Below are 60,948 nucleotides of genomic sequence, written 5' to 3'. Positions count from 1 at the left end.
TTGGCATGCGTCAACCTGAGAGCACGGAAAATTTATGAGCTGATCAAAAAGAAGATTTTCGGCTATCTATGATTGTATTAACATCTCTAAAAATTACAAAAGGTGGTAAATTACATGCATATACACCAAGGAAGTATCTCAAAGTATCGATCTCGAGAAATAGACAAAAACTGGTATTTCTTCATTTGTAAACACTGGTCAGCTGTGCTGACCATCCGCCATGTTTGATTATATATAGCAACATATAAACAACCTAGATAATGACCGGATTAAAAAGTCTGCACTTTTTATTGGTCTGCTATAAAATACTTACCATCATCTTCATCATAAATACATATAAAAGACAAAATGACCAATATAGCGATGAGGTCAAAAACATAGAGTCAACATTATTCCAGACAACGAATATTTGGCTAGATCAAGGTCCTATTTTAGAATGGAACATGTCGATTGGTCTTCATAAAAAAGACAACTTAAAATACTGCATCTCGAAAACATCAACACAGTCATTTGGACTCTTTTTATTGATTATTTTATCTGGGGACATCCAACAAAACCCGGGACCCATACGGCACCCATGCGCCATTTGTAGTAAACCTGTAGCAAAAAATCACCAAGGATTGCAGTGCGATGAATGCGATACGTGGGTACATGCAAAATGTGATGGTCTTACTAAAGACGACTACAAGAAATTCCAGAATATCCATAGCTTAGTATTTCAATGTCCACAATGCAGACTCCTGACATTCACAGGCTCTTTCTTCATGAATGAATCGAGCATAGTGAGTACTAGCAACTCGTTCGAAACACTATCAGACTCTGAGAATGAGAATGAAACTCCAACTGAAAACACCAACCACCAAAATATAAATAATTCTAATCACAACCAAATGAAAGTCATGGTTGTAAACTGCAGAAGTCTAATTAGCGACAAGAAAAAGGTAGAACTTCAAAACCTGATCGAAACACACAAACCAGACATTATACTAGGGACAGAATCTCACTTGGACAACACAATAGCCAGTAGTGAAGTATTTCCAGACCAATTCCAGAATCCATACAGAAAAGACAGAAAATTAGGAGAAGGTGGAGTATTTATAGCTGTTGATAACAACTACATCACAACAGAAATATTGACTGGAAGTGATTGTGAAACAGCATGGTGTAAGATCAACACACAGGGACGACAACCCCTATACATAGGTACCTTCTACAGACAGCCATGCAGTTACATAGACAAACTTGAAGAACTTGAAAAATCTATTAATTGCATAATGAACACAAGCCAAAACCTACCAAATGTCATACTAGGAGGAGATTTTAATCTGCCACATATCAACTGGCAAACAAACACTGTAAACACTAACCCACAGTACGGAAAAGCACTAAATGAAAAACTAATTGAAATCTCAAACAACAACGACATGAACCAAATGGTAAATGAGCCAACTAGAGGACAAAACATACTAGACTTACTCATGACAACCAACCCAGGACTTGTAACCAATATTGAAGTACATCCTGGAATGAGTGACCACCAAGTAGTCATAGCAAATATAGATATGAAGGCAAAGACATCAAAAAAGAAACCCAGACTGGTGCACCTATTTAAAAAGGGCGATATGAACGGACTCAAAGAAAACATTCAAGAAAACTTTACAACAAGAATGAACAACATGGAAGAAAACACCGTAGAAGAAAACTGGACATACTTTAAAAAGATCATACTACAATCAACCAAAGAATTCATCCCACAGAAGACTATAGGTAGTAAACAACATGTTCCATGGATCTCTACACATATTAAAAGACTGATACGACGCAGACAGCGAAGATACAATGCTGCTAAAAAACATAACACCAAGAAAAACTGGAATAAGTACAAACAGATGAGAGACCTTGTGAAGAAGACAATGAACGAGGCCCACGACAACTATGTTACACAAATCCTAAATCAAGAGGACGAAGAAAACCCTAAACCAAGCCTCGGCAAAAAGTTTTGGAAGTACATAAAATCAAGGAAAAAGGACACAATGGGAATATCCCCCCTCCAGAACAACCTAGGAGAACATATTATTGACAGCAAAGGCAAATCAGAAATATTGAACACTCAATATGATAGTGTCTTCACGACCGAGGATAGCGAAAACATGCCAAACATGGGAACCAGTACAACTCCAAACATCAGAAAGTTACATATCAGACCGGAAGGGGGTTGAGAAACAGCTTAAACTCCTAGACCCAACAAAAGCAAACGGTCCTGACAAAATACCAACTAGAGTTTTGAAAGAAGCACACTGTGAAATTGCACCATTCCTCACAAAAATCTTTGAACAGTCATATGAAAAAGGAGAAGTTCCTGAAGATTGGCGACAAGCAAACATCACAGCCATCTACAAAAAGGGGGACAGAAGTCAAGCAGTAAACTACCGCCCCGTATCGTTAACCACCATATGTTGTAAAGTCATGGAACACATTATCTACAAGCACATCATGGAACATCTTGAAGAACATCTCGTCCTATCCGACTTTCAACACGGATTTAGACGTAACCGATCATGCGAAACACAACTCATTAACACCATAGAAACAGTGGCAAGAGAACTGGACATTCGAGGACAAATAGACATGCTTATCCTTGATTTTTCGAAAGCGTTCGATACAGTTCCCCACCAAAGACTTCTGAAGAAAATGGCATACTATGGGATAACATACAACACTCTACTATGGATTTCTGCATGGCTCACTCACCGACACCAGAGAGTATGTCTAGATGGAGAAACCAGTGAGAACAAACCAGTACGATCAGGAGTTCCACAGGGTACAGTATTAGGACCACTTTGTTTCTTGATATACATCAACGATATGGGAGAAACAATATCATCAAAATCAACCCTACGTCTATTTGCTGACGACTCGCTACTATATCGATCCATCAAGGGTAGTGAGGACAGCTTACAACTACAAAAAGATCTAACAGAACTGACTAAATGGGCAGAGAAGTGGCAAATGACATTCCACCCAGCTAAATGCTACACACTGAGGGTAACAAGAAAGAAAAATCCAACAATAAGAGAGTATGAAATGATGGGACAACAACTAACCACAGTACACCAATATCCATACCTCGGAGTCGAGTTGTCAGAAGACCTCAGTTGGGATCCACACATCAAGGAAGTAATCACAAAATCAAATCGAGTACTAGGTTTCCTAAGACGTAATATCTCGAAGTGTCCACATGACATCAAAGCGCAGGCCTATACATCGCTAGTGCGCCCACATCTCGAGTACGCCTCTGCAGTATGGGATCCGTATCGAAAACATCACATAGACTCCCTAGAAATGGTCCAAAGAAGAGCTGCCAGATTTGCGACATCAACATACAGTCGAGAACCAGGGACAGTCACCAACATCATGAAAACCCTAGAATGGCAAACATTAGAAACTAGACGGAAATCCAGTAGACTATGCATGTTCTACAAAGCAACACACGGAAAGGCGGCAGTCAATATACCATCTTACGTGAGAAGACCATCTACCTCAACAAGACAATACCATCCAGAAAAATTCACTCAGATCAGTACTTCCACAGATGCCTACAAATACAGCTACATACCACGCACCATCACCGACTGGAACAGTCTGCCTCCTGAAGCCTTCCAAGCCACATCTCTGGAATGCTTCAAGGAGCAACTTCGGAGACTGCAGCTGTAAACTGAAACCACCTGTTTTTATCCAATTTTAATTGCACTTGTAAATACTGAGCACGCAGGTTGACGTTTGCACAGCAGTATCTGCGTTATGGATTTCCACTGCAGATCAATAGTATAGATGTAGATGTAGAGATCAGATACTAATAATTATAACCTGCGAAACTTTCTTTTCTTTCAAGTTACAATTGCAACAACTGTATTTTCATAATGTAAAACCTCCTATAGGTACTATTTTTATGGAGATAGACTGCTATCTGTATTACATGCAAGGCTACGTAACAAGTGCAGTGCACTTAGCGCAGATTTAAACAAGGCCAATTTAGTACATGATGCATATTATGCATGTGGGTACCCTAGTGCAAGTGTTGAACACTATTTATTATATTGTAATAACTTTGCATCGCAAAGAAATGTTATGCTTCCTGAACTAACCCACTTAGACATTCCTGTTACAATTGATTTGTTATTGTTTGGTAATGACAACTTAGACAATGGATTTCAATTATTGAAGTTAAAACAAAAACGATACTTACATTAAATGTATGTTCTTGTCATCCCTTTATCCGCACTTTTAACGTCAGAATTTAATGTCCGTATCACAATTATATATATTCACAATATTGCATGTTACTTTTTCAACTTATCCAGGTAAATATTATAGAAAGTCATTTAAAAACACACTAGTAACAGTAGGTGTTTTCCCTTTAGACGGATCGTTTGGGTGTGTTTGATTATTCAAAAGAAGAACGTTTGATATCCTTTGAGCCGTTTCTATTATTTTTTGTGTATAAATATAATAATAACAATAGTTGTGATTTATTCAATTATTTTTCATGCCTTCATGCTTATTAGAAAAATACAAATTTATGTAATGTGCTATATAAATATAATGTATATTCATGTATATTATGGAGAAGACGGTATTAAGTTGAAAAACTTGTGTCTAATCCATTTGTTTTTAACAATAAAATATGTTTAAACTAAACAAAATTCTCTATATAAACACCATGCATTTTCAGTCCTGTTATCTATGATGAGTTTATTTCACTAAAACAAATGACCTATCTAGAACGTACCGAAAATCATTAATTCCAACATATCTGGTGACGGTAATTCACGATATATAATGTAAGGGGAAATGTCGATATGTCAGATACTTTAACAAACAAAATTATTACCAATAAGAGTGCTAGATTTATAAGTAGAAATAATCCTTTTACTAAACAAATTGAAATAAAATACTATAAACGATAATTATATTACGTATTCAACATTTATAATTGATATGCGTGGTTGTTGCTTAAATAATTTCCTGGTCTGTCCAACGAACCGCACAATATCAAGAATGGCGGAAGGCTGTAATTCAAAGTGCGGAATATGTCAGTCTTGTTTTATAGAACCTAAACTTTTAGACTGTTATCATACTTTCTGCTCACCATGTCTTTAGAAACTACATGTGAGAGATAGTAAGATAGTTTGTCCGTTATGTAAAACAAATATATCTTTACCGGATAATGGAGTTAGTGGTATAAAACCTTATCCTCACAAATTAGATTATGCGACCGAAGTAAATGCACAAATGGATTCATGCGAGCTATGTGATGAACAAAATATATCAGTGTCGAAATGTTTAGAATGCAAAATCAATTTATGCAGTAACTGTCAAAATTACCATGGAAAATTGAAAGCATCGAAGAATCATACAATTGACCCTATGCAAAAAAATAAATCAGAGGAAGAAGATCAGTCGTGTGCGAATGATAAACAAAAATGCAAAGACCATTGCAAGGAATTTATCTTTTTCTGTAAACCATGTAACTGCTTTTTGTGCATCGAGTGTTCAAAAGGATACCATCGTCGCCATCAACTTGAAAACTTATCTTTGTTACTTCAAAGTAAAAAGGAAAAGTTATTAGTCAGAATCGCTAGCTTCAAAGCCAGAGTTTCTTTTCTACAAAATACTGCGGATATGGTACGATTAAAGGAAAGTAACTATGACAAGCACTGTCTCGTGCTGAAACGAGATGTAAAAGAACATGCCACAAGTTTAAAAGGTCGGTTTTGTAGTTCCGTCGATGAACTTACAAATAAAAACTAAGACACTATCGACGATATAAAGACGAAAGATATAAAAGAACTTGAAAAATACTTAGATGAAATCGAAACTGGAAAAATGTCGTTATCAGGTTTAACAATGGTTGCAGAGGATTTTATTAATAAATCGTCGGATACACACTTCATTGCAGACTTTTCCGACATCGGAAAACGTCTTGATAACGAGTTGTCTAAAGCTGTAAGTAACTTTCCATCTATCCACGATTTAAATTTTGAAACGAAAGATGTCGCTAAAGATATTATAGAAAACATATTTGGAAAGGTTACTGCTACAGTAAAGAAAATTGAAACAACGCCAACGTATCCAAATTTACCGTTACCTGAACTAGGTAAGATATCAGTACATAAAGCAGAGAAGTTATCCGAATTCGGCCTTGAGAATGCAATCCTAGACATTGTTCCAGCCGAAAATGACAATGCCTGGATATTAACCGATACCGGTATCAGTCTGTTTAGCTGCAAAGGTATATCAGAGACAAAAAGAGATATACCAAACACACTTCCTCACACAACACGTATTGTTAGGAAATATGAAAATGAGATATGGCTTTGGGATGGAGATTCCATTTTCAAAAAGGCACAAACAAGGTATCATGAGTATGAAAAATGCTTCAAAGTTCCATTTAAGAATGCTTTATTCTGTTGTGCAGTTCGCAATGGCAACGCATATGTGTATAACGAAACGGAAACACAATTTTATGAGTTATCAGGAAAATACTCCGTCCACAATAAAATTGAAATTGAGGATTTTTTGAAAATAATCAGAGGTAGAAAAGATACGAACTTCAGGCACATACCATACAACAGGAATTACAAAAACCATAAAGTCACACGTGTAGCTATGAAACAATCAAAACATTTAAATTTTGTTATTTCTTTCTGCGAGGATGTCGTTCTTTTTACAGATGAACACTTTAAATTTCTTAATACTTTTAAAAAATCAGGAGCGGAATTTAAAGCTATCGCTACGGACAATTATGGAAATGTTTTTCTGGCTGACAGCAAAAATGGTTTTGTCTATATGTTATCAGAAAATGGCGTTTTTCAGAAAAATTTGTTGAGTGAAAATGAAGGTATTTCTAATACCACTGACATGATAGTAGATGAATGTGGACATCTGTGGCTTGTTGGATCATCTAAATCCATAAAAGTATTTGCGTACCAGTGATAAATACGACTGAGCCTACGGTTTAAATAAAATCAGATAAAATTAAATGTCTATATTCCTAATTAAAGGGGCCATATATATAATAGTATAATCAATACAAATCACAAAGTTCAAACAATATTCACGCAAACAGCACATACAATCTAACATACATACTGATTGTTGATGGTTGAAAATGACTGAGACAAAATTAATATATAGACTTATACACGAGAGTAGGGAGCCAGTACAAAGAGGGATAACTCTATTTGTTTATCAACTTGTGTCCTTTTCTTCCTGTGTCAACGGGACATTTTTATTTAGATACAAACTAAAATATGTATTTAAATCGAAATCTTTATTTGTTATTATCCAGATAAACAAAACTTTCAAGATTGATGTTTCTGAAACTAAGAAACTTTTGAAATAAATTTTGTAAGATTTCCAATCGTGGTGAACTATAGAGTGCACTATAAAACAAAATGCAGTTCATTTTCTGTCAGTTATGCAAAGAGTGTTGACATAGCCTTTTACACCTGGTATGACAGATTCCAGATTCTTTATTTCTTATAAAACCAAATTAATAGTATAAAGAAAGATATTTCTACATATAATAACTTACAGATTCTGTGCATGACAAGTTTGTACAAACCGAGCAACAAGGATGAGAGATTGGTGATCAACCTGGAGAACATACTTCTTTATTGATAATTCTGATTAATTTACCCAAATTTTTCAATACCCAATTTTTGTTGTTGAAATAAATAAAGTGTCGAATTTCAAAACATTTACTCGGCTTACATAGAAAGGTTTAAGAAAAGCTCTTCTACTTTCTGTTAGAGCTGTACATTTTAGAATATAGTGGAATTCATTACCTACTAGTATCTCTTGTAAATTACAAAGTACACAGTACCTTCCCTGTCTAATAATTCCACGCCATCTAACGGTTTATTAGGTAACCGATGATTTCCAGTTCTATATCTACATAACGTTATTTAATCTTTATAAGTTAATAAGTCTAAATATTCTTCAAATTCAAAGATTTGTTAAACAGTTTATAACATGGTGCTTTTTGAGAATTTTCCATTTCTGATTTCCAATTTTGAAAATTCATATTTATTCAAGATATTTTTTATACAAATAAACCATTCAAAAGGGTATCCACTATCTTCGTTGAGTTTATAAATATAGAGTTTATAGAATATTTGTCAATTTTCTATCGGAACTTTCCGATAGAAAATTATATATATCCCGGCGAGGGAAGAACCAAAAATTTGCGAAAGCAAATTTACAGATCTAACATTGTTGGGTTGATGTTTAGACGAGTTGTATATATATATATGGAAAGCTCTGTTTTTGAGAGCCCAGGTGGTCGTGTGGTCTAGCGGGACGGCTGCAGTGCAGGCGATTTGGTGTCACGATATCACAGTAGCATGGGTTCGAATCCCGGCGAGGGAAGAACCAAAAATTTGCGAAAGCAAATTTACAGATCTAACATGGTTGGGTTGATGTTTAGACGAGTTGTATATATATATATACGAGTCTAAATTGAAAACTACGTTCAAACCTATGACTGCGTTGAATAAAAACCGCAATTTTTATACGTGTGCATGTCAAACAAATTTCGTTGTAGAAGGGTCTAAAAACAGCACAAACAACATTTTCCAAAAGAGTGAAAAAAGTATATTTAAACAAAACGCATTTGACTAACAGGTCGAACAACTGATGTTCTTTAACCCTGCTGACTGCCATTGGCGATTGCCAAATAAAATTGATCACAGGTTGTAACAAAATGGATCTTATTATAAATTTAATACGTCACAGAAAAAAAAATGTTAACTTGTGGACAGGATGTTGTGCCACAAACATTCGGTGTCAATATTTCTTTAGTACACCATATCCGGATTTCGACAATAAATGTCTCTTCAGTGATGTTAGGGATCGAAACGGTATTTGAAAGGCCATATAAAAAGCACCCTCATTTTTAGAGAAAGTACCCTCATTTTTAGATTAACTCTTGAATTTTAAGAGTCAATATATAGGATGAACGGATCATATAAACCGGAGGGAAAATATGATACATGCCCAAACAAAAAATATAAACGAGTCTAAATTGAAAACTACGTTCAAACCTATGACTGCGTTGGATAAAAACCGCAATTTTTATACGTGTGCATGTCAAACAAATTTCGTTGTAGAAGGGTCTAAAAACAGCACAAACAACATTTTCCAAAAGAGTGAAAAAGTATATTTAAACAAAACGCATTTGACTAACAGGTCGAACAACTGATGTTCTTTAACCCTGCTGACTGCCATTGGCGATTGCCAAATAAAATTGATCACAGGTTGTAACAAAATGGATCTTATTATAAATTTAATACGTCACAGAAAAAAAAATGTTAACTTGTGGACAGGATGTTGTGCCACAATATATATATACAATATTAGACCAAAGGTTACCATACGTGTGTTCCACATACACTGACATATAATTAGCGCCTAGCTCTCCATAGACCATAAAACTTGTGGTATATTTTTATCAAATTCATCAAAAGTTTACAAAACTTCAAATGCACACTTTCTATTGAATCAATATTACTAAATCCCCAAATTTCACAGCTGTATAGCAATATTCATCTTCGCTGGCCAAGGGTTACGATCCACTCCCGTTCTCTTGAGTGGACCATAACCCTTGGCTAGCGAAGATGAGCAATATTGGCCATACAATTTTACTAGTCAAAAAGATCGTAAGTCGGTTATGTAAACGGCCTTTTTATTTAGAATTTCATACATAGTTTTAGTGGCTTTACTAATAATTTGGTTTGAGCACTTGTAAAACTACCCGTATTTAGAAAGAAAAAAGAAAAACAATACCTAAATATGAAATTTGTTTGACAATCTACCATTACCAAATATGTCAATTTTTGTTTTGGTTGGATTAACTTTCAGTTTTCATATATCACAGTATACATGGAATGTATTTAGCTGCTGTTGAAGATCTAGTGCAGTTTCAAAAAATAAAACAGTATCATCTGCATAAATTAGTTTTTATTCTTATGCATACATGTAGCATTAGACTGACTTTATTCTTATGCATACATGTAGCATTAGACCGACTTTATTCTTATGCATACATGTAGCATTAGACCGATTTATTCTTATGCATACATGAAGCATTATATTTTCGAAATTAATTTCAACTACATAGATATAAGAAGACGTGGTATAACTGCCAATGACATAGCTCTCCATCCAAGTCACAATTTGTAAAAGTAAACCATTCTCGTGTAAAAAAAATGTTAAAAATTTTCAATAGTACACTTTGACTGATAAATTATTATTATGATGTTTTTAAACGATTACTGGTATATGTATCTCAAATATATTGTTAGATGTTTTCCTATGTTTAAACTACTGGTATATATACTTGATTAGTTATTTGATTTTTTTTATGTTGCCAGTGCACATTTTCATAATACATTTCAGAAGTAAATATATAATTTCACTCTTTACAAAGATGTGGAAAAAAACACAATATATTTCATAATATTGCTGGTGTCGGTCAAATAACATTTTCTATTGAAATATGCTAATTTGCAGGCTGGAATTGGTATGGATTTCAATTAGACAATAAAAAAGTTGACAAGTATTTTTTGGTAAGATTTTACTCTACACACTATAGATTTATCAATACAATGTATCATATTAATGTCTCTAAAGTTTATAGAATGTCTAGTGGCAATAACTAGTACCAAAACAATGTTCCGAATACACTATGAATCTTCCTACCATTTGAAGAAAAATCTAGATGTAGTGCGGAAATTTGGGTGTCGTGTGCAAATAACAGATAACATTTTGCCGGTGAGAAACAGTGTGCACACGTCAAAGTCAGACAATCAAATTGAAAAAGCATGTCTGAAACAGCAGGAAAGGTAAAAATGCAATCAACACATTATAAAATAAGATCTCTAAATAGTTGTCAATAGGTAATTGTTTCCAAAGAACCGTACGTGTCAGTGTCTGTCAGTATATAATCGACTAATCGACGAGTTCAAAATTTAGCACACGTTTGCCGACTCAAGTGGTATCATTTATCGTGACCTACTATTCATTTTAAGTGACTTGATTTCTATAAGTTTCACACCCACGTCAACTCCAAATTGATCCCTATATTATGTTGGGGAAACAAATCAATCAATGACAATGTGTGGTGTGGAAGTCCAAATAATAAATTAGAAAAGCTATAATTGATAAAACTATCTTCGAAAAAAACGGCTACATTTCAGTGTTAAACAAGTACAAGGGACAAAAAGAAGCTCAACAAAGGCTAGCTGTTAGAAATGATGTATATATTTTTATTTTTTTTGCTAGGATATCTTCCTTTAATACTTGAAATAGCCTTTTAGACCTCATAATTATTTGAACTAGTGTTGTGGATGATCTCAGTTCTTCATTACCATCTATTTACATAAATAAGGCTGTTATTTTTCTCGTTTGAATTGTTTTACATTGTCATTTCGGGGCCTTTTTATAGCTGACTATGCATTATGGGATTTGCTCATTTTTGAAGGCCGTATAGTGGTGACCTATAGTTGTTAGTTTCTGTGTCATTTTGGTCTCTTGTGGGCAGTTCTCTCATTGGCAATCATACCACATCTTCTTTTTTACATAACACAAAGCACAGAAAAACTTAGAATTTTGTTGGTGTCACTTTAACTGTTCTCAAGTTATGCTTCTTTACAAATGGAAAAAATGCTGAATGTCTGGTTTCTGTTCTTTAACATTAGTTTCCCTCAATCAGCTGGGGGGTGGGGGGGTCAGTGAAAAAACTATGTGAATTAAGTTTTTTATCCTACATTGAAATTTTGATGTCGTCCTTTATACACAATGCTATAGCTATTGACCACAAAATACAGATCAAGTAAATTTGTTGGTGTCACTTTTACTGTTCTAGTACTAGATTTGTGCCCAATTCATGCCATTACAAATTGAAAAATTGCTCAATCATTTGCCTCAACCAAATTTTATGAAACTTATGCACAATATTATACATATACAACAACACTCAGATCAAGTACAAATTTGGTACCATCACTTGGATCAACAGTTCACCAGTTATGTCTCTTTATAACTTTATATGACATGCAAGTGGGGACATCGTCTGTTTCCCCATGACACATTCACCATATTTACAAAACATTTCACGTTTAAATGTAATGTAAATATAACATTTCCTAAAATTTGTTTTTGTACCATTTCAAAAAGTTACAATTTCAATTAAAAATTCATTTAATGAATTAAAATAATAAATTATATAGATATGAATTATTATTTAATAATTTAATTTTGGATGTAACTTGTTACACGTCCTCTGATTGGCTGACGTCGTTTTGTTTATCATCCCATAGACATAATTTAGTCATCAATGTTTTTTCATGGTTTACTCCGGTTTTAAATAGAATATATAATTAAATTATGAAAACTGACTGTAATATTTTTTCTGTCTATTCAAAATAACATTAAAAATGTGGTGCACACTGTTAAATAACCGCTACGCATATTATTCAGTGTGCACCACATTTATTTTGTTATTTCTTCATAGACAGAAAAATATTACAGTCATTCCTTAAATATTTCATTTAAATATCAAGTGACTTTAAAAGTAGTAAAGTTTAAAGGTTACTAAAACTATAAAAATTATTATCTCAATCTAAAAATAACTTTCGTCTCATAAAAAAGTTAAGAATACTCTTGCTTAAAAATGCTTGAATTTTATTAGTATTCATCATTTAAACTCATTTCTGATCATGATCATCGTCTAAGATAGGAAAATTTGCAATATAATTTGAACATTTAGAAAATAAAAGCCATTTCAACATGCTCAAGTCATCATAAAGAGAACAATTTAAACGGAAGTGTTTTTAAGTTGCAAGACAATTGTTCGCACATGTATATGACACTTGATGCAGTGGTAGAATCTTTATAGCTTTAGATCATATGCATGCACATTTAGCAGAAGTTATTAATATACCCAGTAAGGCACTATATAATCTTTATTTGAGTTTTTGGCTTTGTTTACATTTTGATCTTGTGTAACGTGTTTGGCTTATAAATTATATGTTCGTATCCGTTTTCACAGAATCTGAGATACTCTAATATCAATATTTTAATTAACTCAAAACCTAACTACATCATGGAGGCCTTACTTATAACTACAAGACAAACCTTAAAAATTTGAAACTTAACCAAAAGTAGTCTAAAAACTATGACCTCTACTTATCCTTAATCCTCAGCCTTCCTTTCACTGATTCCGAGGTCCCACCTTATATGCTCAACAATTATAATTGCTCAAAAACTATCAAATAAGAAAAAGCTTCAAAACCATAAGCTTCTGAGACACCTACATGACCTAGTTCTGAGACACCTAGTCTCAAAGACACTTTGTTTCTGAGACACCTAGTTCTGAAACGACTAGTTTTGAAGCACCTAGTTCCTGTTACAACTAGTTTTGAAGCACCTAGTTCCTGTTACAACTAGTTTCTGAAGCACCTAGTTCCTGTTACAACTAGTTTCTGAAGCACCTAGTTCCTGTTACAACTAGTTTCTGAAGCACCTAGTTCCTGTTACAACTAGTTTTGAAGCACCTAGTTCCTGTTACCTAGTTTTGAAGCACCTAGTTCCTGTTACAACTAATTTCTGAAGCACCTAGTTCCTGTTACAACTTGTTTCTGAAGCACCTAGTTCCTGTTACAACTAGTTTTGAAGCACCTAGTTCTGAAACGACTAGTTTTGAAGCACCTAGTTCCTGTTACAACTAGTTTTGAAGCACCTAGTTCCTGTTACAACTAGTTTTGAAGCACCTAGTTCCTGTTACAACTAGTTTCTGAAGCACCTAGTTCCTGTTACAACTAGTCTCTGAAGCACCTAGTTCCTGTTACAGAAGCACCTAGTACCTGTAACAACTAGTTTTGAAGCACCTAGTTCCTGTTACAACTAGTTTTGAAGCACCTAGTTCCTGTTACAACTAGTTTTGAAGCACCTAGTTCCTGTTACAACTAGTTTCTGAAGCACCTAGTTCCTGTTACAACTAGTTTTGAAGCACCTAGTTCCTGTTACAACTAGTTTTGAAGCACCTAGTTCCGGTTACAACTAGTTTCTGAAGCACCTAGTTCCTGTTACAACTAGTTTTGAAGCACCTAGTCTCTGGAGCACCAAAGTCAATAGATTATTACAAACTACCTATTCCAGGGAAATTACAGTTTCAGAACAACCCGGTAGCTTCCAATTATCATAAAATACTTAGTCTCCGTAGCACCAAAGTCACCAGACTATCACAAGCCACCTATTCGAGGGACTGCAACCATTCCCAAGGGAAATTACAGTTTTTAACCCACTTGCTTCAAAATTTAACCACCAGCTTTCAACTCAAACTACAAAAACAAAATGAACTAGGTTTACAAACTTTTCAATTCTAACTTCTTTATTTGCTTGTATTCACTTTGTGATGCTTAAGGCCAAAATAAATAATAGATTTGTTTGCCCAAACGCTACCTACCCAGATAAAAGCTGCCTACTCAAATTCTTTTATTGTCCAGATTTGAAGAAGTTTTTTTTTAATCAAATAGGCATGAAGACTAATAAACATCTGATACTTCGATTTCTTTTTTTGAAAAAAAAAAAGAAAATGCCTACCTACCTACCCACTGTCTCACCCTTTGGGTAGGGTTAGGGCAAACCAAAATGTTTTTTTTAAGTGTGGCCTAACCATCAACCATTTTGTCAACAGCCAAGTAACAAATGAGCAAACTCACAAATGGATTGATGCTTTATATACCAAGAGGGCTGAACACGAAGAGAGCACACTAGCAACAATAAATGAACAATTAACATGTCTCAAACAACAAAGGATAAAAGAATGATTTTACATGTATTTTTGTTATCGCATTGTTGAAATGGGTAATTTATAGATAACAATTCAACATTGATTAACAAACTTTGTCCTATGCCTAAACTGCATTTTTGTCACACTTGTAAGAGGAAGACATTTTTGCTGAATTCAATTAATCTGGAAATTTTAGAAGCAGGATTACAAAACTGGTAAAAAATAATCATACATGTCATTTGCATGCATGTTTACACAGGAATTTGTATGGCATCTTTTTAAAAGAGTTCAAGTACTTTTTCCTGGTTTCTATCAAATTCTTATACATTTTTGTGTTGCTTTAAAAAAAAAATTAAATAAAACTATGTAGCCAGAGACTTAGTTCAAATAGAACTATAATTTTAATGCTTGCAAGATGCACTTTGAGCATGTTGAGTATTTTTTGTTGCGATAAAACTTTGCAGACTTCAAAATTAAATATTTAATTGATTTCCAATGATTTCAATATTTTGTTTACAAAAAGTGTAAATATTTGTATTTCAAAGGTCAATATTTCGTGTTTGCATGTACAAATAACATATGAATTATGTACACAGTCATGACAGTGGTTATAGTTGAAAGATGTTTGAAAATATTGTCAGAATCAAAATGACCGAGATGCATAAATTTAAGATCATCTGTTTACATAATTTAAAAGAGAATATTTTTCACATCAGATTTTATTGTGGTTATCATGGTTATTGTCTCATTTCTATAATTTACCTCAAACACTGTACTCACCTTTTCAAGGCCTTTGTATCTATAACATACAGAAAGGTTTTCAGATAACTTGAATAATTTAAGGCCAAATCAATTATCTTTATGCATGTTATAAAATTGAGAATGGAAATGGTGAATGTGTCACAGAGAACAACCCGTCCATAGAGCAGACAACAGCAGAAGTTCACCAACAGGTCTTCAATGCAGCTAGAATCATATCAGACTTATCAAAAATAATCTTCAATTTGTAAGAACCTTTTTAAAAAATTTAAACCTTGTTTGGCTCAAAAGTTAAATAAGAAGTCTGGAAAGTTTGGGACTCTCTTGTTAATATGATCTTTTGGTGCTCAAAGAATTGAATCAAAGAATTTTTTGGAATCATGATTTTTTTGAAAATTTCAATAACAGTGTATTCAGCATTTGTTTATTATCAAGATGATGCTCTACATCATAATATTGAAAATTTAATCAAAAGCTAAAACAGGGGATAACAAACCTTTAAATTTGTTGGGCCTTAAATCTTATTAATATGAAAGATAGTAAACTTATATTCCTGACCCTATTGATTTTTCAATGCACCTTTTGAAAAATATGTCTGAAAAAACAAATTGATTGACTACACATTTTTAAAATGTTCAACAGAAAGAATATCAAATTAAGGTACAATGTACATAAAGTTAGGCAAGGAAAAAAATATGTGTTTGTTTATCAGTTTCATTAATACATGTAGTTATTTAAGTTGTGCAAATAGGTTTTAGTTTGATTAATTAATCTACTTTTCCAAAGTCTTTAATACAGCCTTTTGTCTTTGAGGGAAAGAACTGAACAAAAATTCGAATAAGTGAATTAAAATACCCAATACATTGCAATAGGCCATTCTGTAACAACAAATTTTTTCTTTGCCCTATGTTCTACTTGTTGACTCGCGGATGGAGATTTGTAGGGCCCAGTAGCATGTGACCCCTAATATTAGACCCAGGCTACTACTTTTTCTACATTTTTGCTTGATTATTTAACACTGGGCAACAAGAAATATTTTATTGGCTACCACATGAAAATTAAATTTCCATTTCTATTGTTTGCATTTATAATGGCCATGTTTTCTTGTCATGAACACTTTAAAAAACTGTTTTGCTTACATCCACTCTGGTACAAAAATGTAGATACCGGCCTCATTAGCAATTATACCTCATCTCCTTATTTTACTTATTTATACTTTTAGCCCATTCAATGTCTAGCAGCAGTAGCATGGGAGGCAAAGAAGCCCCTGACTATGGAAACCATAGAAGTAATGCCACCTAGGGCTGGTGAAGTCAGAATTAAGGTACGTTTGTTTATTGCTATGAGTACCGGTACAAGTTTGAAATAAATGGCATGTAGAATATATCTAACCATTGTTTCTAAATCAAAAAAAAAATTCAGGGCTAAGAAACAGGTGAAAAATAGAAGGCATTGTTATAAAGCCCATAGATATGGATTGACAGATTCTACAATGTATACATATAAACAAGGTTTCGCTTAGCATTTCTATCTTGTTTTGAGCAAAAAATTATATCTCAAGACATTGAATGGTTGTTCTCTTAAAACTGCAACTGTTCCAAATAAATATTTTAGGTAAAAAACATCTGTATCTGGTTTGAATTTGATCGTTACATTTTCTACACTTACACTTATCAGGAATTGGAATTTTGGGGGGGACTAGGAATTTTGCACAACACTCCTTATATCAAGTATATTAAATGCTGTATGTTCTAATCAAGTGCACTTGAAAACAAATTTATAAATATATAAATATTTATATCCTAGGTTTTATACACTGGAGTATGTCATACAGATGCTTATACATTAGACGGCCATGACCCAGAGGGAAAGTTCCCATGTGTACTCGGACATGAAGGAGGTGGTGTGGTGGAAAGTGTAGGCGAAGGGGTAACATCTGTTCAGGCAGGTAAGAATGTTGTATGGTCATGGACAAAAATGTTATATTATTTGTGTGGCATGATTCAAAGACAAGTGAATTTTATTTTATAACCTTTTTTTTTATAGACTGGTTTTTGTGAAATTTTGCAAGCACATTTCATTAATCAAAATTAATAGTCTTCCTATAGAAAAAGGCAAATGGATAAACTTATGTATACAAATATCTATAAATGCGAAAAATATGATAAATGTAAAATTGACATGTTCTTGGCTCTTTTTGCCATTTGGACTGCTAATAAGTCAATAAAAACCTTTGCTGGTGAGAAAAATATAATATTATTACAATAAAAAGATAGGGTTAATATAATTATACCTGTGTTCCTGATTAAATGATTTAAACACCTCTAAAAAGTTATTGTTTGAAGATAGGTTAATAATTAAAAAAATTATTACATGTACATGTACTAGATGTTATTAGTCAATCAAACCATGTATATTCTACTAGACTAAGGGCAAATAACTCAAACTTTTGATTTATATTTTTTTCAGGTGACCATGTCATTCCTCTGTATACACCTCAGTGCTATGAATGTAAATTCTGTAAGAACCCAAAGACAAATCTATGTCAGAAAATCAGGTCAGTAAAAAGATAAACGTTTTTTCTGAAAGAAAATATCCAATTGTTCTGTACATATTTTATGTGTGAAGAAAAGCAGAAATTAGAATGATTTGTACAATCTTTTACATTCTGAGAGATGGGTTTATATTGTAATCACCTTACCTTGTCTGTCAGTATAACAAATATGTTTATCATGATTTTTCTCAAAAACTACACTACAAAATGACTACATATTTGGTCATCAGCTTGACAATGATGAGTTGTATCAATAGAGCACTGTAAATAATTCCTATACAAAATGTAAACAAACAATATTCTATTTAAAGTATCATCAGCTGTGTTGTATTCTGTGAATTCATTCTATTTGCAGATTTCTACACATTTGAAATACACTGAAGTAAATATTTGTGCTCCCACCCTTTTGGTTCTCTAAACTTAAGTTGCTTCAACCAAATGTTGTGAAACTTATACACAAATGCCTAATACCACAAAACACAGATCAAGTATTAATTTTGGTGCTGTCATTGGTACTGTTCTGGAGTTTTGCTCCTTACAAATGGAAAATCATTACTACTCAATACTAATTAATTCAGTTCAAATTCAAATTTTGGTATTGTCACTTTTACAGCTCTTGAGTTATGTCCCTTTATCATGTTATATGTTAGTGGGGACATTATCTATGTCCTTATGGACACATTCCCCAATTACTTGTATGCAGACTTTGTCAAAACAAAAAAGTCGAATATACATTATTTTGGGGCCCTTTATAGCTTGTTGTTGGGTATTACCGGTAACCAAGGCTCCGTGTTGAAGGCCGTACTTTAACCTATAATGGTTTACTTTTTAAATTGTATTTTGGATGGAGAGTTGTCTCATTGGCACTCACACCACATCTTCCTATATCTATTAAAATTTTTCATTATTTCACACAATTTGAAATCAACAAAAATAAATGAATCTGCAGTTAAAAACTGAACTAGATTAACCCCAGATTGTAATTAAAAATTCTTTATTTAAAGAGGGTAATAACAGTTAGTTACAATTACTTATCTTCCCTGAGGTCCTGATATACAATACAAATAAAAAATAATAATAGGAGAGAAAAAGAAAACATACAACATATTAACACAATCATAAAGTCATGATAGTTCAATGTACATGTACAATAATTAGAACATATCAAACAGTTACAGATTGCATGTAGTAAATGGATTTAATATACAAATCAAAATAATACATTACAACAAAAAAAAGGAAAAAGTAATAGTTGCTATCATTTCAAGACTGAATATTGGGACTGTTTCAAGTATTGTTTTATAATTTGTTTAAAAGAAAAAGTTGTTTGCAATTTACACATTTCTAATGGTAAATAAGATTGAGAATGGAAATAGGGAATGTGTCAAAGAGACAACAACCTGACCATAGTAAAAAACAACAGCAGAAGGTCACCAACAGGTCTTCAATGTAGCGAGAAATTCCCGCACCCGTAGTCCTTTCCATTAAACTGATCTGGAATAAGCAAAAGATTTTTTAAACAGTTCAGTTGTTGGCTTAGGAACTATCAAATTACCTTGAGTAACAACCCTCAAAGCATAAGGATTATAAACAGATATAAGTTGAAACTTTTGAAGTTGGTACTGTAGGGCTTCTTTCTGCATACATTTAAATAGCAGTAAATATTTGTAGTATTTATTCTGTTTTCTACTGTCATCCATAATGATGATAGTAGTTCCTACATTTAAATAGCAGTAAATATTTGTAGTATTTGATTCTGTTTTCTTCTGTCATCCATAATGATGATAGTAGTTCCTACATTTAAATAGCAGTAAATATTTGTAGTATTTGATTCTGTTTTCTACTGTCATCCATAATGATGATAGTATTCTTTCTATAAAATTACAGGTTAACCCAGGGACAAGGTGTAATGCCTGATGGTACAGCTCGGTTCACTTGTAAGGGTAAAGATTTGTTCCACTTTATGGGATGTAGTACATTTAGTCAGTACACTGTGGTAGCTGAAATATCTGTCAGCAAGGTAGGGATAACAGATGATTGTATTATATTTGAATACATGCCATCATCAGTCTATTATTTTACTGTTGCAAATTTGATTTCCAATGTACAAAATGTAGTATAAATAGATTTGAAAAGTTGAATATTTGAGTACTGTAAATTCAGGAATATATATATGCAAGGCTTTTATTATTGTTAAAATTGTGAAGGGTTATAATTTAAAAAAAATGAAAATCTCATTTTATTTGTGTACATATTTCTTGAAATCATAATAAATTGTGTTATTGAATTTTTGTCCAACTATATATGTAGAAAATATATTTTGCTGTGGAAAGTGATCTAGTTAATAATTTTTATTAGCTAGTTAGTAGCACATCAAAAATCAAATAAATCTTGTCACTCGAGTACCAACCTTCAAAAGCATGAAAATATTTAATTAAGAAATATCTATTTTATACCCAATTGATGGGCATTATGTTTTCTGGTCTGTGCCACTGTTCGTCCGTTTGTTCGTCAGTCCGTCTGTTAGTCCCTCTCCAGGTTAAAGATTTGGTTGTGGTTTGCTTGAACTTAGTACACATGTTCCCTATTTTATGATCTTTCTTATTTTAATGCCAAATAAGAGATTTTATTCCATTTTCAAGGTCCACTGAACATAGAAAGTGATAGTGCGGATTGGGCATCTGTGTACTATTTGACACATTCTTATTTGGTACAAAAATGTCTAAAAACATAATTAGGAATAAAATTATCTATATCCTCATGTGAAACTAAATGCAATGCATAATGATTTCTGCTATATTGTTTATAGGTCAACCCTAAAGCAGCCTTAGAGAAGGTGTGTTTACTTGGATGTGGTATATCTACTGGTTATGGTGCTGCATTAAATACAGCAGGAGTAGAACCTGGCTCAACATGTGCTGTGTGGGGATTGGGAGCTGTTGGATTAGCTGTCATTATGGGATGTAAAAAAGCTGGAGCCTCACGTATCATTGGCGTGGACATTAACCCAGATAAATTTCCTATAGGTATATCTATAATTTTTAAGTTATAATAAACTTTTCAGTTAATTGTCCTTATTAATAAACCAAAAAGAACCTTTAAGAATGAAACTAAAGGTCCATAAGTGAAAGGTTAGTTGTCTCCCATGTGTGTAAGAGTTGTTGTTCTTTGGGTAGTATCTACTGTATATTTAAATTCACAAATCCAAATGAAATATTTTCAAAGAAAAAATGAACAGTAGATTCTAAATAAAGAACAGAATATAAGTTGTTTCTATTAAACTGTTATACTGATCTCTAATTTATCAGTAATTGACAATTATCAGAGATTAACTGAAGACATTTAGCAAGAAAATTGGCTTATTAGTTAATATTGAAAGTGCTTCTTGCTTAGAATTTGAGTCTCTTTCATTTTGCAAGAAATATTATCAACACAACACAGCATTCACATGTTATATTTACAAATTTTCGATAATACAATATATTTATCGATTCTGAAAGTATCAAACTTTTGACTCTAGAAATTGTCATAAATTGTCTATTGAGATGAAAGCAGTATAAATCCAGTAGATCAGTTGTAACAAATCATATAGCTAATTATGTCAAAATATTTATAAAATTTTAGTCAACTTTGTACATGGGTATCAAAGATAATAAGTAATTGTTATATTTTCATATCAATTATTCATATTAACAAGATGCATTGGCATTATTTATTTTTCAAATTGATAAAGTTAGGGATTTTTTTTTTAATTTAAGTTGATGAATTCACTAATATGCCTAAAAGGAGTATTGATTAATTTGGTAGTTTTGACTGTATAATTCTATAACCCTGAGTGGCAAAGTTTATACACAGAAGGAAATAATTTGTCTTTCTCTTGTGGGATACCAGTTTTTTTTGTGATTTTGTAGGTGTACATGAAAAACAAAGTAAACATTTCATTTAGGCTTATATGTATATTTTGGCAAAAACATGAAATCTGATATCCACAAAAATACAATTTTCTCTCAATCCATGAAAATGCATTGGTAAACGAAAAAAATAAATAAATCCACAGTACTAAAATAAAATAGTTCAGATATAAAAATGAAAAGATATGGTATGATTGCTGATGAGACAACTGTCCAGCTAAGTTGAAACAGACAAGAAATACACATGAGAAAAGGCCATTCATAATACATTTCACAATTCACACACATTTCTACTCCATGTGCTTATTTCTTAATAGCCAAGGAGTTTGGTATGACTGAGTCTTTTAATCCTAAAGACCACCCAGATAAAACTACACAACAGGCTTTAGTGGAACTGACTGATGGTGGACTAGACTATACATTTGAATGTATTGGAAATATTCATACAATGGTTAGTAATAGAAGAGTTCCAATGTCCCTCTGTCTCGGACATATTGTATCTGTTATAGATAAGATTGTTTTTAGTTCTTTCAAATTATTTACGAAGATAAGGTTGGGTTTTTCTTAACAACCATGACAACTCATGAAGATCTTTCACTTTCAGAGCCCAAAACTATGTATAAATATCTTAAGAGAAATTTAGGCTTGAAAGTGCCTGCAAATGGCAATGCAATTTTCTACAAAATCAATATATGTCCAAAAGGCAAAATTCTTTTTTTGAATTATTCATCAGCCCTCAAATGTGTCCGAGATATTGCTGATATAAACTTTTGATATAAATTTCAGAAATGTTAGAAAAGAATTTGTATGTGTGAGACCACTTTTTTTATCAAATTTACATTGCTAACGGACAAAACTCCTGATAAAAAATAGTGCTGATTTCATACGTTTGGATGTAGTTATCTTTGATAATAGATATGGCAAGAATTGTACCCATAAGAATGTGTTCAAGGCAATCTTTTATATAATTTGATAAAGAAAATATTTTATTTCTAGTAAAATTTTGAAAATAAAATGTTGATGGTTTTGTTGTTAATAAAATGTATGATTCTTATCTTAGAGAGCAGCTTTAGAAGCCTGTCATAAAGGATGGGGTGTGTCCACAATAATAGGGGTGGCTGGAGGGGGACAGGAGATTTCTACCAGGCCATTCCAACTGGTCACTGGACGAGTCTGGAAAGGAACGGCTTTTGGAGGTACATATTTTGTAATTTTGATCGACTTAATGTAGTCAGGTAGTGGGTAGAGAAAATGATTTTTTTTTGTATTAAAGTATTTATGATGTCATTTCCTCTGTATTCGTAAGTTAACTTCCATACATTATTACATAGTAAAATAGTTTACCTTAGGCTTCATTATGAATGTGGATTTTGTTTATGCAAATGTTTGTGCCTATTATGAATTTTTCATGTTTGGTAAACAAGTTTTGACTTTAAAATATACTCAAATTTGACAACAAAACTTCAAATGGTCTGCAATTTTATTTGCTATGATCTTCATTTTTTGCTTGCAAGGCAGGCTTCATCATGACAATTTTCATACAGAAATTTATTACTGAACTAGTGAAGTACTCAAAGTGGTACATTGAATTTGACATTGTCATGGTGAGAGAAACAATGAAAAGTGAAAGTAGCAACACAGATTTATAAATAGATCAGATAAATATCGAAAATTAAGTTTGGTTGCCAGATGAATATAGAAAAATAAAGTTTGTTTACAATGTAACTTGAGTTCCTTTTACTTTTATATGATGCATGACATTGTTCTTAAGGCTTGGTATCTTAATTGGACAAACTTCCCATGGTTCCTACCACTTCGTAAGGCTTCTCTTCCAACCTGACTGTTGCTGGATGTTACTACTTCCTGGCACATAAGAAACAATGGGACGATTATGGTTGCCCCTAATGGAAAATCAATTCTAAAGTCAAAAAAGCCTGGCAAAGTGGTAGGAACCACGGGACATTTGTCATTAATAACAGTGTGGTGTATCACATAAAAGTAAAATGAAATCAAGTTACATTAACTAAACTTTATTTTTCTATATTTATCTTATCTATTTATAATTTAATTTTGGACGTAACATGTCTTCTGATTGGCTGACATTGTTTCGTTTATCAGCTTATAGACATAATTTAGACATGTGACTGTGATGTCATCAACATTTTTTCATTGTTTACTCCAGTTTAAAATGGAATATAGAACTAAATTATAAGAATTAATTGTAGATAACGAAGTCTAAGTGGACTTTTAAGCAAGTATGACCAAGTCTCTACCGACAAAGTCAAAGGGGAATTTAGGTCTGTCTGTCTGTCTGCCCATCCATCGTGGCTTATCAGTTTCCACACCTTTTTATCTTCATGCTTGAAGATATTTATTTGAGATTTGGTGTATGGTTTCATCATAACAAGTTACAGTTCAGGTTTGAACTTTGTTATGATCTGATGATCTTGTGCAGAGTCATAGACTTAAAAAATCAACTTAAATAATCAGTTTTCAACACTTTATTCACCATATAATGAATTTTTAACCAGTATTCCAAAACAATGAACCAGTAGGTGACTATGTCTTGCCATGCAGTGCTTACATAATGCTTGTTATTGAACTTTTTGATGACATTCCTTTTTGTGTATTATTTAGGATGGAAGAGCAGGGAAAGTGTGCCAAAACTAGTGGAGGAGTACCTGAACAAAGAATTGAAAGTAGATGAATTTGTTTCCCATAATGTCAAACTTGACAAGATCAACGAAGCGTTTGACTTGATGCATTCTGGGAAGAGGTAAGTAAAGTTCTATGTGTGGAAGTGATATCAAGTAGATGCTGTGGTAGCAGGGCTTCCAAAAAATATTTGAGCCAGCTGGACATTTCATGTCTGATCCCGATTTTAATCCCTTAATCCCTTAAGACTTAGTCACAAAAGGCAATTATGGTAATCAGATGGCCATTCCAATGATTGACATTACATTAAAAAAAAACGATTTTAAACTTTACTTTGATATGATATGAATTTGATGTTTGGATGTTACTGTTAAATTGGCAGTGCATCATTCAAAGTGTTGCTCCTATTTGCCTTAGACTTTTTATTTGTGAAAAATGCATTGTCAAAAAAATTTACTTTCGTTTTCAACCGGATGTTGTCTTGTCAATGGTAAAATGTGGACCATAAACGGATACGTTGGATCCGTGTACGTTTACAAAGCACAACTGAGAGAAGAAGCTCTTTCCACCTTATTTCTTCAACAAAATACTTGAATTGAACGTTAGATACAGGTATCAATGATAATTTTAGAATTTTTAAAGCAATGTAGGATGCATTATTAAATTTTCCACCTGTGCACATGCGCATAGTGTTCTAGTTCATACGACGTAGTTCTGACAATTTTTTATTTAAAACCTTTTTAATTTTTTCATCAAATCATGTTAATAAACTAATTTCTAATAATTTTAATCTTTTCGACTAAATCAATTAAATACAAACCACTGAAATGTAAGAAAATAATACCGATCAATTTATACGATGTCCGGTACTGAACATAGTTCACCTGTCACCTGAACAGGTAGATTTCAGCTGTCCAACTACTAATTAGCCTTGATTAAAATTAGAAAGTATTGAAGTAGGTGTTGTTTTGATAGTAATTAATCATCATGTCACATTCATGACCAGAAATGTGTTGATGTTAAAGGCAAAAGGTTGGGTCAAATAGATCGTGAATTATGTAAAAATGACCGAAAAAGCCTTGAAAACTAAAAAGTATATGACTGTTTCGTGCTTTGCCCAGCCAGACTTTTACCGGACATTATATAAATGACTGGAATATATGACTGTTTTGGAAGCCCTGTGTGGTAGTAAAAAAGTTGGAACGGGGACCCAATTAATTGCCCCATTGAAACACATTGAAATTATAGTAAATAAATGGGATCCTGTTCAATTAATAATTTTGATAGCCACCTTGGGACTTCTGCTTCATGTCAGGCATTTGTTTTAAAGTGTCTAAGTACAATCTCAATGCCTCATGACAGGCATTCCGTTGCAAAATTTTGTTTTGATTGACAACAGGGTCAGTATGTCTACTTCTGGGGATGAATATTTAAGACTAGAATTTAGGCAATTTACTCTATGTACTGATGCCAGAATACCTTTAAATCAATCAAAATTTCCACAAATATGCAGATTTCCTCAAACAACGAAAATTGGTACCCATGAAAATAAATGAATCCACAGTATTGTATATGCCAACACACATAATTAACAGCGCCTAGTGATGTTTCATTGCCTGACTGGTTTTGGTCCATAAAGCATGTAAGGGAAAGATACATGTAGCTTGGAAAATATAGTCTGGTATTTCAAATTTTGTTGTCATACTTCTGAAAATTTCACATTTTTACCATACTATATAAAAGACCTATTAAAGACTTGGGAACTTATAGCTTAATGTGGTACCAAAAACCTGGACTGAAATCAATTTGACTCTACGAATAATCACAAAATTTTAACAAAATATTTACTTTAGCAAAATTTAAAAATTTTAAAACACTTGAACTACACGTTTTATCAGAAAAAAATTCTCACTGGATATATAGCAGTTTTACAAACACTAATTTTGATTAGTCAAAAGCTAAATATTTCCTTAGCGATAGGATGTAATTAAAATGTTCAGATGATTTTTCATAGTTATCTCCCTGTTGCGAAATGTAACACCTTAATAAAAATCAATATGTACATCCAACTAAATGTTATTTTTTTTCATTTCAGCATTCGAGCAGTTGTTGCCCTGTTCTAAGAAGGACAAGGAAGTGCCTTAAAGACGGAAGTAATTCATTCCAGAACATTTAACTAATTCTAGTGCTATACTACTTTGTTAGAGAGAACATTTTACACAAGATGAATGTGAAGAACATATGCACATTAAAAGCTTTGCAAAAATTTTGTGTTTAATGTCCTTTTCAGCATACTTGGCTGTGTATCACAGTCTAGACATAGATGCCAGTTTGTGTTGTAGGAGAAAGCTGGAGTTCCCTGGATAAAACAAGGACCTATGTGAGGAAAACTGGTATACCTAGTCAATTAAGATACAAGTCAAACACACTTGCCATGAGAGGGGTTATAACTCACACCCTCAGCATTGACAAGCTAGTTATCTTTGTAGATAAATTATGTATGCCACTAGGCCACAGAGCCTCCTCAAAGCAACTGAAACTGATGTTAGAAGTACCAAAAACACAATTAAAGTTATGGTCTACTTTTACATATAAAATTTTTGAGTTATTTCCCTTCGACTTTAAAATGTACTCATAAGAACTGGCATAGAAAACGGGCATCATCTAAAATGTGTTTAACCATTTTAACCAATTTGAAACTACTGATTCTGAAGACATTAACTGTTTAGTGTCTTTAAATATCAGCTGTATTTGTACGAGGCTAGAGAACAAGGTGTATGCAAGCTTGTAGCGAGCCCTTACACCTGTTTCGAGCCAGGTACAAATACAGCTGATATTTAAAGACACTAAGCAGTTATTGTCTTTATCCTGCAATTAATTCTGTATATTGTTTGTGTTTTGAAAGATACAAAAACTAACATTTTTAGCATTAATTTTCGATTTGTAATCCCTTGAGGCCCGCGTAGTACTATCAAAATCACACATTACGCTGAAGACGGGTTCACAAAAAAAAAGAATCTTGAATGGTCAACAATAATACATCGCTCAAGGTGAATAATTATCTATTTTACTGTGCCTATCCAATAAGCTTTGTGGTAGAGAATTACCTATTGCCTGACCAGTTTAAAAAATTGTCAATACAATTTGTCCATTTAAATTGTACAATAGGTATTGTGAGAGCTATTATCAACAGGTGGTCTTTTAACTACCTGTAGATTTATTTACCTGGTTTGTTTTTGACAGAGCTAATTTAAATGAATGATACATGTAGCTAGCTTGCTTTCCTCATGTTTAATGTCCTGAATGAACTATTCTATTTAGGTATGGGACATTTTACATTAAATACAATATTTGTTCTTTTTAATCAAGATATTTATTGTAAATTTATTTATTTTGCTTACAATCACAAATAAATCATTGCTGGTATATCCCACTTTCATAATGAAGAATAAAGCACTGAAATTTCTATTCACTATAAGCCATTTGTACTTTTTTTGATATATTGAAAATAAATTTTTAACAGTAATTCCAATTGAAGTAGATCCTGAATATTAAATGAAACTCAGCATCACTACTATTCCATTTCAGGAATCTTAATATAACATGAAAATATATCCCATTAGAAAACACTTCGCCACACATAATTCATCTTGTAGAATTATTCACATATCCAAAAAAATCCATTTCACAAACACTTTAATTCCATTCAGGAATCAAAAACTTAAAATACATCCCACATTAAAAACACCATGAAGCAAACATATATCTCCTTTTTTATAAACTAAATCCACTGATTGAAATTTCTATCTTGACTATTTAGAGACACAAAAAGAAATGGCTTAAAATGTCCCATATCTTATTCAGGACATTGGTCATGATGCATGAGGAAAGCAAGCTAGCTATCGGTCATATAAATTTTACCTTTTAGAAATAGTGAATATTTTTTTACTGGGTAGTTAAATGACCACCTGTTGATGAGCTCTCACAATACTTATTGTACAATTTAAATGGACAAATTGTGTTGACAATTTTTTATTCTGGTCAGGCAATAGGTATTTAAATACCCCAAAGGTGATGAGATAATGACAGTAACATAACAACTAATTTCAACATTAAAAACAAATATCAAAACATTGTCAAATTTGAAACAGAAGAGTACGAGTTGTCCTACGCTTTAGACTTGCCATTCACTTAACATGCATGCTGAAATTGACAGTGGTTGATTTTGTAACACAATCATACACATTCAAGTTTTGAAATCGACAATTGTCATCGTCATTGGAATGCAACTGGAATACACATTCTGAGGTCACACAGGTTCAAACAATACTCAGTCCGGCAGAGGGCAGAGCTTTAAAGTGATATCTGTATAGTACCGGTATACAGATACAGCATAGCAATATCTGTAGAGCTGTATCTGTCTAGTATCTGGGTGGGAAAAATTTGATTGATTATAAAGGGAATCACTTAAGCATGACTGGAGTGGGCCCCCCTGATGAAAAGTTCTGGATCCACCACTGAACATGTTTAAACAGAACAAACCCAGCAGTACTTCATGTGGCCACATAATATTCAACATTACAGGTTATGATGATTATATAGCTCTTTTGAACATGGCTGCCATATATATTAGGACTCTTCTGAATTTTTTCTACTTGAAATTGCCATGTTTGAATTTCAAGCAAACAAGATGATCAAATTATTTTCTCTCTAGACACAGAGACCATATACATGATATATAGGCAAAAATGATGAAAATAAATTTCAGTGTGTTTGATGAACTTTCATTAGGAATAGCCTTATCTAAAATATCACAGAAAAGATTGTTGTTTGTCTTTTCTGTTTGTAATAAATTGGGTGTTGGTTTTTCATCTAAATTATGTTGATTGTAAGTGTAGCACTTGTAATTATTACAAGTACTTAATTTTTCAAAATTCTGACCAAATTACAATTTGTTTTTTAAGACCAAACACTACAGTGATGGGTTTGTGTTGCTCAGTCTTAAGTTTTCTGTTATGAGTTTAATTTAGAATACTGTTGTTTTAATTTTGTTCTTTATTAGCCATGGCATTGCAAGTTTATCTTCAACTTGCGAGCTTGAATGTCCCCTTCATACATGTATCTTTAGCCTGAATAAATTCTCGTCTGTATGAATGTGCTTGGAAAATTTTAAAACAAAAAATCCATCTAAAATTTATCAGCTCAATGAAAACGAACCTTTTTGATTATTTACTATGTTAAGTGGTCAGTATTCGAGAGTAAATTTGCAGGATTTCTTCAATGAATCAACCAGAAACCATTCTCAAGTGTTCACAAGTATTTTTGTTGTATTATCTTCCCATGTTTTAACAGATGATAGAGGTTTCATTTATTTACCATTGATGAAGAGAAAATAAGTTTTTTTAACAACTCAATATCATTCATCCTGCTCTGCAACTATGGTGGTTTTTGTTCACTCATTGCCCCCAAATGGTTATCCACAAGTGATTTTTGTTTAAATTGCATTTAATGTGCATGTAGCTTTGATTTTTAAATTACTTGTTTACGTCTCTATTTTTAATATATATCAGCTTTGATAATTTTCTGTACACAATGACATACTATCATATAGTAAAGGTTGATAATCATGCCTAATAAAACATTTACACATGTCCTAAGTCAGGAATCTGGAGTCGATTTCACAAAAAAACTTACAACTAAGACTGGTCTTTAGTCGTGAACAATTCACTATATTTAAGCTCAATCTTAGTCGTAAGTTTTTTTGTGGAATCTACTCCAGATGTTAATTAGTTGTTGTTTGTTGATGTGGTTCATACAGGTGTTTCTCATTTCTCGTTATTTATATTGATTACTGTAAGTTTTCCAATTTGAATTGTTTTATGCTAGTCATTTATGGGGCCTTTTATAATAGCTGGCTGTTCAGCGACCCAAGGCTCAGAGTTGAAGACCGTACAGTGAACTAAAATGGCTTACTTTACAAATTGCGACTTCGATGGAGAGTTGTCTCATTGGCGCTCATACCTACATGTAACCACATCTTTTATATCTACAATGTACAGACATACTGTGTTGACCTCCCCAGATATCTTTTGATTTAAATCTTATTGTTGGGACAACTTTACTGTTTCTATTCATTACTTATATAACCTGGCATCATACATCCGTACATTTGTGTACATGTACCTCAATTCATTTTTTGGAACATGTTTAATTGATCACTAGTCAGAAAAAATACTAAGAAAAACATATAGTACACAGCAGAAATAATTTTAATCATGATCATGTAACAAAATGTACAACCTGGTGACATTCCTGTCAATGAGTATTTACAAATGAAAATAAATTACATTCCTCCCTTAATTTTTTATTTGAATTGAATTTTTAACCCCCTTGCTTGACAAACTTCGGTAAGTAAATTTTTCATATAACTGATTTCATTGACCAACTGTTCCACTTTAGTTTTCAGTTCTTTATTTTTATCACTGAGTACATCTTCATCAGTGTGAATTGTTCCACGCTCTTGACGCTTTTTCTCGCGATATCGTATGGCAGCATTCCTGTTTTGAATTCTTTTTCGCTCTTTTTTGTCTAATTTTTCAACAGGTTTGTCATAGGGCTTGGTTTTACTTTTGCCCTCTTTTGGACTCTTTTTAGATTTTTTGTTCGAGCTACTGTCAGATATGTAAGGGACATAATCCGGATCTTCTTGAATACTACTTGCTGGAGAAGCAGGTTCCGGACTAGATAAAATACTGTCAATATCTTCTGATGACAACGGAGAAGCAATGAATTCGTTCATAGACACATCCATTAAACTAGAACTGCTGCTATCCAATAAGGAAACTTCATTTGAGGTAGCACTGTCACTTATAGAACTGTCAGTGTGTGAAATACTGGAGTCATACAACTCTTGTAATTGCTGTTGTAAATACAAAGTGTCTATTCCCTCAATTTCACCCATTGCTTCTTCAAAAATACTGCCAGATTTTATACTAAGGTCCAATTTCTGACTCCAAACTTCAGTTTGGTTGTTAATCAGTTCATTTTCAACTGAATCGTTTTTAATAACTTTCACTGCGTCATATTGTATGTTTTTTGGAACAGTTGGTGATGATTTAATTTTGATAGGTTGTGTTAGTAATTCTTCCAGGAGTCGACCACTTTTGATGGTATGTGGAATTGTCTCTTGTTCGGATAGAAGGGAACTATTGTCCCCGAGTAAACAGCTGAGATCAACTGTTTCCATCCAATTATTTTCTGTCAAAATAAATGATATAAAGTTTAATTACATGTCAATATACAATGTATTACGAAAAATACAACATTAAAATCTACAAAATGTAAATGAACATGTGTGCAAAGATGTACATGTATTATTTGTATAAACTGTAGCCATATCTATAATCTATATGTTATTTTGATAATCTAGTGAAAAGTAGGACGGTTACATTTTTTCTTAAGTTTGATTCTTTCAGTATGGATGTTCTATCTCAGACCATCTGGATTAATGCAACACATTGTAATTTTAATAGGTGTTTCCTTACAGTCAAGTCTCCCTTATGGTCTTTACTAAATAAATCCATTATAACTATCACTTTCTTGTCAATTCCTTTGATGTACTTCAGGTTTTAATTCTAACATTTTTATAAGAGTTTGTGTTTTTCTTTTTTTTTTTTAGAGTCAATTTTCAACTTTTTTAGAGTCAATTTTCAACTTTCAACAAATGCGTTAATCTTATTCTTATACACACCTTCCAGTGATCCAGAGGACAAAACTTCCTCAAATAATTCTCCTGGACCATATTCATCTTTGACTAGACTGTCACCAGGGATTCCAAATCCCACATCAAACTTGTCAAGGTCTTCAACTCCCGGCCCGAAGCCGCTGCTGGACGGGACAAGCCCGTCGAAAAGAGTAAACTCCTCCATCTCTTGGAATAATGAACTCATTTTTATCTTCAAATGATGATAATGAACTTGTGATTTCTGCAGAATCGTAAGCCACTGATAGGGCAACAAAGAAAAGTATGTTGGGTAACCTGTAAATGAAATAATTATCATATTAATAATAAATTTCTCCTGGAAATCTCCATTTCTACAAAGTCAGCAATCTTAACTAAATAATGTTTTTTTTGGAAAATGTCCACAAAAACTCTTGTCAACAAATATGAATTGTTCACTTACTGACCATAGCTAGTTGATACACTACAGTTACCATATCAGTATTACCCACCCCCCTTTTTTCTCAGACAAAAAAAAGTCAAGTAAATAGACAAATTATTGCGATTAAAGACAAAAAACAATCAAACGAATTCTCAAATACATAGTGATGTAGGTTTGGTGTCCGAGGTATCTGCCAACTCCCCCGCCCCCTTTTGACATGGCATTTAACATTTACCCCCCCCCCCCTTTTTTCAGAATACCATCATTACGCTTATCACAAGATATTAATTCGATTTTTCGAGTGTATCAATACATAATTGCATTTTCTGTATTAAACTGTTAACATATTTTACCCACATTGTTCATAATATTACAAAATGTACGTGGCGGTAAAAAAAAATCGTCACAAGGAAATCGTTCTGTAAACTTCTGTTATCAAAAATATGTAACTGTACTTACGCCATGATTACAAATAAAGTGTAGCTGAAAGCCTAAGCTTTCCTGTGGTTGGGCACGTCCTCGCTAGAGATCCATCGTAAATATCGTCGTGTTGGCACACGGAAATGTGTTAATCGCTGTGTTGTCTACGTTGGCATATCATAAAATGGACGATAGTGGGCAAGGTGCGCGACTAAACTTCCTTCTCAAGGTTATCTTCTTCCGCATAACTGTTTCAAAACAAATGAGGTTGAAAATATATTACAATATTTTATCTATCATTTATTAAAGAGTAAGAGATATTTTAAAATTATAAAATTTGTAGACTTTGATATAATAAACTACAAATTGCTTGTGTTTTAATCATGGTTTATATTTTCTAGCGCAAGCATATTGTAATACGTCGTGTATTGCATCAGAAAAATATCTTGGCGGTGTGCCACAACTGGGGCTTTTGATTGGACAATGCCGATCAGAATATACTATATTTGGATTATGACGTATATTCATTCATGGAAGTAACTACTATACTATTCGAGTTATATATAGTCTCTGATTCATTCGGGTTTAAGTAAAGGGACAAAAGGTGGAACTATCGTGACAAAGCAAACAAATATATATAATACAATCGAACAGGGACTTTTTTACTATGTCAGAGTTAGTATCTCAAGGGGTAAAGGCATAACTTCGGAATAAATCAAATCTGCAAATAGTTTGGTCAGGAACATATATATACTGTTCCCAGGTTTGGTCGTCATCAGGCGTGATACGTTAATTGTAGTCCAAACGCGCCATTTTGGGTCGTATATTGGTATCACGTTGGCGTCGTCGTCGTCGTCGCCCGAAGACATTTGGGTTTCGCACTCTAACTTTAGTAAAAGTAAAAAGAAATCTATGAAATTTAGACACAAGGTTTATGACCATAAAAGTCATAAAAGGAAGGTTGGGATTGATTTAGGGTGTTTTGGTCCCAACAGTTGAGGAACTATAGGGGCAAAAAATGGTATTACAGACTAGGGGAATAGCTCTGTTAGCATGGATGGAGGCGATTATATTCAGACACATAAACACGTCAGATTCCATTTCTACATTTTAATCAGACAAAGATGACGTCACAAACATAGATACAAAATACTGACAAAAGGGGAACAACTCTCTCTCACATACAGAAACATAATCTGACCATACATACTGATATATAACATCCCGCCCCCAAAACAAAAATTTTACTAAATTTTTACAATGGTCAATATGTGTTAAAAAAAATACAAGATATACTAATTTCCAAAATTGAAAGTTTACATGAATAAAGTTAATCTCTCGACACTCTAGTAACCATTTTAAAACAAACGTATCAACGCTGCAAAACCGAAAGTCTGGCATCTCGGACTCCTCCCTCGGATGACCTTATGCACGCATTACTCTCACACAAACAATTACAGTGATACACACATATTAATGGCATTTCCTACTAGACAAACATATATCATTATAAATAGCTGAATACACATTTGATAATATCATCAGAGACCTTAAACTCTTAAATTTAATAAGGTTTTATTTATGATAAATATCACACCGCTAAATGATAAACACATTCACATTAGCTTTAAATTCGAAGTAAAAAAATAACGTAGATCAAAATTAACATGAAAAGTATCTGGATTCATAAAATCAAAACCATGGCGATACAATTATCACCAAAATACGGTAAATATAACAGTTAATATAGGTAACGGCGGAATGGACACAACAGCAATACAGTCAACATTACGCAATACACATCACACGTGTAGTTCAACGGGTTAATCTGGGTCAACATCAATAAACAGTAAAACTGGCGCTTCTGGTGAAATCGGAACTTGAGTATGCATGGCGATACAATTATCACCGATACAAATTAAATAATGTCAAATGAAAATAGCATATAATAAATGTATAAACAGGATCCAAATGTTACAGAAATAAAATGCATGATGCAACGAGATAAATCTCACGTGCTTCAGGTTAAAACGGGATACAGGTAGTTGACATTCATCACAAATCACAAAGACAGTACGTATACAAGACGAGACATGGTCTGTTCTTCTTCTTTCCAAAAATAAACTTAAATGTTGGAATCATAATAAAAGTTCGGGTATAAAAATTTAAAATCAATAAAAAGTGTTCAGCTTCATGGCGGCAATGGCAGGATCCATCAGGAACAGTCGGCGGTCAATTTCACAAGTAAAAATATCCAAAATCCATAAAAAAAACAAAATCCAAAATAATATGTATAAATCATTATTCACGATCGTTTAGGTCACTCCACCATATTACAGACTAGGGGAATAGCTCTGGTAGCATGGATGGAGGCGATTATATTCAGACACATAAAAACACGTCAGCTTCCATTTCTACATTTTAATCAGACAAAGATGACGTCACAAACATAGATACAAAATACTGACAAAAGGGGAACAACTCTCTCTCACATACAGAAACATAATCTGACCATACATACTGATATATAACAATGGGCCCAAATAAGCATTTTTCTTTATTTTCACACAATAACTAAATTACTGTAGTATAAGTTAATCAGAAATCTATGAAATTTTAACATAAGGTCCCGGACTACAAAAGGAAGGTTGAGATTGATTTTGTGAGTTTTAGTCCCAACAAATTATGGTCCAAAAGGGTCCAAAATTAAACTTTGTTTAATTTCATCAAAAAAATAATTATTGGGTTTTTTTTATATGCCAAATCTAGCCGTGTATTCAGATTCTTAATTTTTCAATTCAGTGGTCCTGCGGTCGTATAAAGCTGCGCCCTCTGGTTTTACATAAAGAAAATTTCATTTTGCCATTTTAAGGCTGATAAGTTGAGCTTTTTAATTTTAGAAATAGCGAAAAAAAGACTCAAAGCATTTTGTTTAATACCTGAAAATGATTTGTTTCCTAAATACATTCATTATCATGGTCAGGACTTTGGCTCAATGCACTCTAACATGGACCGGTGCAACATCACAGACTCATTTTTCATGAGAACTCGGTATAAGATTTGCCAGAAGCTACCAACAGTAAAACTCCACTGATCAAATTTCTCTACCAGTTTTTAAACACTCGTCACGTGCACGTACGCCACAAAAAGCATTCACTCAAAAACGAATTCGATTAAGACTGACTCTCTCCATAGAATTACTCACCGTCATCTATATCTGCACACAAAATACAATACAGCTTCAAGAAGATCCGAAAGCGATAACGCATCTATTCTTACCTTAACGATTTCAAACCATCATTTCCTTTAGACAAATCAATAGTTCTCTTTTTTCCCTAGAGACAGCCTGATTAGTGGAAAAAGCCATGATTACATAAAAAATGTGGTATTGGCAAACAACAAAGAGGTTTTGGAAAAAGGCTTCAGACTTTTTCACTGTAATTTCTTGTAATTTGTAAAATGATATTAAAACGAACAAAGAAACATTGCCGGAAACTTGCCTGAGCGCGGAATGGCCGATCCAATCCTGAATCTCGCGGAGCCGGCAACGTGGCCACTGCATTTAAAATTTCCCTAATGACTTGGGGATGACATTAAAAGTTCAATGTAGGATACAAAATTTATTTAAAATAGTTTTTTTTACTGCCCCCCCCCCTTTTTACACTCATCTTATAACTTAATTTGGGGAAAATTGATTGACCATTATGACTATATGTAAAATCGGGGTCAAATAAACAAAACTTGCAGCAATTTCCCCCCTCCAAACCTCGTTCTACGAACCCTGGGTCGAACCATGCCCCCCCCCCCCCAAGTGTATCAAACTATCATGTACTTAGTTGGTTTTTTTTTCAATTTCACGCCCTTCAATGTCTTGATTTCTTCTTTTTCTATAAAGTTTGGCCAAGAAGTTGTATGTTTATATTTTAAAATATACAATTCCTCAAGTTGGTTTGGCATCACATTAATGTTTTGACCCTTCAATAGCCATTTTTGTACGAATTTTTCAAACCTCAATTGTATCAAAACTACAGATATATTAAATAATAGAGATAGGCCATTTAGTACATATTCCAAGGGGAAACTTGATGCAAAGCTTTATTTTTTACTGTTTCATTGCATTTGATAGAAAATGAGGACTTTGTGGCAATTAAATCAAGATTTTTATAGAAAATTCAGAGCTTGGTACCAAGCCACGTTCAACTAGTTTACATTAGTCAAAATTTATTATTATATTTTAACGGCCGTTGGTTTTAAACATAGCAAACTCTAGTGTAACTATACTACCGTTGTCAAATCTGAAATATAAACAAATTTAGACCGTTCAGTGCTGTTTATTTGGAATTCTTATTGACACTATCTTTCTTGTAACATCATAATTATCGATACCGTTAAAGCTTTGGAGTTGTGCTAGTTCATATCGCACTTTATTTTTCTTATTTAAAGCATATATTTGAACTCTCTGAAGTAATTAGTCATATAACCTATGTCGTGTTTTACAAATTTTAAGAACTGCAACCGTCTTACCTGATGTTCGGTTTGACCGTTTTTATTGTATATATATATACTTCAAGATTGTAACAGCTTAATCTAAGTAGACTGATAATTGATTCATTCAACATCACAATCATATATACTGATGAAGGATATCTGTTATCCGAAATATTTATAAATAATTACATTTATAGTTCCTTTTTATGTTATTGGTGTTGTTATGTACACTTTTTAGGCGTTTACATATATATATATATATAAATATAAATAATATAACTCGTCTAAACATCAACCCAACAATGTTAGACCTGTAAATTTGCTTTCGCAAATTTTTTGTTCTTCCCTCGCCGGGATTCGAACCAACGCTTCTGCGATATCGTGACACCAAATCGCCTGCACCGCAGCCGTCCTGCTTGACCACACGACCACCTTGGCTTCATAAAAATGGAGCTTTCGCTGGTCATTTGTTACCTTTCCACGTCAGTTTTAATCTAGCGGCGTACTACAGTACATGATATATAAGGCATGGAGAATCTCAGATGTTATTTTTACAGATCAGCTAAATTATCTATAGTAAAGGATCCTATACAAATTAATGTAAGATACAATCACAGAAAATAATTATATTTATAAGTACGTCTGAGTCAGTGATATATTATATGTATTTAAAATTCAAATTCAAATTCAAATATCTCATTCCATGATTACAGGGCCCTTTCGGGTATAACAAAATAAAACGATCATTTACACTAGCATACCAATCTTTCTCGCTCTAAAGAGCGTCGCATTTTCACGTTGACAGAGAGACATATGATACGTGTTATATGTCTTTGATAGTAAACATGCACATTTTATATATGTAACACTCAGAAACGTGTCCTTCCCCCCAAACGTGTCCGATTCCCCCAAACATGTCTAGTTGAAAACTGCGTCAAAGCGTGTCATTTGTATAAACGCTCAAACGTGTCCATTTCTAAACTAACCCCCAAACGTGTCCAATTCCCAAAACGTGTCCATATCAAGCGTTATTTGGTTATTGCTATTTCATTAAAGTATACTAATTTTACCATTTCATTAAAAATATACATAAGCATGTTAATACTTTTTTTCAAAACGGAAGAATTAAATTGGGTTAAAGTGGGGGCGTCATTTCGGCTACTAGTATATCATATGTAAATTGTAAGCAAACATGTTGAATTAAACTGTACAGTTAACGGGTCAAAGTGTCCCTTTCTCTGCGTGTTAAAACTTTAATATTCTCTTTAATTATGCATGAAATATTGACAACTGGACAATTCGCAACAGTCTAATGTTATTTATTCAGTAGAACTGAAAAAACATTAAAACTTGCATTTTTTCTCTAATTTGCATGAAATACTTGCAACTGGACAATACGCAACCATCAGTAAAAAGTTTATCTTAACAATAGAACATTAAAACATTATGTTCAAATGTAAAAAAATAATAACATGTAGCCTATGTTCTCTCTAAATAAAACTGCAAAAACATTAAAACTTGTATGTTCTCTCTAAATATGCATGACATACTTGCAACTGGACAATACGCGATCATCAGTTTAAAGTTTAGTTTAAAGTAAATTTGTACAGTACAACTTTAAAAACATTAAAACTTGCAAAACTATCACTGCATGAAATGATGCATTTAATATAAAATTAAATGCATATATTATGCATATTAAATTTCAAATTACAAAAAATATTATGCATTTACTTCGCTGGAAAATTTCTAATTTAATATAGATTTAAACTAAATTTAATATTGCAAATAAATTCCCAAATTTCAACCTAGTTTAAAGGTATTTTTAAATCTAAATAAATTTCAAATTTAAAAAATTAAATATAAACTAAATTTGAATAAATTTGTAATTTAAAGATTTTTTTATGTATATTAAATTTGATTAAATTTCAGATTTAAAGAAATTTTAATATAAATTAAATTTGAATAAATTTCAAATTTAGAGAAGTTTTAATATAATTTAAATTTGAATAAATTTCAGATTTAAAGATCATTGAACGTAAATTAAATTTGAATAAATTTCAAATTTAAATATGAACTAAATTTGAATAATTATGTAATTTAATTTCATGTAAATTCAAATAAATTTCTTGTTTATGACTTATTTAAATTAGAACTTCCATCAAATTTAATGCAATTTAAAGTCAATATAATCCTGTATAACTGATGTACTTACAAAACAATCGTGCAAATGAAAAATGAAGAAAAGGAAGAATTTTTCCCTCTGCTTTTTTTTTGGAAAAGGGATGTAGGGGATTTTTTTCTTATTTAACCCAAATATCTGGTTTAGAAATATCTAATTAAACATAAAACGAAAATTAGGAAAAACAGGAAGTGTCAATAAATATAACTTTGTAGCTACTGAACAAATAAAATTGATCCTCCAACTTTTCTGATCCATATTTACAAAGTATAAGACTTAAAGGGCATGGATTGCTGATCTGTTTATTTACAGTAGAATAATATTTGTGGTTTCAAATGGCAATGTGCAAATGTATAATTTGTCAGTAACATTGAAGACTGTCATTCATTTGCAAAGCTCAATACCATTTTGTAAGTATGCTTTTACCTATATGTAAAGAATGGCACTGCATCTGAATGTGTATAAGAACTTGAAGGGTTAGAATCTAAGACATACAAAAAACACAAACACCAGATATAAACTATAGGACAAGACTATCTCTATGTGTGATTTGGATTTTGACAATTGCAGCAATAAATAATACAGGAGATAACAAAAACTTTTGGACAAAGCATAACCATACACAACAATTTCCAGCATTTTCTAATTGTCATCCTGTCTTGAGCCTAGTTATTTTCATGTCTTCTCATCAGGTCAGAATAATAAAAAACAATTTTGAATTATCTCCCTTTGTATATACTTCAATAAAAGAAACTAAGTATCTCACAAATTAATTTTATTCAGATACTGACAAATAAGAGTTGTTTTGATGATAAATTAAATAAAATGTCAAATGTTTGAAATACAATTTTACTATCAAACAATTAAAAAAAAAATTTTTTTTTTTAAATAAGTCCAGTTCTACATCGAAGAACCTCATCAAATTCAAACTAATCAATAAAATAATGGTAAGTGACAAATCAAAATGCTTACTTGTATAGATGGTTTAAGAATCATAACAATAGGGTTATAACAAATAGCAAACATAGCCACTTTAAAATTTCAAGTTTGGCATCATAAAAAAAAATTAATAATAATGTCCCTTGCTAGCATTATTTGTCAATTTTAAAAACTTCAAAAAGCAAAAAACAAAAAACATTACGTTATTTACATAATTAACATAATTGCTAAATTCAAAAACAATCCTGCTGCTGGAACATTTTAATTAAAATGGTATGAGATTTCATTCCAAGTGCTGTATGCAAGAATAAAAATAATAAGGTGTAATGTTATATTTCAAATATGTACAATTAAATAAAATAGCACACAAATAAACTTTTATTAACAAAATTATGTAATGTCAATCAAAAATTTATCAATACTGAATGAACTTAAACAATTGAAAAAAATAATAAGTTTATAGGTTTAAAAATATATGTGGTGTATTAACTGTTTCCTGATTAGTTAAAAGTATCAGTTTTATTTACAATGTTTACATTTTATGGTGACACACCCACTCTGATGTTGTGTATTAACACGTCAACACATGTGTACATTGTTATTGTTAATATAAGTAATATAAAAAGTTCTTTGAGCCTTATTTTTTATTGAAATTGATTGATAATGAATGGCAGTAACTTATTTTGCTTTTATTGAACCATAAAATTCACATTTTACATAATCCTCTTCGCAGATGATTTAATGTGAAAATATAACAAGTTATCTCCCTTTGACCAAGCGATTATAAATAATATGGTGAAATTTTACAGGAAAAAAGTGACAGCAAATACTAGACACTGAAATGAGCCACACTCAAATTATTATTCAGCATTTTAATGTGAAAATATAAAAAGTTATCTCCCTTTGGCCAAGCCATTATAAATGATATGGTAAAATCATCACAAAAATTGACAGCAAATACTGGACACTGAAATGAGCCACACTCAAATTATTATTCAGCATTTTAATGTGAAAATATAAAAAGTTATCTCCCTTTGGCCAAGCCATTATAAATAATATGGTAAAATCATCACAAAAATTGACAGCAAATACTAGACACTGAAATGAGCCACACTCAAATTATTATTCAGCATTTTATTAACCAGTAAAGGCAACAGAAAGTTTATGTAAAAAGAAATATGTAGCTTAACCAAACACAATACCATAATCTGATGTCACCCATATGCTGCAATATTTATAGTAAAATGCAAATGTTGAAATTAAAGAGCAATAATTCATCTGTTTTACTTTAAAAAATAATCGATTTCAATAAACCTGGCAAACCCCTCCATTTGACTTATTTTCAGAGGTTCCCCTCAAAGTGAAGATTGTCAACTATAATTCAAAAGTAAACATGAAGGTATTTTTGTTCTTGCAAATTCCAAAAGTGTACCTTTGAATTGGCCCTTTTTTAAATTCAAAGAAATTTTCATTGACATCTCTCAATTTTTTTGTCATATGCCCTTAAGGAAAAAAAAACATGCAAGTTCTGTACATTTCTTGTGACAAGGCCTCTCTGATTCACTTAGACCTCAGCTTTTTGCCTTGTGCATTCAGCTGTCTCTAGTATTTACAGTCTAGTAAATGACTTTAGTCTATCCATGTAAGATTTAAAATCTTGTGACAGTCAAACCTGAAGTTTTGTGATCAGGCGAGTTTATTTACAAAATCACTGTTCCCACTTGACATTTAATCAATTTTCATGGCCTGTCTTAAATTGTCCTCTTCAGATACTAGCAGTTTCCTGGCTTAAAGGACCTTAGCTCTATTTTGTAGATTCTGTAATAAAGTAATTAAAAAATGTTTAGTTTTATTAAATTGACTAGTGATATCTATGTGACAAAAGAAATAATATTCTGCATGCAATTATTCTATCTTAATGCAGTTGTAATCAAATCATATACATTTGTATTTAAAAATATTCTAATGTCAGAGTGACCCAAAAATATCTTGTGGAATAACTCTATTAAAAGAATAGCTAGAAGTTGTGATAAATTTTGTATTTTCAATGGACCATGAAATTGGGGTCAAAACCATTAATCTATCATTAGAAAGATTATAACATAAGGCACATGTGTATCTATTTTTGAGTTGATTGGTCATTAACTTCATTAACAACTTTCCTGACCAGAAAAGATATAAAGATGAACAAAAAAAGGCATGAATCATTAAACATAAAACCCTTCTACTATTGTTGGCTGACATTACAATTTATTACACATTGTGATTTATTCATCAACATTAAAACATTTATTGATTTGTATCAGTTTATATTTAAAAACTCCTACTTTCATTGTTTGGTCTTAATGTGTACAATATATACAACTTTTATCATTTGATGTGTGATCCCCTGAGGGGTTCAGACTTATATTTTAGTGAGTGTTTGATGTGTCTTTGGGCACACTATGGAGGTCTAAAATAATGTAACTGTTACTCCCTTTTCCCCTTGGGAGATTGTTATTGGAATAACTCATTATTGAGTTTGTTGTCTTTATCAATTTCAATATAAATCACAAGATTAGGTACAGCAATTTTGTTTTCTTTTGACATATGAGAAGTATTTGTAAATAGTACAATCAGCTGTATACAATATAACCAACAAAAAAAATCAGAAACTAGATTACTGCCCTTTCAACTTAACCTTATATGTATTTATTATTTGATTTATAAAGTAATATTTAATCAATAGAAATTTATGTGAAAAATTTCAAACAAGATTTAAGTCAGTCATTGTTTGATTTGGCTTATTGTACTAAATACACAATTATTTTTATTTTTTGTTGTTGTTTTTTTTCCTGCAATTTTTTTTGTGACACTTAATAGTAAAAAGAGTATGAATTCAATCCCCATGACTCTATTCATGCTATTTGTTAGATGTCTGTACTCTCATTGGCAACCACACTTCATCACCTTATAAATTTATTTTTGCAGGCCTCAACTAACAGTAACAGTATTTTCCATAAAATATATAAACAATAACAAGCTAGTACAATCATGACAATGAGACTATTAATTTATCCCAAGACTTGGTCTAATCATGTCAAATTGATGTAATTACTAAATAGCTTACTTCAAAATAGAACCAGCTGCTGTTTTACATGCCCAGACTAGATCGTGTATGCCTATAAGCATCAGGGAAAGCTGCTTACTGCAAAATAAAACAGAAAAATTCTGTAACTAAATGTGCATTGCCAGGAGATAATTAGTTGAATTTAAAAAATTTCAAGCAAGTCTAGTATATATCATGAACATTGCATATTATATTTGTTAAACTTAGTCTAAGCAAAGGAAAGGGTGTACAGGTTTTGCAATACTTAATATATATATATTATAGATATAGACCGGCAGATGTGGTGTGAGTGCCAATAAGACAACTCTCCATCCAAATGACAATTTATAAAATTAAACAATTATAGGTCAATGTACGGCCTTCAACATGGAGCCTTGGCTCACACTGAACAAAAGGCTATAATGGGCCCCAAAAATTAATTACAATGTTTGGCTCTATGAAACTTTATGATTACGTGTATATGTACATGTATATATTCTGACAGACATTTTCAACATACATGTACATATAAGGTACATTTATAGATTTTAACAAGACTAAGCAAGTATATAGGCTGATAACACTAAAAAGGCAAACATGTACCTCTGCATGATGTGTATTTTATCAAAGACAACGGCACATCTCTTTTTGAATGACATGACACATTTGACATGACTATATACATTTATATCTTTTGAAAGATTTTTAAAAATCATAAATTCAGAAAAATGTAGACAATATATATATTACACATCATATACAATATAATACCTTTACACGGAAGGAGCATGGATGGCTGTTGTATTCCCTTATCTTTGAGCACCTGTTTCTGCGTGCAAATCGATTCTCTGTAACTATTGATGCAATTCTTCAATTTTTTCACCTTGATCCGTCATCAAGATTTCTGTTGGGGAATCCATCATCTTCTGTATTAGTTAAGTAAAATTAAAACTCTTTTAGAGAATGTAAATATTCATCATGATGTTTATACAAATATGATAGTAAGTTTAAATTCTGTTATGACCTTTAGCTTATGCATTTTAAACTTGAGTCACTGAACTGTAGTACTATGTACATAAACAGCATGTACATGTACAGGTTTGAAATGTTTGCAAAAATTTACTCAAAAGTCATAATATAAATGAAGGAAGTATGGTGACCAAAATGTATCTATCATTTGTATGGCTAGTAATTGCATCGACATCAGTTTGTCATTGTTGGATAGCTTTTATTTTGGAAACATACCACATTGTTTACTTTAATCTTATTAATCTTCATATAAACAATAATATGAACAATGCACATATCTTAAGTTTTCTCTTTTGAATTGTTTTACATTGTCTTATCGGGGCCTGTTATAGCTGACTATGCGGTATGGGCTTTGCTCATTGTTGAAGGCTGTATGGTGACCTATATAGTTGTTATTTAATGTCCCAGTCATTTTGGTCTCTTGTCTCATTGGCCATTTTGGTCTCTTGTGGACAGTTGTCCCATTAGCCCAATGAGACAACTATCCACAAGAGACTTAAATGACACAGACATTAACAACTATAGGTCAGTGTACAACCCTTCAACAACGAGCAAAGTCCATAATGGCAATCATACCACATCTTTTTTATATATCACTAAGCATTTAAATTTATACCAATAGGCAATATTAGGGTTCAACTTGTATTGTCACCCGGTAAGTTAGGTACATGTACCTATAGAACAAGTCAATTATCCAATAATCTTTAAAACTTCAGCGCAGTTTGTAATTATTCACAATAAACAATAAATGAATGGAATAATTGATCATAGTTTTCAGAGTGTTTCTATGTTTATAGTTTGACCAAGTGGTGCTTTGGCAACTCACATTTGTGGGTTTTTCAATTGGTACCTCAGTTGCATCTAAGATAACACGAGTATTGGGAAACTTTTTCTTGAAGTCAACTGGCATAGTTTCTTCTATGATTTCTTTTGATGGCCACACATCTAATTCTTTCAATTGAAAGTATAAAAAATTTATCCATGTCATGATAACTCTAGAAACTGTAGACTCTGAAATTTTGAACAACATTGCCAGTTCTACATCCTCTTTTGCCTGCCTCAATTTTATCAAGGTTAAAAACAGTTGATCTGTTGGGTGTAATAAAGAGCACTTGTACTGGAGTTCATATGCGGCTTGTCCAAGACAATGAAAAAATATCATAAAATGATCATAATCATCAAAACCAGTGTAATAATTTATCAATTTATCATTGAACTTGAAGCTTTTTATGCTAAATGTTCCAAATGAAGGAATATCACATTGAATTCCTTGGTTCTTAGATCTAGAGGAAACATCATCTACTGTTATAATTGGCTTCTCACTGTTAGGTTCAGACGAAATTACTTCTGCTTCATATTGATAATCAAAATTATTAAGTATCAGAATTGGCTCATCTGCAGATCTCTGTTTGAAACGTTTAGCTCTTGGTGATTCTTCTTTTATAGATGGTCCGAAATTAAAAATTGATGGTATTGCTTCAGCCTTCAACCGTGAACGTTCACCTAAAAAAAAGTTTTACCAAACATTATACAAAATATATTATTATACTTCACGTTAAAATGCCATATTTTGATTGGCTAAGACGAGGGTGTCAATTTACTCTATCACATGGCTGAGCGGGTGACAATTTTTTTAATGTTACCCTCTCGTCTAGACCAATCAGAAATCGATTATTCAAAGAACAATGAAGTTGTTTTTTTCTAATACCCGTAACGTTGTTATGAACGTGACGTCATAGAAAATACTTTTAAAATAAAATTAATCTGTAAAAGCCAAAAATTATAGGACATTCAGTATAATAAATTAAATAACACATAGCTGAGAGGAAGATAGAGCAGATTAGAACCCCTTGAAAAGGCATTGTCAACCTTGGCTTCGCCGCGGTTGACAATGTTTTCTCGGGGTACCAATCTGCTCTATCACCCTCTCAGCTATGTGTTATTTATATATTATCCCCTGAAGGTAAAGGTAAATAAAGTGTTTTATCTTGGATTGTGAAAAAGCAGTACACAAACAATCTAGTTCTGTGCTTAAATAGCAATTAATCAATTTTATTATAAATGAAGTAAAATGGGGGGGGGGGGGGTTATTTGAATTAAGTATTTAATCCTACATTGACATTGTGATGCCATCTCTTATTTGCAATTATATTTAGCTTACATGTACTTGTAGGTAACTACACATTATGTCATATCATGCATATATACATGTATTAATATGCATTGAATATTCTTATTTATTCTGAAATTATATTTGCATGTGAATGATATACATGATATAAGTGTCTCACTGTCTTGTAACAGTCTGTGTTTGAAACATAGTAAGTTGTTTTTTCATAAACACTTGAAATTCATACCAGAAAGTTCACAATCATTCTAGTTCTGTGCTTAATTCTTACAACAAATTACATGTAGCAATCCATCAATTTCCCCCAAATTAAGTTAAGAGGAGGAAGGTATGTGTAAAAAACTATGTGAATTAAGTTTTTTTTTATCCTACATGTAGATGGAGCTTTTGATGTTGTCCCTTATCACAAGGATAAATTCTATTTTTCCAGGGTCATACCACATCTTCCTATACCTATCATAAATATCCCTTGTCACTGCACCAAATCAAGTTTCGTTTAAAATTTTATAATAAAACTGTCAACCTCTGTTATCAGCTAAGGTGTCTCCAGTGACTCAATGTTAATCCTAGCAGTTGTAGCCAGTCTTGAATTTTAACCATGAATTCATAACAAAAATAATAATGTATCCCATCCATCATTTCATGGTTGAGTAAAATGTCTGTTTTCCATGATGGCATCTGAAATATTAAAACAAGAAACCACAAAGCATCATGCTATTTAAATAAAGGTAAATTCAGAATTGTTTTTAGTGTTCCTAAGGGACAACCATTTAATGCGGGGCTTGTTTTTGTGTTGTTGTTTTTATATTATTTCCAAATTTGGAAAGGGAAAAAAAAATCTTACTGTTAATGTAAAGATATTAAAAATAAGACTTTTATATATGTGACGTAAGAAATACAAAAAAACATTATGCTTTTGCTCTGACAGTAGAGATCCATACTTTTTTTCAAAGTTAAATGGTTGTTCCCTGTTAAATTATATAAGAAATGAAACTTTGTGTTTATCATTTATGATTTACACTTACAAATATTGAATGATTTGTAAGCCATAAATAAAATGTAATTGCATCAAACAATTTTTTAAAATAAATCTCCAATTTGGTTCATGACAACAACAAAAATTCTGAATTTACTTTGAAGTTTCTGTAATACAAGATATCATAAAGACAAAGAAAAATTATTTTTCTCTGTCTCTGAATTTTGAACAAAGCAATACAAAATAAACAAAGAATTAAGAGCAATTTTTATTGATACAATATCATTTAGAAATTAAATAAATTTCAAAGGAAAAATGTGTGGGTTTATCCACATCCGTGTTCAAATAATGTGACGATATTTAAAAATATGGGTCTATGTTTGACGCTTTTCAAATTTCCCCATGAAGGATTGACTTCTATCAGAAGTTCAAATGGTCCGACTTCTAATATTATATATCAAGATTACTCATCTTTTTAAGCATTTTTTTTTCATGTTTATGTTTCACTTGCAAATTTATTCTCCTATTGCCTAGAAATAATCTGATTTACCTTGTAAACAAATGTAAAAGGGACTGGTAAAAAACTGACAAAATTTTATTATTTCAAAGAAAATTACATCACTCGTAAATACCCCCTTTTTGTGAATAATCTGTCAAAACAACTGTTTAATCGAGAATAATCAAAACAAATAAGTTTAAACATAACTGAATTCAAGAAAAATATAAATATAATAACCTAATCCAGTGGTTCTATAATCTCCTGGCGTGAAATGATTGTGACAAACTTGGTCGTATTTTCCTGGTTTCCATAACTTTTTGCTGGATGGATCAAGTCTTTTTATGGCCACTCTCCATTTCAAATTGAATTCAGTGTCTTTTGGAAATCTGTGACCGCCTTCGGAATTATTGCAGCCGGGCACACAACAATATTGGGGCATAGTATGGTCAATTTATCGACTGTTCATTTTGGTTTCTAATGTAAACAAATGCCGCGTAATGCAATTCAAGCGTCCAAGTGATTAAAGCGCTTACGACAACCACTTATGGAACACCAGCGACGTCTACAGGAAGAAAAAATACGAATGATCCCTATTGGGTTGCACGACCTGACCCGGACATCTCCTTTTTATATTTAGGTTTTGGGAATAAAATATATGGGGCATGTATATCAGAATAATCATAAAAAATAAATTGATTGTGTAAGGTGATGTTATGTATAATTATCTATAAGTAATACAGTCACCAAGTCGAAAATCATGCTGTTCTTCTTCTTTTCGAATTTGAAAATCCCGCAACATGACGAGTTAAAGATTGCTACATAGAAAACACTCGAGGCAACCGAAAGGTGCACGATCGCACTAAATACCAGTAATATATTATTAAACCAAATAAAATAATGTATCCTAATTGATAGATTGAGATAATATATGCTGTTATAATTGTTTAAAGGATGTGAATTACAGAATAAATGACTGAAATATGATCTTCAGAAATTAACTAGTACATGTACAGATAATAAAGTATTTTCCTGGTATACTTTTTGGTCTTAACTTACACTGTTATTATAACAACATTACAAAAAACCGCGGGACATGACCAGATAACAAATATAATTTTTCATACATATAAAATCAATTTGACTCATAATATTCACACATTTGTATAACACTTAATATATATTTCTCAAATTATTGCTTTAATAGTGAGCATAGGTACTTGGGGACAGGACATTTTTTTTAACCTACCGGCCTTTTTCCAAAATCTGTTATTTTTTCGTTTTCTATCATTATTTTTTTGCGTCTGTCTGTGTCATTTGAACATAAATACACTACAGTTTAATTTAAACATATTTTATTTGCAAAAGTAGCAAAAGGGATTGGACACAAGTAATAACAACATTAGAGCCGTCCTCTCCCAATATATATAAATATAAACACAAAGTACACTGATTAGATAATGGCGAAAAAGGGGAAAAAACATAGTACTTCAAACAAAAATTAGAAAAAAAAGAGAAAAAAAAATACAATATAATAAGGAATAATAATAAAACAACTTGACTGGAGTGAAAGGTTGTTGAAAGTAGAAATTTAGAATGTTAATTGATTGTTTTAAATCTTTGTGGTATTCTGATATAAGATTGTAAGGACTCAAACATGTCTTTGTTTTGCTGAAAGGTCACCGTCACCAGCTAACAGAAGCTTAATGGATATAGCGTAACTTTCTAATTTTGAAAACAGTATTTCTCTTGCTTCGTTGTGAAAAGCGCACTCTAAAAAAATAGTGTATACTATCCTCAACAGGGTAGCCACAGTTGAATGCTGGACTTGGTTTAATATTAACACGATGTAAATCTGAATTTAAAGAACTGCACATATTTCTCAAACGTGTATGAATGATATTAAGTTTTCTATCCCCACAACTAAAATAGGAAGGTAGTTGTATCAATTTGGACTTCATCTTTCGTTTAAAAATATTTATATATTTTTTGGCGTACGTATGTCGGAGGGAAGGCTATTCCATTCAATAGTAGTGGATGGGAAAAAGATTTTCTAGTTATGTCTAGTCTATAACCGGGTACTACATGATTATTACTGTTTTGCAAATCGTAGTTAAATACTTGACCAACAAGCGGGGGCATTAAACCACAGAGATAATCAGGGGCAGTCCTATTATGTAAAGAATATAACATATTGAGATTTCTGGATTTTCTTTTGTCCACAAGCAATTGCCAGCCAGTTTAAAAAAATACAGCTTCCCGACTAGCAAACACGGGCAACCCAGTTACTAACCTCCCTGCTTCTAACTGAACATGCTCTAAATTGTCGGCTTCTGGTTGAGTACAAGGTACGGGGCGCCGAATGGGACTCTTGTGGTTTTGTACTCAAAATTCAATTTTGTACGGACAAAAGTGACTTTTGTTCAACAAAAATAAGTTCAGTTTAACAAAATTTGTATCATACTACAAATTTAAAATTTTGTCATACAAAATTATCTATCAGCGGACAAAAGTCACTTTTGTCATGACAAAATTCATTTTTGTTACAAAGACTTGACTTTTGTTACCTAATTTGAAAATTGGGCGACAAAAGTCAATTTTGTATTCAAATTAGTTTAGTTTGGTTTCTGTGAACTAATTTGCATACAAAATCGACTTTTGTTACACAAAATCGACTTTTGTTACACAAAATTGACTTTTGTTACACAAAATTGACTTTTGTGAGACAAAATTGACTTTTGTCTCAACAAAATTGACAAAATTGACTTTTGTCTCAACAAAATTGACAAAATTCACTTTTGTCTCAACAAAATTGACAAAATTCACTTTTGTCTCAACAAAATTGACAAAATTCACTTTTGTCTCAACAAAATTGACAAAATTCACTTTTGTCTCAACAAAATTGACAAAATTGACTTTTGTCTCAACAAAATTGACAAAATTCACTTTTGTATCAACAAAATTGACAAAATTGAATTTTGTCTCAACAAAATTGAATTTTGTCTCAACAAAATTGAATTTTGTCTCAACAAAATTGATTTTTGTCTCACGAAAGTCAATTTTGTCTCACGAAAGTCAATTTTGTCTCATAAAAGTCAATTTTGTCTCATAAAAGTAAATTTTGTTGTTACAAAAGTGAATTTTGTCGTCACAAAAATGAATTTTGTCATCACAAAATTGACTTTTGTCTCAACAAAATTGACAAAATTGACTTTTGTCTCAACAAAATTGACAAAATTGACTTTTGTCTCAACAAAATTGACTTTTGTCTCAACAAAATTAACAAAATTGACTTTTGTCTCAACAAAATTGACAAAATTGATTTTTGTCTCAACAAAATTGACAAAATTGATTTTTGTCTCAACAAAATTGACAAAATTGACTTTTGTCTCAACAAAATTGACAAACTTGAATTTTGTCTCACAAAAGTCAATTTTGTCTCACAAAAGTTAATTTTGTCTCACAAAAGTTAATTTTGTCTCACAAAAGTCAATTTTGTCTCACAAAAGTCAATTTTGTCTCACACAATTGACTTTTGTGATTTAATTTCCATATCAGGTAACAAAAGTCAATTATGTATGCAAATATGTTTATATTTGCATACCTTTTAGACAAAATTTACTTTTGTCATGACAAATATTAATTTTGTCTACAAAAATGAATTTTGTCATGACAAAAATGAATTTTGTCTACATACATGAATTTTGTCATCACAAAATTGAAGTTCTCACAAAACAAGTCTGTATCACATAGTTTTGTAAGACAAAAATGATTTTGTTATGACAGAATTGAATTTTGTACAAAACCACAAGAGTCCCATTCGGCGCCCCGTACAAGGACTTATATAGATCTATATACCATATGGTCCCTGTTGAGTACAACCATCCCAGAACTCACATGCATATTCCATAACGGGTCTTATAAAGTTAAATATATACGAGCAAGATAATTTCTATTCAATACATTTTTCAATTTTTTAAAAACATTTAATCTTGTGCTTGCACACTTTGAAATATTTTCTATAAGTGTATGCATTTTACCATTGGAATGAAAAGTAATCCCTAGGTGTTTATGACAGGAGACAAATTGTACTAATCGGTTTTGAAATTCTATTTCAATATCATCTCGGGAAGTATGGCAGGAGAATACTAGTATCATAGCCTTTGTCTTATTAGGGTAAACATTAATAAGCCAAGCTTTATACCATACTTAAATTTGTTCTAAATCGGTGATTAAGACAAACTCTATAGTGTAAGACAATAGACTACAAAATACTTGGTTTTGCTATTTACTATCTATTCCAAGTTTACTATCCATATATATATTACTAAAGAGAGTGAATTAAAAGAAAACGAAAGAATAACGGATATTGAAAAAAAGGGGGAGGGTAAAACAATTCTCCTATCCCAAAGTTCCGATGATAGTAAGAACCTTCTTACTATACAAATCCTAGATTCATGACAGTGATATATGCATTCTAAACTGTATACAGAAATCAGAGTTATCCAAGATATTGACTTCTAAATTAACTTTATGTTACCCCAGCTCCCCGGGGGGGGGGGGGGGGGGGGGGGGGCACTTCAAACTTTTTTGGCTAGCGGTGAGCAGCTGAGACATCAAGTACCCCACCCTTTTCATATATTTTGTTTATCAAAAATATATACCTTATCATATATTAATGAAGAAAAAATAGACCTATAGATATATTTGGATATTTTTATCTTCTGATACATTGGAGTTTACAAAAAATTTGAGGTCCCGCTCATTTTACGTATTTGTTTAGAAGCAACGCAGTCGCAATAATCACACATTGCTTTACCAATAAATTCTTCACTCTTCTTTTTGCCAGTGCTATTTGCCCCTTTTATAACTTTAATTATGAAGAAATTTCAATTTGAAAAGACAATAGATAATGTTTTATCAGATAATTGTAGTAACACTTCAGATAGTATCACTTTTACTGAGTTTACATTGATTAGAAACTGATTTGTCGTTCCCTCTTGAAGGACGCTGACACTATGCTATGGAATTTCTTCTAATGTTTCATGCATGTAAACCTTTCAATGTTAATGAGGTGGAAATGTCAAAATGATTGGATTTATTGCTCTTATATCTAACCTCAGTGGAAATACCACATTGAATAAATAGAGTTTAATTGGTTTGACAAATAGCTGATGCATTTAAGACTGCGGTTTAACCGCATTAAAAATAAACAGGAACATTTGATTAGTTTCAGATACTTATAATATATATCCAGCAAGTGATAATATCAACCTATTGATATATTTAATCTGAATTTCTCACCCTTTTCATATATCATGAAGCATGAAATAGTTACCTATTCCAGCGGCTCATCCCTACCAGTCATTACATAGGAAGTGGCCCCCCGAGCCCCAGCTACTGACTCCATTGTGACATTATATATTGTGTAATGTTGGTGTTAAATGAGATATGTGTTTAAATTCTTCGTCGAATAACTGAAATCGGTGTGTCGATATCTACTGGTCCTCCACATGCCCCGGGCAAATCAAGCAGCGATAATCGGGCATATCTTTGCTTCTGACCGAGAAGACTGACTTCAAAAGGACTGATTTGATGAATATTCAACTGTTAATAACCTTCATCAGATCCCGAGTCTTGCATGATGATGGAAACTGATAGCTATAGACTAAGGGACGACATCAAAAGTTCAATGAAGGATAAAAACAAAACTTAATTCATATAGTTTTTTCACCGACTCCCCTACCTCCCCCCTTCTAAACTTAATTTGTGAAAAATTGATTGACCAATAACGATATATGTAAAAATCGATGTCAATTTATACAAAACTTGCAGCAATTTGAATTAAGTTTTTTTTATCCTTCATTGCTTTTTTGATGTCGTCCCTAAAGTACTTGTACATTGTATTAACGACTTTACTATGAGAAATATCATCATCTTCAGGATTTGAAATGATATTCTTGTAGACTTGTAGCCAGAATGGTATATACATAAGGAGACTGGTGAACGTGTAGAACATGAAGGCAAACTGTTAGAAACGTAACCTGGCGGGAAAACATGTAGATAGACTTGTAGACACGGAGACAGACTGACGGACACATAGAGACCGGTGAAAACGTATAGACTTGTGGACACATAGTCAGACTGTTAAGAATCATATGGACAAAGAAACTAGGGGTCTATAAGAGAGACTTGTTAAAGTAAAAACAGACCAGTAAATGATTGAAAAACTGATGAACATGTAAACAGACTTGTGCAAATGTAAAATGACAAAAAATATTTGTCAGCCTAAAAATCTGATTCCGTAACTCTATTGGGTTTAATTTTCAGACTTATATGAATATGGAATCTATATTTTTTGGAGATGCATTATGTTGTGGGGCAAGCTAGGATAACAGTTATCAAAGCCCTCCTTTTTTCAAATAATTTGCCAGAAGAAGGATTGCATAGGGGAATTATTCATTCCATTTGCACAACATAAACAACGCATACCCCTTTCTATTTATCTTCATTTTGTCGTAATATGAATGTTCTATGATCTTTTGATTTTAGTATAAATGGACACTTGTTTACTTGGTTGTGCTATGATGGATTTAGTAATACCATATTTTGTTTTCAGTATAAGAAATAAAATGATAATAATGGATTATGTAAGGTTCTCTCATTAAAATATTCAACATAATAATTCTTTATTTGCAAAACAAACAAAGACAATTTTGATTACGGCAAATACAAAACAAACATAATGAAAACTTGTAAACTTGGATTAAGTGTATTATTTCCAAAATCAATTCAACATCATGCATGTTAGCTCATCGGGTCATCTTTGACTTTACCAATTATTATACACCACATTTTACACTAGTAACAAATAATTCATACTTTTTAGAAGCGTTGCCAATGTGCACAACATGTGGTTTATTCATTATAAAAGTTGTAGGTCACTGGGTCATTATCTACACAGAAAATTAAATAATATATAAATTTGTCTTTGGAATGCAAGTCTATATACTATACCGAGTCAAATAAGTTCAGCAGCGCATATTTTAATCAAACATTTCAACAAATAAACAACACCTATTGTCTGTGTGTGTGTTAGAAGTATACAAGTGATCTAATTATTATACAGGAAAGAAAGTTAACCATATTTTGTGATTTTCTTTACTTGAAAATGGAAAAACTTGACAGAAATTAAGATAAATATGACTTAAATGTATCCGTTGCTTAACTTTTTTGTTAAGCAGTATATTTAGAATTTGTTAATAGTATACTAGTATAATGCGACGTAGGTAAAGATTTTTCTTTGAAAAATATCATCATTTTTAATTTTGATGAAAACACTTATTGTGGTCATGAAGATAGCGTTGAAACTTTGATTAAAAAATGTTTGCGCTTTGCCCTTTTTGAAGTTAAATGGTCAGTTTCATTTTATCTTATTAACACTTTTTTTACTTCAGCATCACTGATGAGTCTTTTGTAGACGACATAACGGTCTGTCGTAAATGTAAAATTTCAATCCTGGTATTTATGAAGAGTTTATTTGCCCCATTTGCAAATATAACAAGTTAACAACTATATATATTATCTTTCTATTAAATATACCAACGGAGCTATACATGTACACTAGCTGTTGGCGCTTTTAATCTTGGTGTTATTTAACATTTGCAGCCATTTAAAATAAATTGTAAAAATGATTCTTAAAAGTTTCGTTTTTAGAATGAATGGCAATATATATATATATATATATTTCGACCTGTTAGTCAAATGCGTTTTGTTTAAATATACTTTTTCACTCTTTTGGTCTTTTGGAAAATGTTGTTTGTGCTGTTTTTAGACCCTTCTACAACGAAATTTGTTTGACATGCACACGTATAAAAATTGCGGTTTTTATCCAACGCAGTCATAGGTTTGAACGTAGTTTTCAATTTAGACTCGTATATATATATATATATATAGGATCCTTTACTATAGATAATTTAGCTGATCTGTAACAATAACATCTTCATGCCTTATATATCATGTACTGTAGTACGCCGCTAGATTAAAACTTACGTGGAAAGGTAACATATGCCCACCGAAAGCTCTTTTTTTGAGAGCCCAGGTGGTCGTGTGGTCTAGCAGGACGGCTGCAGTGCAGGCGATTTGGTGTCACGATATCACAGTAGCATGGGTTCGAATCCCGGCGAGGGAAGAACCAAAAATTTGCGAAAGCAAATTTACAGATCTAACATTGTTGGGTTGATGTTAGACGTCTAAACATCAACCCAACAATGTTAGATCTGTAAATTTGCTTTCGCAAACTTTTGGTTCTTCCCTCGCCGGGATTCGAACCCATGCTACAGGTAGGGGGGAGGGGGGGGGGGCGACTAACCTAAAGTTGGGGATCTCTCCAGTCATGCTTCAGTGATTCCCTCTAGACTATATAATCAATAAAAAAAAATCCCACGAAAGGGGAACCCCTCCTACCCCCCCCCCCCCCCCCACACACTGGATTCGCCTATGACAAAGTCAACTATAATCAGCGCCGGGTAAAAACTAAGACGAAAATAAAATAGGAAAACGAGAGTAACTTATCATGATTCCAGTTCTGCTGAAATCTGGAATTCATAATTGAGAATGGAAGTGGGGAATATGTAGAAGAGACAACGAGGCAATAACCGAAGGCATCTAAGGGGTCTTCAACGCGACGAGAATTCCACGCAAAATACGGAAATAACAGAAAATGTTGTATAATTGCCGATCTGACACATGTGTTGTAACTATCCATGCTCCCGTCGAATCAATCGGAAAGCTCTAAGTACAACCTTCGACAATAAACCAACACATGCGAAGTGTGCTAATATATACGTAATAATTTATAAAATGTACCGATGTGACAAAATGTGAAACAATAGCATAGAGTATGTGAAAACGAGAACAAAAAAAAACCAAACGAATTTAACAGAAAGCAGCCACAGAATTCATGGTTATAAAACTGAAGAGAACTGTTTAAGCAAATTGAGCACTATGAGGTTTTGATTTTTATGACCCCACTTTCATCGTAGGGTATATTAATTTATCGCTTACAGGTTCGTTCGTCTTCCCGTTCGTCTGTTTGTCCAGCTATAGATTGGTTTGTCTGACTATCCAGTTTTTGAGTTGCAACATAAACATTTTAAGTCAAATATCCTCAAAATGCAAGGTAGTTGGATACATTTTATTATAAAATGCAAAGAGAGAGATCATGGTTTGTCCTGCTTTCTCTTCCGAGATTTGTTGAACTACAGTTTTAATATTTCAGAGCTCGAGAGGTTGCCTGAACACACAATTGAGATGTCCATGCATGCATGTATACCTCGGCATTTTTATTTTTGTCAAATATTCTTAAATGCCAGGAAGACCGAGTTGAACCTTAAAAATTATGTATATAACAAGCATCTAGAGCTTCTTCTACATTTTTTAAGCAACGACCTTGATATCTTGTAGGATGAAGAGGCGAATCAAGGGAATCCGGTGGCAGGTGGCCTGCTCCGCCTTTTGGGGATTTTTGTTGTTGTTTATTATAAAGAGAAGCACCGAAACATAACTGGAACAAGCCCCTTTCTCGGAAGTCACTGAGCCCCACTTATAAAATTGAGAATGGAAATGGGGAATGTGTCACAGAGACAACAACCCAACCATAGAAAAAAAACCAACATGCAGCAGAAGGTCACCCACAGGTCTTCAATGTAGCGAGAAATTCCCGCACCCGGAGGCGTCCTTCAGCTGGACCATAAACAAATATATACTAGTTCAGTGATAATGAACGGCATACTAATTTCCAAATTGTACACAAGAAACTAAAATTAAAATAATACAAGACTAACAAAGGCCAGAGGCTCCTGACTTGAGACAGGCGCAAAATTGCGGCGGGGTTAAACATGTTTGTGAGATATGAATATTTCTAGTTCCGCAACTGGGATGTTTATACGCATAATAGTGATGTGCAAGTCCATATTTAGTCTTAGATAATTAGTTGTTACTGGCCGTTTGAACTAGTTGTTAGTGTTAACTGCGAGTACTATTAGATCTGCACTTAGTATCTTTTTGTTGTTCGATCTTTCTTTTGCGCCGATTGTGTTCATGTAAATTTCTTGTGGATGTTATTTTTTTTTTATTATTAGTATCAACCTCTTCTGCTCGCCATTTATATGCATATGTTTTAAATTGTTCTTCCCTGCAAATAGGCTGTTATGGTTTTTATCTGGCGCAGAAATAACTGGTGTGTGTGTGGGGGGGGGGGCAGTCTGATGGGCTAAGCACAGAGTATAGAGATAACTCAAGTGGAATTGGTTAATGGCTATCGCAGTTTTTCGGTGACCATTCCTTCCCCCCCATGAAATCGAGGAGTGCCGTTTGACATTATGTCTGACGCTCGAATCCGTCTGATGACAATTTCATGCATTTTAAGATGTTGTACTTATATATATTAATTTTTTATTTTTATTTTAAATTGACAAAATTCGTTCTTATTTTGTACAGCTATACCACTATCCCAGGTTAGGGCGAGGGTTGAGATCCCGCTAACATGTTTAACCCCGAAACATTATGTATGTATGTGCCTGTCCCAAGTCAGGAGTCTGAAATTCAGTGGTTGTCGTTTGTTCATGTTACATATTTTTTTCGTTCATTTTTGAACACAAATTAAGCCGTTAGTTTTCTCGTTTGAATTGTTTTACATTGTCAGATAGGGACCTTTTATAGCTAATTATGCTCATTGTTAAAGGCCGTACGGTGACCCATAGTTGTTAATTTCTGTATCATTTTTGTCTTTTGTGGAGAGTTGTTTCATTGGCAACCATACCACATCTTTTTTTTTATAATCCTGCTCGGAAGCCAACTTTCACTCCCCTCCCCCCGTGAGTATGTTACAACAGTTATATACATGTTATGATTGACAATTCATAACTTCTGTACTACAGAAGAGATTGATAATGATCAAAATGAACCTGTAATTTACAAGTACACAAACACATGGCAATGATGCACAAATTCGGCGAAAATGTAATAAAAAAATCGGTGCAAAAGAAATGCAGATCTGATCGATGCAAATGATCAGTAATCACTGATAGCGTTTAATTGGAATTTGCAATTTGCATACATCAGTTTATTCAAAATAAAGATAATTTTTCTTCTGATACACCCCCCTTTTTTTCTCGTTTATATGTTGTATCGAAAAGAAGGGATCTGATTCAGAATATACATCTATTTTTTTTTTATCTCTGATCATGTTTCATTGAATGCAGCTGTGTACCTAGTTGTATGTGGTTGATATAAATGAGTTTTGACATGTTAATTTGAAGTTATGTAGTTACTGTCATCTGATAAGTTGCCTTATCAGTTTGTTCAGACTGGAGCGTTGTTAATGTACACAACTTGTGTTTTTAAATTATAAAATTTCTATAGCAAGGTCAACAGTTAAAAATTGAATGATTAACTTTGGAAGATGAAAGTTTAGTCGTATTAAGAATAGCCTGCTACAATAAAGACGCTCGAAAAGCATATTTAACTGTAGTTTTTGGGAGAGGAGTCGTCAAAATTATAAAAGAGGATCAGAGGCGGATTTAGAAGGGGGACCAGGGAGCCCCCCCCCCCCCCCCCCGGGTTTCTGGGAAAAAATTGGTTGATTATCACTGTAGCATGACCAGGGCGGACCCGTCTTAGGCAGTCAGTGGGCCCCACTTATAACATTTCTTGATCCGCTAGTTAAATTCCCTATTCTTAAAATGGAACTTATTAATCCATTAATCCCTATGGGGAAAGGCTATGTATAGGAATAGCTTGAATAAGTCTTTCAAGCTTCATTAATATATGAAAAGGGTGGGAAATTTAAAACGGTCAGGGTTATTTCTAATTAAGTGTCTGATGCTAGTATTTATTGTGTTGCGGTTAAAATCACATTTTTAAATGTGTCAGATGTTTCCGGCATTATTATGAAATTTGCACCCATTTGACATGTAGGAATTTGCAATTGTCGATAAGCTTTGTTTTAAGAGGGAGTGGTAATGTAGCGCATATCAGATCATTAAATAGGTGTAGGTCTTCATTTTGTTATTTAAATATCTGGAAATATAAATGGGTATATATCATGTTTAAAAAATAATATTTGAAAAGGGACAGGTCATAGGCGGATCCGTTTGGGGGGGGGGACTGAATTTTATAGTTCGTTCTTATGTTGTACTGTTATACCACTGTCCCAGGTTAGGGGGAGGGTTGGGATCCCGCTAACATGTTTAACCCCGCCACATTATTTATTTATGTGCCTGACCCAAGTCAGGAGCCTGTA

At 32.6% G+C, this 60,948-nt stretch overlaps 4 protein-coding genes across 4 annotated transcripts; 2 read left to right on the top strand and 2 right to left on the bottom strand.

Annotated features, from left to right (window-relative positions):
- The first annotated feature begins 443 nt into the window (after window positions 1-443).
- LOC134726250 (uncharacterized) lies at window positions 444-2,219 on the top strand. Its single transcript, XM_063590650.1, has one exon. It carries the CDS (start codon window positions 444-446, stop codon window positions 2,217-2,219), a length of 1,776 nt encoding a protein of 591 aa, XP_063446720.1.
- An 8,558-nt stretch (window positions 2,220-10,777) lies between these two features.
- Window positions 10,778-27,003, top strand: LOC134724787 (alcohol dehydrogenase class-3 chain H-like). Its single transcript, XM_063588035.1, has 10 exons — window positions 10,778-10,907; window positions 16,839-16,940; window positions 17,423-17,564; window positions 18,086-18,173; window positions 20,058-20,190; window positions 20,980-21,196; window positions 22,399-22,532; window positions 23,142-23,277; window positions 24,719-24,857; window positions 26,832-27,003. Exons 1-10 carry the CDS (start codon window positions 10,887-10,889, stop codon window positions 26,857-26,859), a joined length of 1,140 nt encoding a protein of 379 aa, XP_063444105.1. The 5' UTR covers window positions 10,778-10,886; the 3' UTR covers window positions 26,860-27,003.
- Window positions 27,004-30,987: 3,984 nt separating this feature from the next.
- Window positions 30,988-33,577, bottom strand: LOC134724786 (uncharacterized). Its single transcript, XM_063588034.1, has 3 exons — window positions 33,358-33,577; window positions 32,487-32,774; window positions 30,988-31,993 (listed from the first exon to the last, which is right to left on the bottom strand). Exons 2-3 carry the CDS (start codon window positions 32,683-32,685, stop codon window positions 31,101-31,103), a joined length of 1,092 nt encoding a protein of 363 aa, XP_063444104.1. The 5' UTR covers window positions 32,686-32,774; window positions 33,358-33,577; the 3' UTR covers window positions 30,988-31,100.
- Window positions 33,578-45,756: 12,179 nt separating this feature from the next.
- Window positions 45,757-49,151, bottom strand: LOC134726059 (uncharacterized). The gene is made up of 2 exons (XM_063590454.1): window positions 48,885-49,151; window positions 45,757-46,547 (listed from the first exon to the last, which is right to left on the bottom strand). The coding sequence occupies exons 1-2, from the start codon at window positions 49,084-49,086 to the stop codon at window positions 45,757-45,759; spliced, it is 993 nt and encodes a 330-aa protein (XP_063446524.1). The 5' UTR covers window positions 49,087-49,151.
- Between the last annotated feature and the right edge of the window lie 11,797 nt (window positions 49,152-60,948).

Source organism: Mytilus trossulus, chromosome 7 (genome assembly GCF_036588685.1).
Source record: "Mytilus trossulus isolate FHL-02 chromosome 7, PNRI_Mtr1.1.1.hap1, whole genome shotgun sequence".
NCBI classification, from domain to species: domain Eukaryota; kingdom Metazoa; phylum Mollusca; class Bivalvia; order Mytilida; family Mytilidae; genus Mytilus; species Mytilus trossulus.
This window is presented reverse-complemented; position numbering and strand designations above follow the sequence as displayed.

What these genes read in the sequence shown, in the direction of transcription:
- LOC134724787 (XM_063588035.1), top strand. Translation starts at nt 10,887, where the DNA reads ATGTCTGAAACAGCAGGAAAG. An exon ending in CTGGTGAAGTCAGAATTAAG is followed by an intron (nt 16,941 to 17,422) that starts GTACGTTTGTTT and finishes TTTATATCCTAG; the next exon opens with GTTTTATACACTGGAGTATG. An exon ending in GGTAACATCTGTTCAGGCAG is followed by an intron (nt 17,565 to 18,085) that starts GTAAGAATGTTG and finishes TATTTTTTTCAG; the next exon opens with GTGACCATGTCATTCCTCTG.
- LOC134724786 (XM_063588034.1), bottom strand. Translation starts at nt 32,685, where the DNA reads ATGAGTTCATTATTCCAAGAGATGGAGGAGTTTACTCTTTTCGACGGG. An exon ending in GTCCTCTGGATCACTGGAAG is followed by an intron (nt 31,994 to 32,486) that starts GTGTGTATAAGA and finishes TTATTTTGACAG; the next exon opens with AAAATAATTGGATGGAAACA.
- LOC134726250 (XM_063590650.1), top strand. Translation starts at nt 444, where the DNA reads ATGTCGATTGGTCTTCATAAAAAAGACAACTTAAAATACTGCATCTCG.
- LOC134726059 (XM_063590454.1), bottom strand. Translation starts at nt 49,086, where the DNA reads ATGCCCCAATATTGTTGTGTGCCCGGCTGCAATAATTCCGAAGGCGGT. An exon ending in TTATAGAACCACTGGATTAG is followed by an intron (nt 46,548 to 48,884) that starts GTTATTATATTT and finishes ACTTTTTTTTAG; the next exon opens with GTGAACGTTCACGGTTGAAG.